Source organism: Vicia villosa, linkage group LG7 (assembly GCF_029867415.1).
Source record: "Vicia villosa cultivar HV-30 ecotype Madison, WI linkage group LG7, Vvil1.0, whole genome shotgun sequence".
NCBI classification, from domain to species: domain Eukaryota; kingdom Viridiplantae; phylum Streptophyta; class Magnoliopsida; order Fabales; family Fabaceae; genus Vicia; species Vicia villosa.
In genome coordinates, this window is record NC_081186.1 from 119,662,166 (window position 1) to 119,734,254 (window position 72,089).

A 72,089-nucleotide genomic window follows, 5' to 3' on the forward strand; every position below is an offset into this window, starting at 1 on the left:
CTAGAGAAGAAGATCCTGAAGAATCAGAATCTGAAGAAGAAGATGAACTGTCCATGATCTCCAGAAGGGTAAACCAACTATGGAAGAGCAAGCAAAGGAAGTTCAGAGGCTTCAGAAGTTCAAAGAGATTTGAACGAGGAAAATATTCTGACAGAAGATCTGACAAGAAGAAGGCTGTCTGCTATGAGTGCAATGAGCCTGGACATTACAATAACGAGTGTCCAAAACTTCAGAAGGAGAATCCCAAGAAGAAGTTTCATAAGAAGAAAGGCCTTATGGCAACATGGGATGATTCAGAATCAGAATCAGAATCAGATTCTGAAGAAGAGCAAGCCAACTTCGCGCTGATGGCTACAGAAGATGATGGATCAGAATCTACATCAGAATCAGATTCTGAAGAGGTATTTTCTGAACTATCTAGAGAAGAGTTAGTTTCCAGTCTAACAGAACTTCTGGAACTCAAGTCTCAGATTAGTATCAAATACAAGAAGCTGAAAAAGCTATTTGAATTTGAAACTAAGAAGCTTGAAGTGGAGAATTCTGAACTGAAGGAAAAAGTTTTAAATTTATCCAAAAATACTGGATCTCCTTCTGTCTCTGAAAAATCTACTCCAAGTCTGAACAATATTCTGAAAGAATATGACTTAAGTTTCAGAAAGTTTTTATCTAGAAGTATTGGTAGAAGTCAACTTGCTTCTATGATATATGCTGTGTCAGGAAACAAAAGAGCTGGCATTGGTTATGAGGGTGAAATCCCATACAAGCTTGAGTCTGTGGATGATATGAAAATATCATACAAGCCTCTGTATAACCAATTTAAATTTGGTCACTCCCATGATATTAGGCACACATCACATGCTCAAAGCTTTCACATAACACACACCAAGAAGCATGTGACAAAACCTAAGAAATATCATGGAACTCAGAACATAAACTATCATTCTGTTCCTCCTATTTCATATAATGCTAAACCCAAGTTCAATCAGAACTTGAGGAGAACTAATAAGAAAGGACCCAAGAAATTGTGGGTACCTAAGGAAAAGATTATTCCAATTGCAGATATCCTTGGCTGCAAAGAAGGAAAAGCACAACATGTCATGGTACTTGGACTCTGGGTGCTCGCGACACATGACAGGAAGAAGGTCTATGTTCCAAGACCTGGTGCTTAAATCTGCTGGAGAAGTGAAGTTTGGAGGAGATCAGAAGGGCAAAATCATTGGCTCTGGAACCATAAGTCTTGGTAACTCTCCTTCCATAACTAATGTACTTTTTGTAGAAGGATTAACGCATAACTTATTGTCCATAAGTCAATTAAGTGACAATGGTTATGATATAATCTTCAATCAAAAGTCTTGCAAGGCTGTAAGTCAGAAGGATGGCTCAATCCTATTTACAGGCAAGAGAAAGAACAACATTTATAAGATTGATCTTTCTGATCTTGAGAAGCAGAAGGTGACTTGTCTTATGTCTGTTTCTGAAGAGCAATGGGTCTGGCACAGAAGATTAGGTCATGCTAGTTTGAGAAAGATTTCTCAGATTAACAAACTAAATCTTGTCAGAGGACTCCCTAATCTGAAATACAAATCAGATGCTCTTTGTGAAGCATGTCAGAAGGGCAAGTTCTCCAGACCTGCATTCAAGTCTAAGAATGTTGTTTCTACCTCAAGGCCGTTAGAACTCTTGCACATTGATCTGTTTGGCCCAGTCAAAACAGCATCTGTCAGAGGGAAGAAATATGGATTAGTCATCGTTGATGATTATAGCCGCTGTACATGGGTAAAGTTCTTGAAACACAAGGATGAGTCTCATTCAGTGTTCTTTGAATTCTGCACTCAGACCCAAACTGAGAAGGAGTGTAAAATCATAAAGGTCAGAAGTGATCATGGTGGTGAATTTGAGAACAAATTCTTTGAGGAGTTCTTCAAAGAAAATGGTATTGCCCATGATTTCTCTTGTCCTAGAACTCCACAACAAAATGGAGTTGTAGAACGAAAGAATAGGACTCTACAAGAAATGGCCAGAACCATGATCAACGAAACCAATATGGCTAAGCACTTCTGGGCAGAAGCAATAAACACTGCGTGTTATATTCAGAATAAAATCTCTATCAGACCTATTCTAAATAAGACTCCTTATGAATTGTGGAAGAACAGAAAGCCCAACATTTCATATTTCCATCCTTTTGGATGTGTATGTTTTATTCTGAATACTAAAGATCATCTTGGTAAGTTTGATTCTAAAGCACAAAAGTGTTTCCTTCTTGGATATTCTGAACGCTCTAAAGGCTACAGAGTATACAATACTGAAACATTGATTGTAGAAGAATTAATCAATATCAGGTATGATGATAAGCTTGGTCTTGAAAAACCAAAGCAGTTTGAGAATTTTGCAGATTTTGATATTGATATATCAGAAGCAGTAGAACCAAGAAGCAAAGCTGTAGAAGCTGATAGTCTCAGAAGCAATGGATCAGAAGATCAAGTTGCTGCATCTTTAGAGAATCTCAGGATTGCTGAAGAGCCAACAGTCAGAAGATCACCTAGACTTGCATCAGCTCATTCAGAAGATGTGATCCTTGGAAAGAAAGATGATCCCATCAGAACAAGGGCATTCCTTAAGAACAATGCAGAATGTCAATTAGGTCTTGTTTCTTTGATCGAGCCAACTTCTGTTGATCAAGCTCTAGAAGATCCAGACTGGATAATTGCCATGCAAGAAGAACTAAATCAGTTTACAAGGAATGATGTATGGGACTTGGTTCCTAGACCAAAAGGATTTAACATCATCGGCACTAAGTGGGTTTTCAGAAACAAGCTAAGCGAGAAGGGAGAAGTGGTAAGAAACAAAGCCAGACTGGTTGCTCAAGGTTATAGTCAGCAAGAAGGGATTGACTACACAGAAACCTTTGCACCAGTGGCCAGGTTAGAATCTATTCGTCTATTAATTTCTTTTGCCACTCAACACAACATCACTCTTTATCAGATGGATGTTAAGAGTGCCTTCTTAAATGGTTACATAGATGAAGAAGTTTATGTCCATCAACCTCCTGGTTTTGAAGATTCCATGTCTCCAAATCATGTTTTTTAAATTAAAGAAATCATTATACGGATTGAAACAAGCTCCTAGAGCTTGGTATGAACGTTTGAGTTCTTTCCTTCTGGAAAATGGTTTCACTAGAGGAAAAGTGGACACTACTCTCTTCTGTAAAACATTTAAAAAGGATATTTTGATTTGTCAAATATATGTTGATGATATTATCTTTGGAACATCTAATGCTACACTTGGAAAGGAGTTTGCTGAGTCTATGCAGGCTGAGTTTGAGATGAGCATGATGGGTGAACTCAAGTATTTCCTTGGGATTCAAATCAATCAAACATCAGATGGAACGTATGTTCATCAAACCAAGTATGTGAAAGAACTTCTGAAGAAGTTTAATCTTTCTGACTGCAAAGAAGCCAAAACTCCTATGCATCCAACATGCATACTAGGTAAGGATGAGGTAAGTAAGAAGGTAGATCAGAAGTTGTACAGAGGTATGATTGGATCTCTTCTATATTTAACTGCTTCTAGACCTGACATTCTGTTCAGTGTTTGTTTGTGAGCTAGATTCCAATCAGATCCTAGAGAATCTCACTTAACTGCTGTTAAGAGAATTCTAAGGTATTTGAAAGGTACTACTAATGTTGGTTTAGTCTACAGAATATCTGAAGAATACAACTTAGTAGGATTCTGTGATGCTGACTACGCTGGAGATAGAATTGAAAGGAAGAGTACTTCTGGAAGTTGTCAATTTCTTGGAAGTCACCTAATCTCCTGGTACAGCAAGAAGCAAGCAACCATTGCTCTTTCAACAACAGAAGCAGAATATGTTGCTGCTGCTGGTTGTAGCACACAAATGCTCTGGATGAGAAGTCAGCTAGAAGATTATCAGATATATGAGAGTAACATTCCTATTTTCTGTGATAATACTTCTGTTATATGTTTATCTAAGAATCCTATCTTACATTCAAAAGCTAAACATATTGAGATTAAACATCATTTCATAAGGGACTATGTTCAGAAGGGTGTTATATCTTTAAACTTTGTTGATACAGACCATCAATGGGCTGATATCTTTACAAAACCCCTTGCTGAAGATAGGTTTAAGTTCATTCTGAAGAATATCAGTATGGATTTATGCCCAGAATGAGAAGATGAGAAGATCTTATGTATGAGTATCTTCTGAAATGAGATTGGATTAGTCTTTTATAAGAAGTTCTGATTGTAATCAATTAGAAGTAGTGATTCTGTTATTACTAACGTTTCATTGTCTAAGTTGACTCAGAATATCTTTAAAAGTAAAACAGCTGTAACTGGCTATCTAGATGATAAACACGTGTTCACTTTTTTCTGGACAAGCGTGCGTGCAGTTGAGGGGACGCCTACTTAGGTAACTGTGCTAATCACTTCTTTTGTCATTATTATCTCTCCTCACGTCATGTAACATTAAATGCCATTCATCATTTCAGTTTCTTTTTATACTCTTCAAACGTTTTTTTCCCTCTACTTCTCTCTCTCTCTCTCTCTCTCTCTCTCTCTCTCTCTCTCTCTCTCTCTCTCTCTCTCTCTCTCTCTCTCTCTCTCTCTCTCTTTATCTGCATTTTGCATAAACCCTAGTTTATTCATCTTCAACCTAGCATTCACCATGAATCCGTCTTCAAGTTCCTCTCAAGAGGTTTCTCCACTGAAAACTCGCTACATTCCTCCATCAGAAATGGAAGTTTTGTGTAAATCTTCTGTGGACTCTGATGACTTGGGTGCTTATGGTTTCAAACCAAAAACGAAGACGAAGGCTCAAAGGTGGTCGATCTTTTTGAATAGAACGGTTGGAAGGGTTGTCTGGTTCCAGGTTGAGAAACAAATCTCGGGGATCACTGACATTGATTTCAAGACGGATCTCTCAAGATTCCAAGAAGTCTCGAGTCAGATCTCTTCTGTGATGCTGTTATCAACATTTATCCAAAGGAAGAAGACTTTCTTGAGATATTGGATGATGTTAAGGATCATGTTCTTGACTTCTATGTTAAGGGAAAGCCCCGTTTGAGACATTAGCTCTCTTCATGTGAACTGTCTCTCACTTCCTCCTTGAATTCATGCATTCTCTTACAGTGGAGGTTCTAGTCTGGACAGGCATGCAGAGTTTCAAGCTTTCATGGCTAGACAAACTGAGAACACTGCAGGGATTCATGATATGTTAGCTAAGATTATGTCTAAGCTAGGGTTGTAGTCCTTAAGTCCTTGTAGTTTTCTTTGTTTGTTGCATCTGCTTATTCTGCATACATCTTTTGTAATCCTGCTTGTTTAATCAATGAAAAGTTTGATTCTGTTTCTTTCCTTTGTCGTTTTATTCATCTGAATCTTTTATATTCTTTTTGATGTTATGACAAAAAGGGGGAGAAAATATATGATAAATGATAAATGATCTGATTAATATTATCAGTTACCGGGTAAAAAGGCCCCACATTACTAACAGAACTTGCAAAGTTCTATACTTAGTTGTGTTGTTGCAGGAATTGAAGATTCTCTTTAAAGATCAATATAAGAAGCAACAAGATGAATCAAGTTCTTGGATTCTTGAAGCAAGCTGAGTGCTATGAAGCTTCAGAATCAGAATCAGAAGCAGGAAGGAAGAATGTTCAGATATTCTGATGATAGAATATGATCTGAAACATTATGTCTATTTGTTCTGATACATTCTTATGGCTCTGATACATATTATGTGTTATGAAACATATTCTATGTTCTGACTCATTCATGCTGACTTTTGTCGTTTAGTTTTGTTCTGTAACATTTCAGGATGTAGAGATGCTCTGATGATGCTCTGGTACATTCAACAATGTTCTGATACAATCTAGCATGAAGTGATGTAAGAAGAAATTCAAGCTCTGAAGCTGTCCAAATGGAAGCAGAAGTCAGAAGCTGTGAATGTTCTGAAGATCAAAGAAATTCAAGTTCTGAAGCTGTCCTAGTGGAAGCAGAAGTCAGAAGCTGTGAATGTTCTAAAGATCAAAGAAATTCAAGTTCTGAAGCTGTCCGAATGGAAGCAGAAATCAGAAGCTGTGAATGTCCTGAAGATCAAAGAAATTCAAGTTCTGAAGCTGTCCGATGGAAGCAGAAATCAGAAGCTATGAATGTTCTGAGGATCTAAAGAAATTCAAAGTTCTGACGCTGTCCGATGGAAGCAGAAATCAGAAGCTGTGAATGTTTTGAGGATCTAAAGAAATTCAATGTTCTGAAGCTGTCCTATGGAAGCAGAAATCAGAAGCAGTGAATGGTCTAAAGTTCAAGCATATGTGAACGTCTCTACTGAAATACTCAGGGAAGTCTTTTATTTATAAAATTCTTCTAGTATTAATTTCAGGGGGAGATTATTCATCTCAGGGGGAGATTGTTAATCTCAGGGGGAGACATGTTCACATGCTTATGATTTAGCTGTGTAATTGTCTTTAGCCGTCTTTTATTCTGATCGCAAATTCATATCATTTATATATGTTTTTGTCATCATCAAAAAGGGGAGATTGTTAGAACAAGAATTGTTCTGATCAATAATCTTAGTTTTGATGATAACAATGTATATGAATTTTGCTCAAGATAATGTGGTACTCTAATCCTATGCAATTTCCTTTTCAGGAAATATATAAAGAGTATGCACAAATCAGCGCTAAGAAGCTTTGACTCAGAAGGTTCAGTATGCAACTTCAGCACATGGTCTGGCAAGACATCAGAAGATGGTCAAGCAGAATCAGAACATGGTCTATTAGAAGCATCAGAGGAACTTGAGTTCAGAAGCAGAAGCACTGAAGTCATGGAATCACGCTCAAAAGCATATCAAGGTCAGAAGACAAGAAGATGCTTTGCACCAAGGTGTTTGACTCTGATGATATTCAAACGTTGTACACTCAAACATCAGATCAGAAGCAAGTACAAGTGGCAGGCTACGCTGACTGACAAAAGGAACGTTAGAACCTATTAAAGGCAACGTCAGTAGACACAGCGTGAACAAGGCTCGAGGTAGTTGACAAAAGCGTGAAACATTAAATGCAATGCTGTACGGAATACGCAAAGCATTAAATGCTCCCAACGGTCATCTTCTCAAGTGCCTATAAATATGAAGTTCTGATGAGAAGCAAAGTTAACGATTCTGAAAGAACTTATTCTGAAAAACTTGCTGAAACGCTGTTCAACTCAAAGCTCAGAAACTTCATCTTCATCAAAGCTCACTACATTGCTGTTGTAATATATTAGTGAGATTAAGCTTAAACGTTAAGAGAAATATCACTGTTGTGATTATAGCTTTTCAGAAGCATTTGTAATACTCTTAGAATTTGTTTACATTAATTTGTAAAGGACTAGAGTGATCGGGTTGTGATTAGTATACTCTAGAGAAGTCTTAGAAGGTATCTAAGCAGTTGTTCCTAGAGTGATCAAGTTGTGATCAGAAGACTCTAGAAGACTTAGAAGTTGTCTAAGTGGAAAACCATTGTAATCTGTTGCGATTAGTGGATTAAATCCTCAGGTGAGGTAAATCACTCCGTGGGGGTGGACTGGAGTAGTTTAGTTAACAACGAACCAGGATAAAAATAACTGTGCAAATTGTTTTTATCGTTCAAGTTTTTTAGACTACACTTATTCAAACCCCCCCTTTCTAAGTGTTTTTCTATCCTTCAGATGATCATGTCGTGAGGACCATTTCTTCGTGCATATCCAAATTGGCGCAAAGCTAAAGAGGGATTGTAGGTGATGCCTCCCCTAATACCAAGGAGTGGCACATTAGGGTACTCCCCACAATGGTCAATAAGAGTGATGTCTTCTTGAAAGAAGTTGTTCCATCGGATATCTGAATGAGATAAAGACATAATCCTGCGAGATCATTGCATCCTTTGCTCGTTTCTCAACACTGATCGGGGAAGGTGTGATGTATACCATCTAGCCAGTAGTGGTACACAACACATAAGAGTTCCTCGCTTTTTGATGGTACGAGTGTGTAAAGAATGTAGAATGTCTCCCAGCAACGTAGGTACCGGATTGCGGGTTAAGAAAATGTTGATAGCGTGCACACTTATGAATTGGTCGGGATTAGGGAATAAAACCAACCCATAAATCAGAAGAGCCACAACTTCTTCAAAAGCTTGGTAACCCCTATCTTTTAATAGTGATCGAACCTTTCCCATTAAGAACTTAGCAAGCAAACCCTTGACTCCACTCTTTGTTTCCCAATTAGACTCGATTTCTGACTTTCGTAAATGTAAGGCATCAACAATGATTTCAGGCTTTGGAATCTTTTCTAAACCAGTGAAAGGTAATTGATCTCGAACAGGTAACCCAATTAGTTCAGAGAATTCCTCCAAGGTGGGTACTAGCTGGTAATCAGGAAATGTAAAACAATGATGTTCGGGATCAAAGAATTGGAACAAGGCCCGTATCATGTCTTCTTCAAATTTTGAGGTAACCAAATGGAGTAGGTGACCGTGCCTCTCGATGAATTGAGCATTTCTGGGAAATTCTGATATTAAGTCCTTTAGTTCAGATGGTACTGTTGAGATGATGATCCGGATATAATTTCTGGTAGCGGGAGCCATTACCTGCAACAACAGAACAAAATTAAACTCTTCGATCCTTGAAATGATTAGTGAAAAATGATATGCTTATGATGTTATGATGTCAAACATGTGGCAAACACACACAAATCACACAATAGCCTTAGGTTTAAAGGCTTGCACGAGGTTTATAGGTGATACCCTCCCCACTGAAGTTTAGTTGGTTTAAACCTGTCTTAGAATGGTACTCGGGTTCTATGATCCTTGGAGACAGTATCTCAATACGGCACTCGGACGGCCGATCAAAACATTCCTCGAGGATAACCAACTTCGATCAATTTCAAAGTCAATCACTTAATAGGTCACAAGTCAAGTTCAACTAAAGGTTCTAAGGAAAATTAGTTCTTGATGACATTTCGGAAGCCTAACATACTCCTTGATCGTTTTCAAGGGATATCAGTACAGACCAAAGTGTCGCACTAACGGTGACTACCAGATCAACCGTATCGGTACATGCCGTACAGTTTCCTTGGTCTATTGTCACATACTTAAGGTATCTCGAGATTCAGGCTAGAATCTTTAACACAAGTAAATACCCAAACAAACCTTTGAAAAAAATAGAGCAAACAAGACAAACAATTGAAAACATCGAAGTGATCTAAACTCTAAGGTAACCCCTTTTGAAAACATTTTGTTTTTGAATTCCCCAGCAGAGTCGCCAGTTCTGTCGTCCTCGGTTTTTTGTGGGATGCGAACTGACTCTTCTTTTTATTTTTGAATTGTGAAAATCAGAGAGTCGCCACCGACTTTTATTTTATCCAATTAAGGAAAGGTTTATAAAAGAAACAGAAAAAGACCTTAAAGAGATTTTGGGTTCGGGGGTAGGTTATACAAAGGGAAGGTGTTAGCACCCCTTTGTATCCATGGTTATCCATGGGCTCTTAATTGCTTAGCTCATTTGTTTGAATTGTTAGTCTTGCTTTGAAATGCTTGTATGTGGTTTTAAATATTTTGTAGAGAGTTAACTTTGTAATGAACCTTGTGTGGATGTATACAAAGTGTTTATCTTTCGAAAGATATTTTGATGGTTTGAAAAAAAGATTTTTAACTTCGTAATGATCCTTGTTTGGATATATACAAAGTGTAGTCTTTTGAAAGTTTGTTTTGAAAAACAGTGATGTGGAAAAGCTTTTGTTATTTTTGATTGAGCAAGCAATTAGGAGCTATACCATAAGTTTATAAGGTTCTATTTCTTTAGAAAACTTTCCTTGACTGGGTACAGAAGAAATTTGAATTGTATTTGAAACAGTAGAATTGATTTTGAAAAGAGTAACAGAGGGATTACCCTAAGAGGTGCAAGTGTGATTGTATTTTATTTTCAGATATGTTATATTTGAAATTAGTGATCTAGCGCTTCAGTTATTATTCTTGCCATACACGCAGTTTTATATGTACAGAAATTAAAGTGCGGGAATGTAAAATGCGGACAGTAAATCTACGCTATTACATCGATTGTGCGAGAAATGTAAACTACGCTATTTACATGAATTTGACAACCTATACACTTATCTATGAATTTAAATTGCAATAAGATAAAGGGAAAATATTTTTTGATTTTTGGATGGTTGATTTTAATTAAAATTAATGCATAATTAATTTAATTAAAAGGTTAAGAATTAGAAATAAAGTTTAAACCTAAAAAATTAAGTCTAAAATATGTCTAAATTGTTTGTTAATTAATTTAAAATAAAATTAATTTTTTTTGGGATTTTTGAGATTTGTTTTGGAGATTATTAAGTTAATTAACATATAATTATACAAATAATTATACACATAAATTAAACTTAAAGAGAAAATATTCTAAATATGTACAAAATTAGTTTATAATATATAAACTTAATTTAATAAAAAGAAAATATTTTTTTTTCTGATTTTTTGATAGGTTAAAATAATTAAAAGGGAAATATATGAATATATATTGATTAATTAAACAAAATATTTTAATTATTAAGAAAAATAAAATATTTTTGTGTCAAAAATTAATACAATATTTTATTACCCTAAAAATATTTTTTGCATATTTTTCTGATTTTTAAAACTATTTTTAAATAATTTTGCAAAGAAAATTAAATAAAATAGAAAAATAGAAAATATATTAAATATGGATCATGTGTGGCTGATGGAAGAGTCCATGGTATGGACTAGCGTGTCATGGGCGTTGGATTGAGTGACAAGTTGATCTGATGGTGATTGGAGTGAAGGCGCATGGTAACAATAGGACCTGCAAAGCATAGAATCAGAAATTTAAAAGAAAATAAAACGCGCGCGCCCTTCAACCAATAGGAAGGAGCCACGTCTCGTCTTCCTCATCAGATAGGATTTTTACACCGCTCGTTCACAGGGTGCTGTAAAAGACCTATATCTACCACACCTGTGCAACACGAATAGGGGTTAGACATGAAATAAATTTGGCGCGAGGTCATGGTTTCGTTGCAAATGTTTCACTGATCACAACCATGGCCTTAGTTTGGTCTAATTTTGCCTCTAACGAAAAACCCCAAAATAGAGCTCAAGAACCCTAAAATGGTATCTTCGTGAATACGTGATCAAACTCTAATTAACTATCCAGAAACGATCAGAGGAGCAAACCAAACTCAAATATATGTTTACATCGTGTTAAATATGCATGTATAATTATATTTTGGTAGGTTTTGATTTGAACAAACCGTGAGCTTTTGAGGCTTTGTTCAAGGTGTTTTGATTGAAAGAAACTATTGGAATAGTTTCAGAATCACTTGAGGATCGTGTTTGGACAATTGTTTGCAGCTGAAACTAGCTCAAACTAAAAATTCGAATTTTCAATTTCATTGAAATTTTCAAGTTGGTACAAGAGTGATACAAGCATATGTTTGGTTCTGAATTCGTGTCTCCTTTGTTACTGAAGTGTCCTAAGCTATTTATAAGCAATAGAGGTGCTGAAATCTTAAGCTAACAAGCATTGATTGTTTTTGAACTTTTGAATTTTTTAATATAAAAGCTTTGAATTCTTTGGCCATGGCTTCAATTTTCTTCACCCCTCTTGCTATAGGCCTGCTGTACATCTCTATGCTGCAGAAGTTAAGCTAACTTGGTGACTCAAGCTAAGGACAAAAGCTTTGGATAATTGTCTTGAACCATTTCTTTTTTAATTTAACTTTAAATGTAATAAAATTAAATTAAAAAAGAAACAAAAATGTCATGGGCCTAATGTTGGACATGGGAGCCCTTTAACATCATTAGAAACATGTTTGGATCATGAATGCTTGGCCTCTTTTGAAAAAAAAACCATTTTGATCAATGTTGGTTTCATGCATTTTCCCAAAAAATAGCCAACTTCAACAAGGCATAAATCCCTCAATTTTGATCGTATGAAGGAGTTCTTGTACTTTTTAGAAACCTCAAGATGTCCTCTACAAGCTACTTTGGAAGCGTTTTTGCATTTGGAGAAGTTATCTTGATGTTATGGGCTTTGACAAAAAACCACTTTTTGTTGACTTTGAAAATGACCTGTAATGTCTGAGCTCATATTTTCCAAATGGTAAATACAATGACCATGGGACCAATTTCATTTGAAAGATAATTTATTTTACTTCAAAATAAGCTTTGGTTGGGATTTTTTGGATGAACGAGGAAAGAGTTATGGCCGGTCAAAGTTCAGTTGACTTTTTAGGAGAAAACCCTAATTTTGAAACTTAGGGTTTTGTTGATTTCTGAACTTTTCTTGATGAATTATGATCAACCATTGATCAAATGATGAATCTTTTGACAAAATATGGATGTTGACAAAAAATTGCATTTTTGATTGTCTGTTGACTTTTCGGTCAAACTGGTCGTCTGTTGACTGTTTGAGCTGCTGACTGTGCGTCCGAGCGAATCAAAGTTTGAAAATTTGTCTGGTGGTAATTTGAGACATATGGAGATCCATGAAATCCATTTGAGGTCTCAAAAAACTTGTTCTCCTGAAAAAAACAAAAACCCTAGTTAGAGACTGTTTGTGTAGGAGACAGTTAAGCGTACCTGATTTTTGTGCAGTGTTGAGTCTCTGCTGATCATGTGATTATCAGAAGACTTCTAGAACAAAAATCTTGGAATTTTGAAATGTGAAAGATTGATTTGAATGATGATACAAAACACGGAGAATCGTGCTGTCAGCGGGTTTGACTGTTAACTGGCTGTCCGGGCATTAACGTAACAGTTAAAGTTAATTTTTTCTTTTTGTTTTTGTTGTGTTAATGGTGAAAAATTATTTACATGATTTGTTAGAAAAACACAAACATAATAAATAATTAAAATATACTGTACGTGAACGAGATTACTGATAATAAAAATTATAAAAAGATTTAATGCACGGAAATAAGTATTTAACTAGCAATAAACACACATAATATTATCTCGATAATTAAACGATGGTATAACAAATAGTATAATATTTAATACTGGCAGTACAAATATTTCATAAAAATATAGCGAACAGTACGACAAATATAATGAACGGTACATTATTTGAAAGCGCAGGATACGACAAATTCTAAATATGACGATTAAAGACCCATGCTATAAACAACAGAAAATAGATGCACGGAAGTGTAAGCATCCCAGGTCCGCATTTCTCAGGATTATGCAGACAGAAGAAAGACATGATCACCGTAAAAACAGTGATGACCATAAGAAAAAACGTATCCACCCACTTTGCCATTTTTTGCCGGGGATGAAGAGGAAATAATTATGAGATAGTATGATAGAAATTTGGGAGGTGAATGAAATTTGATGTGAGAATTTATGGAAAAAATGAGGGGTATTTATAAAGAGAAAAGAAGGATGGAGACGTTGGGGAATGAAGTGATACCGTACAAAAAAAAAGAAAGTTTGAATGATAGTAGGTTTTGAAAGAAAGTGTATGGTAGGGTTTGAAAAGAAAGATGTATGGAATTAAGTTAGGATTTGATTTGAAAGAAAGAGATTTGAAAACAATAATATAGTACAAAAATTAGTGGGAAACAAAAAACAATAATAATTTAATTATTACCAGTACAGTCTGAATCCCCGGACTCTGCGCCTGCAAAATTTAATTCTGTACCAACTGCGTCAGTACTATTTATCTGCAAATAAATCTCAAATAAACAGTGTGTGTGAAGTGATAAACAGTACTTGGCGTTTGTGTAAGAATAAATTCAACAGCGAACCAAAATACCGTATAAGAATATTCTAAAAAATTGAGTATTCATAAAATCAGGATATTTATGAAATAAAATCCAAGATTATATGAAACTCCAAATTTTAGACAGAAGTCCGTTACCTTCTCTTTGAAAAAAGATGCGGGCAAATTTTGGGGTACAACAATCACCATATCCACTTTCAACTTGGAGCTTAAGCAAGTGGAGTCGTGCAGAGCAATTCAGAGGGTCTCAATCACGTCTAAGCATATCAACATGTTCCTTGGGGTGTAGTGAAGCTATTCAGATTACTGCAACACATTTGTAAGTGCATAATCACCATCTTCCATTTTCACTTGGAGCTCGAGCAAGAAGGATCGGGTAGAATGATTCTGAAACTTTCAAGTTGAAGTAAGCATCCATTTAGCATCAGTGAGCTACCAGAAAGCTTTTGCAATCATCAATTCATAGCTGGGATTTCTCTACCATAGCCATCGATCTTCAGTTTCAGAGGTAAGTTTTTCAAACTCAAACTTTATCATTCACGTACGCTTTTCAACAAAGCTCGATACCAGTTTGTTCTGCATCATTAGAGGATCAAAAACCCTCTATCGTCATTCATTTATTCATCTTCATCATCATTTAATTTTAAAATTAGGGTTTGTGTGTTCTCCATGTTTTCTGAGAAATTAGATAGTTGTAGTTAATATAAATTAGTATTACTTACATATCTGGTTGAGAAACGAGCAAGTTAGAAATTCAAAATTTCTGAGCTCAAGGTTGAAGATGAAGATGGTGGCGCGCGTTTTTGAATTTACCAGGAAAGTTCAAAATATAATCAATTCGTTGCAGATGGTTAACAAGCCACGCGCGTGGCTCAGTTGGTAATCTTTTGCGCTGGTAACCTAGAGGGCGTGAGTTCAACCCTTGGCAAGACCAAAACCAAATTTTTACCACTAAATTCCTTCATTTTTTTTATAACTTCACATAATCATTTAACCTATCAAATTTAATCATTTCACTTGATTTTTTAATTTTGTGATAAAACCCTAATCCATTAGGTGTTAATTAGGCATAGACATTATTCTTAAATCGAACCACGTACCTAGGGGTTAAGTACGTATTCATAGCAATTCCTGCTACCACTTGAGCTACTAGCTCAATTGGTGCCTTTCAACCTCTTAACTCTCTATATTTAAGTTTTATAACACAAATAACGTACCTTTAAACAACTTTACAATTTTATTTGTATGATTAAAACATTATAAAATTATTGAACTGTTTAAAATATTATTTGAAGAAAAATTGTTAAAATAGTGCGTGATTTTCATAAATAATTGGTTATAAATTTTGAAAGTAGACTAACTTCAAAATGTTTATATATAAGTTGTCAGCACTTACTTAGATTTGTTTGTGAATTTAGAAGAGAAGGGGAGAGATGAAATTTGAAAAAAAAAACTCTTTTACATGTTATAAAAATGAGTTTTGGTATAAAATAATAAGTGAATATTATAATTATTATATTGTTATTTTTTAAAATATTTTAAAATTATAAAATATATGTGACAAATTTACATAAGTGTTCTAACATCCTCTTTCAATATAAATTTTGGTATTTTTCAAATTAATAAAATTTTGTGTTGCTCAATTGAAATTCTTCCCTCTCTTCCCTTACAAAACCTTAAAATTTCAAAACTTAAAAAAAATATTTATTCACTTTTTACTAGAAATTAACTATGGTGAATTATAATAGGCTATCTAAACAATTTTTTTATGATTAAAAAATTCAATTAAAACATTTAAATTAACTTGAAGTTTAAATTCTCTTAAAATTTCAAATTACCAAATTCAAATTTATTTAAATTTCTAATAAACTTCTTTTCTTTATTTAATAAAATTTTCAAACGAGTTCCTTACATGCATGTAATTGGTCTTCTCTATGCTTAAATATTTGTTTTATCATTCTTAAATAGGTTCTTTCCCATTATACTCCAAACTTCTGTTTTCAAAAGTAAGTAGAGACCGATTGGACTAAGGATAAGATTATCAATAAAAAATATCTCATGTTTTATTATTTTTAAAATTTAAAATAATAAAATTTAATTTAAAATTAATATTTTATGAACAAAAATTAATGGATGAAATTAGTTCATTAATATCAAATAAAAAAATTAAACAAAATTAATTAAATTAACTCTATGTTCTGAATATGTAAAAAATAATATTTTAATCTAAATTTACCATCTTAATGTGAACAGGAACTAAAAATTCATGCTATTGTTTTTTACCACAAACATTTGAATTCCACAACATCATTTGATTGATCTTGAGTTAGGTGTTCATAAAAAATTTTATTAATAATTTTGTAATATATATATATATATATATATATATATATATATATATATATATATATATATATATATATATATATATATATATATATATATATATATATAATTTACTAAAAAAATATTATATAGTATTTAACAAATTTATATTTACAATATAATTCATGGAAAATTAAAGAAAAATATCACAAATTTTTATATTGTGTAAATTATATTATTTAAAACAAATTGAATATATTTAATTTTCAAAACTATATTATATCAATGCGAGTGACCGTGAGAAAAAGAAAGCGCCCAATATCTAAATTTGAAAGGTTGCAATAATTAAATAACTAAAAAAACTTAAATTAATAATTAATATTTATTTAAATTTGAGATCAACGTGGATCCGCCTGACATTATAAATTTATCTTTTTCGAACTACTTGAATACCAATTTCATAACCGATTTATAGATGACTGATTATATTTAAAAATTATTTTAAAATAGTTAATATATTGTTTCAAAAATATGATTTATGATAGTTTTTGTCATGATCACACGTATATTACACAGTATATCTATCCCATTTGCAGCTCTTTAGTTTTAATTTTGTGAGTGAGAAGAGGAATTGGATCCACTACAATAATAGTATAAGGACGCATAAGGAGGGGCTGGTACACGTGAATCAGAACTAGCTATTTATTACCGGAAGTTACATCCCTATCCTATAATGGTTGAAGGCTGGGCTACTTTCCCCAAGAGTTGGGGATCCACCAGCTCTTCTATACGATCCTTCTCCTTCTTTGGAACAACCATTGTATGAGAGAAGTCTTATCCGTATGGTATGTAGCCACTATCGGTCTAGTGTAGCGTGTCTCTCTTCACGGGATCCTCTGCCCTGTACAGAGCTGATCACCCAATCACAGCCGTCTTGTGCTTGCAAGTCTCGATTGCCCTCAAAGCGTAGCCTTTGCTACCTCGGTCTGGAATCTAATCTAAGGATCTTTGTCTGTTTAAAAAACTAGATTCTTAGTAGCAGTTGTCTTATTTCATTTTATTGAATCTACCCTTATCAAAATAGTTGACTTAGCTCAGTACCGCTGACGGTGGCGTACCTGGGCCGCTCTCCAATTCAAATTTTAAGAGCGCGAAATTGAAAATAAAAAATAAAATAGCAAAAAAGAAAAAAATAATAAGAAAAGATGAGTGAAGACTCGAAAGAAAAGACACTTAATCAAGTACTATTTATGACTTTACAATAGAAATTTCTTTTAAATAATAAAATATTTGTGATGTAAACATATAAAACTTTTCTTATTTCAAATAAAAAGTTCGTTACTTTTTTTTTTGTTAAATATAATTAGAATGAGTGAGTTTTTTTTTTTATAAAAAAATATATTATAAAAATAACCCTTTATAAAAAAACAACAAACAAATATCAAAAACTAAATTAAAAAATACAAGATTTTTACAACGGTTGCTTTTTCTCAATGTCAGTCTTCTCTTTTTTCCCAGAAAAATAAATAGTAATATCTTCTTCTTCATTAGTTTCTTCGTTTTCCGATACCTCCATGTCCTTCTCGTCGTATTCTTTCATTTTCTCAATACAATAATACGGGAGCGGTATTCTGCCTAAATAGGGTGCAAAGATAACAAATGAAAAAACAACAAATATTTGCCCCGCATAATTTCGCAATTGTAGGAGAATGTATTTATCAAATCTCATAGTTATCTTAGATTTGATCGAATGTTTTTGCTATAACGAAACTAATACCAATCCAATACATTTCATTAAAAAGATGTGACCAATTAGTCTATTGAAATTTTAAGTTAAAGATTAATTCAAATAAAGTTTGATATTGGAAATTATTTCCATATTATGGATTAAATCTATTGCAAACCATACCTAAGAACACTAACTAAACATTACTTAATTCTAAATTTGAAATAGTAGTTTGTTAATCAAAATTATCATTGGTATACATATTTTTTAGTTGAATTGTTGTTTCTCGATTTTAAAAATTTGCGACTAATAAATTATCGGGTCGAATCGCGAACTAGATCGTTTTACTTAAAATGTTTCGCGATATTTTTAAAATTGTACAAAATAGTCACTCAACCACTATGTCTCCAAGATAAAACAATTTAGTTTTATACTGTACGATTATTACTTGCACGGTAGATAATCGATCTAGAAGTATATTCTCTGATAGTACAAAGGTCATTCAAATATGATATAAATATCACTCGTAGTATCTGATATAAAGACGAATAGTAATAATTTCTAAAACGATAAGAAATTCAAATAATTCTTAAAAAAAATTCAATAATGATTATTTGACCACTAAAAATAATTTCTCAAAAAAGTAAATTCAAATAATTCGACAAAGAGAATCTAAATATTAATATTTGATAATTTCTTAACTCAAAGGAGAAAAAATTAAAATAATTCTCTAAAGAAGATTCAAGAAAATACTCGAAAAATTTAACAAGTAGAAAGAAAGGGGGAGAAGTCTATGTTTCGACAATTCAAAAGACTTGTAATTACGAGAATACGGAAGGAAAAACTCAATATAATTTTTTGGCATGTTTTGGAGTGAAACAAGTGATTAACCAAAATATCTAATCTAAACAATAGACTAAGAAATTTATTCAACTAACATATAAATACACTTATTTTTCTAACAACATGAGACTTAAGAAATTTTTTCATATTTATCTCTCTATTAGAATATTGACTTTAAATACCCTAAAATGATAAAAACCTAGTTTTATGCACAAATAATTGAGTAAAAACATAATTAAAATTATTAAAAACTTGAGTTAACAATAAAATCTAAGAAAACTGAGTTGAGAAATTTTTTGGTTAAGAACACAATAAGATTCTAAAAACATGAAAGATCTCGGAACCGACAATATGTTAAGAATGAATTTTTTATTAAAGAATCAAATTGATTGCAAAACGTAAAGAAAATTAAAAGAAATAATTGAATTATTTTACTAACTTGTTTGCTTCAAAGCAATTTTAATTTTTTTATTTTTTTAAGTTTTAATTCTCTATTTTAAAATATAATTTATTCGTCTCTCAATTCTTTTTTTTATATAATTTTAATCTCTTTCTAATTTAAGACTAAATTTTAATGACATAACAACTTATTTAATGATGTCTCGATGTCACATTTTTAATTTAAGATAGTTTATTATTATTTTTATTTGATGACATATAATTAATTGTTATCCCAATAATGATATAAATTATTATTTTTATTTAAAAAAATACTTAAACTAAATTACAATGATTTTTTATTAATTTATTTTATTTAAAATATTTTTTAATTATATGTTTTTTCAAGAATTAGTTAATTCTAATTTATCTATAATATAAGAAAATTAATGGCTCTGGAAAACACCAATTTAACCTTTTGTCTTTGTCCTCCATCTCATCAAAATGGGGGCATTTTGTGTCCAAAAATTACTTTATACAACTAATGATGTCACATTGTTCAATTTTAACTGCATGGTTATTGAATTATGCATTTGCTTGCTTGGTTTGGATCAATCGATGATGTCACATAGTTAAAACTCAATTTGTTTTTCTCTTTTCTCTTTTTCCAATGACAGCTTTAATTCAAAATTATATTTTCAATACATTTTCACGTTCTCTCTCTTCCTCTTCTTCTTCCTTTTTTTTTTTTCTCATACCTCTCTCTTTCTCTTCTGCTTACTTCTCTCCATCTTTTTCTTTCTTCTCTCTTCCTCTTTTTCCGTCTTCTCTTTTATCTCATCTAGGGTTTGGTTTCATCTCATCTTCGACATGGCTATAACCTAATTCATTCTTCTAATGAATTCGTTGATGTTCGAATCCATCACAAATGGGTTGTTATCAACAAGAACAACGAGCGCTTCGAGATGGTTGTTGTTCATAGAGATGTAAGCATATTTCTGAACTTTCATCATTTTTTGCTCTGTGTTGTTTAAATGGGTTTTTTTCCTCCGCATCTCATCTTCATCGTTGTGTTGGATCTGCTTTCCACAGTTGCAATAAAGCTCTGTGTTCATGAAATGAAATATTTTTCAAGAATGGACCTATGTGTACGTTAAAATCAACTTTATGTTGTTATTTATTATCAATACGAGTTTTGTGTTGTCAAAATGCTCTAATATATGTCTAATGAGTTTTGTGTTCAATCTGGTTTACAATTTTTCAATGTAGGTTTGTGTTGTTGAAATAAAAACTTTTTCTAAAATGGACCTCTGTAATGTTTTCTGCTGTTTCCTCTAATTTTTTTCTTTGTTTCATTTTCTGAGCACACTAATGTTGTTACAGTTCTTCATTTTATGGAAAATAACAATTTCCTACTCATTAATCTGTGTCTTTTTATGTTCTTTCTGTGCAGATTTTTACAGGAGTTTTTTTTTTATATGGGTAGATTTTAGGGTTTCATACTCTTAGTCAATTTTAGAGTGGTATGTTTGTCTGAATGATAATTCAAACTGCAGGTAATAGTTTTGTTTTTTTAATCATTTTTCAGGTTAGTGTTCTCTCTGCCTGTAGTCATACTGGCTTGCTCGACAGGGCAATTGAATACTTCTATTCGATGAATAAATATTGTGGAATAGATTATTTGATTGACTTTGTTTTGACCTAAGACTATTGATGTTGCAGGAACAATGTTGGAATTGATTATGTGTTTGGAACACATTATATTTAATAGTTCCATTCTCTTTTATTTGATCTTTTATTTGTTGTGAACATTTTTCATGTTAAGTGAGTTAAGTTGTCGATGGGATGTGGTGCAACTTTCAAGATGGATACATATGCTGAGAAGGAACTTACTTGAACGATAAGGGCTGGTAGTGCTACTATCTGATATAATAATATCTAATTGCAATTCTGTTTTTTGAAGTAAGGATTTTATCATAACTTTGTAGTCAATGAATTTTTGAGTTCTGGTTATTTTATTATGCTATTCATATGTCATGGTTTAGTTGGTTAATCATATGCTTTCTAACGTGGTTATCAACTGCGCTGGTATTTTTAGATTGCTAGCTCACTGAAACTTGGAATGCCGATTAGTTCCGCTTTTAAGACAACATTACTTACATGGGCATCTTGGGTGGAGAATACAGTTAACACAATCAAAACAAGAGTTTCCTCATTATTTTTTTAACTTTTTTTTACTTGTACAGGTTACAAGATTAAGAGTTGGATCCTAGAATAGTCTGCAGCTAAAGGAGGCACTCATGCAGTATCTCAAGCTAACCTCTTTTGTTAAAGAAAAATCTAGAAACAAACCCAATGAGCATCTTTCATCTTTTATGGTTCAAGATAGTCACTGTGATTCTCACACACTAAAATTGTTTACCACTAAACTTTTATATATATATATATATATATATATATATATATATATATATATATATATATATATATATATATATATATATATATATATATATATATATATATATATATATATATATATATATATATATATATATATATATATATATATATATATATATATATATATATATATAATTGTTTTGCATTGTATACAAAATAAAAAAAACCAACTGAGCTTTGGAAACTCTAAGCTTTTGTTTGCATTTCTAGGACCAATGGAAAAGCAACACACATTCAAAACAGAGGGATATGTCAGATGATGAAGATGGTGGTGGGGGACTGCATTTTCTAAGCTCACCTGGCTACTTAGTGTTTACTACATTTTCTATAGTTTCTCCGAGCAATGTTTTTTTAGTTCAGGGTCAGGTACAATGTTTGAAATTGAGTTGAAAAGTGGTGATATTGTCGCAACTAAAGTTTTGAAGTCGAAATTTTAAGGATTCATCACTAATAGATGCATTGTTTTTTGACAACGCATTGAAAGCAGAGGTAGACACACTTGGAAGTATAAGAGACACAATAATATTATTATAGTTTGGATTCTAAACAGATGTTATGCTTATGAGTACATGCCAAATGGAATTATCTACTAGGTATAGAGCTAGACTAGGAATTTTTCAAGGTCTTTCAAACCTTCAATATTCAGTTTTTCCTATTATCAAACTAACTATCAAGTTAGTCAATATCATCCCAGAATTGCTGATATGGAAATTTGCAAGTTTTTTCAAGCAAGAGATTAAGTAGCCCCTATAAGGATAAATTCTCAAAAAGACTTATATTCGAGCAACATAAATTAAATTGATCATCGTTCAAATTTGTAGATTGCAATTTATAGATTAAAAACATTGTAATATAACCTAGAGTATCTTTCAACCATCTTTTTGTTTTCATGTAATATAATATATGCAAAAATAAAAACTATATACCTTGATTTCATTCACATATGAATATATTTTCTTAGTTGAAGGTACCTTGCTAAAGGCTATTGTTAATGATTTTAAAATTTTCTAATAAGTTTGTGCATGTATCAAAATTACGAGATGTGGCCTAGAACTCAATTTTCCATTTTTGAAATCAAGTGGAACAACTTTATGGATCCAATTGAATATGTAATGGTTGATATTGGGAGTGGTACTTTATTTTTTATATCTGATAATATTTATTTTGTGAGTATCTATTAATTATGAAAGATTAATATTTATGTACGGAAAAAAAAAATTATTATTATCTAAATATTTTTATATGAGAAATGAGATTTATGATCAAATATTTTTGATTCAAAAATGATATACGGCAAAAAAATCTATTATTGATCGAAATATTTTTATATACGAAAAAATATATTATTAATCTAAATATTTTTTTCTTTTTTAGCCTTCTATTTAAAATAAATATATTATGTAAGCAAATGCGCATAACAGACCAGAACCCGTGCGCATGCACGGGTTTGTTACTAGTTAGGAATGAACTTTTGAAATAACTTTTGAGAATTATTTAATTATAATTTATTAATATTGATATTTTGGGGGTAAGGGGATCATACCCCGACCTCAACAAAATAAACACGGAGAAAATTTTACCATCTAGCTACGAAATTTCTTATGATAATCTATGACAATAGAAAATTTTAACTTTATGATGGAATAACGAATAAATGTATGGTTTGAATAGATACACAACAAATGCTGCACATAAGGAACAAGAAAGAAGGGACCACATGGGTTGATATAAGGGTGGAAGAAATTCATATGTTTTGCTTTAATTGTGTGTGGCTTAATAGGCCATAATGAAGAATTCTACAATTTAAAAAATCAAAAGATTTTGGTCCCTGGCTCATCTTATTAGAATATGGGAGAAAAATCAAAGTCTCATATGAATAAGTCCACAATAGTAATCCTATGAATTCACTTAATTAAGGCAATCATAGTCTCATTCTAGAAGCTATTCTAAGAAAATTTGGAAAAGTTTCAATATCAAAAAACATCATTTCTCAATCTATAGTAGCAAGGAAATTGGCTCAGGTTTACGATAATCATATTTTCATTGACATATAAACACATGATAATAAAAGAAAGTGTATTTAAGACCAATCGAAAGACATCATCAACACAATATCTAATCAAACGATAGACACCTCTAGGAGGACCAGGCAAGAGTTATAAGGATTATTAGTTGGAACTGTCGAAGGTTAGGAAACTTTCAAACAATTAGAGTTTTGAAGAAACTCCTCCTTAACTGGCATCCTGACATCCTTTTCTTATCTAAAGGTAATTTAACCCTCAATTCTTTAGGAAAATTTTCTTTAATTTTTCTCTTAATATGCCCAATTTCTATGTTCAATACTGCTCCACCTCCCGTGGAGGTAAAACAGAAGGTCTGATCCTAATGTGGAACAATGTTGTCGCTATGAATATTTGTGATTCCCGTAACAATTTCATTGATGGCTATTTTACCCATGTTTATCATGCTAATACTTCTAGAATCTGGAACTTATGGTTACCCTAACCATTCTAATAAGTATTTGACATGTTCTCTCATTTCTGACTTTTATTATTCTAATAATAAGGATAATTAGATTGTGTGTTGTGACTTTAACATGGTCAAAGCTTCTAATGAAAAACAGGGTGGTAAACCTATTGATTACCATATTACCAATATTTTCAGTAACAATATAACTAATTGTATTCTCAATGATATTTTTATGTTAGGGACATTTACACTTAGGCTACCAATCAAATTGACATAACTTTATACTAGCACTACAAGAAAAAAGCCATATTGTGACACTCATTTACAGTGACGACTCACTATTTGTCACTAAATACTACTTTTACCTACAATTTTACTCTATCACGAATATTTGTCACTAAATACCACTTTTACCTACAACTTTAAGGTCAACTCGTTTATCTGGATATTTATTCATCCGAACTGTACTTACTGTCCAAACCTCCATTAGTTTACTTTGCATCTATATGTTTTTCATCACCTAACAAATTAGTACTAACTGGTTGTCCCTTTTTTTCTTCAGAGATGGGTGGCACTACCGGGTGAACTTCCAATTATTGATGATACCGAAGTAGATGATTGACTTCCTCTCTTTGTTGTTCTCCAGGGTGAATGTCTATTCTTATATTTGTTGTATACAGGTATGTAGTCTACCAACTTATATTTTATATGCAAATCTGTAATTCTTTTCACACTTCGGTGTCTTAATATAGAGATCTTTCAATGTCAAAATAAAAAACACTTCACAGCTTTTCACAATTTATAGTCGCAGACTGAACAGTTCGGTTTTGTGTTTTATTTTTTATTTTGATTGTTTTCTTGGACTAATTTTAGGATATGATCAATAAATATGCATGCCCTTAGCTATGACCACAACAGTTGTTAGCATTTTCCTGCACTGTTCCAAGAAAAACACATCTTAAAGCTTCACACGTTAAGGCAATGTAGGATTTTCTGTAATATGCGACACTTGGAGATAACAATGCACAGGAAATAAACACATTAATTTGTTCCCTGATTTTGTTGTCTTAGTTTGTAGTTTCAACCTTTATACACTCATTCTATTTCATTGTTTATAGCAGTGACACTAACTAGTAAACAAATATGAAAATGTTGTAGTAAAACTATGAAATACTGGACATTATAATGGTGTAGTAGGACTATGAAATACTGGACATTATAATTGAGAATTCGATGCCATGAGTTTATGTGCTTTATAGATATTTCATAAATTGTAATTTTGTGAGTTGTAATTTTGATCAATATTTATCTATTATTTAAATTGATGAGGAATTGGTGCATTATATAAGGCTATATAAAACTATTTACTAGTTTAATTGTTTTTTTTTGACAAACTAGTTTAATTGATTTAATCTTCTATTAAGTAATTTTGATCAATATTTATTTATTATTTCAGGAAAAATTTAGATGCAGAGACATGGAAGTGAAGATAGAAGAACATTCAAAGTTGTGAATACATCAATATACAAATATAAGAAAAAGGAATTTTATTTTATTTTGTGTGAAAATTCAAATATAGAAAATCGTAAGATGGAGTTGGATATATACTAAGATGTTAAGGATATGATTTATTTTGGAATTAGTTTTTATCAATATAATATGAAATCAATCTTTTTATATTGAACTATTTGAATTTATTTAATAGAAAATGGTATAATAATTTAATTTTAGTTATTTAGCTTTGTCATGGTTCAAAATGCAATGGAAAACATTTTAAATGAGTAATTTTTATTTTAATAGTAATATTTTTCAATTATATTAAAAACTGAATTGATAAATTTATTATATTTTTATATAATAAAAATCATATTATTTGAAGTTCTAGTGATTGCTAAAAGAAAACAATCTGTAGGTATAGCATAGTATATTGTGACATTTTGTAACTGTAGAAAAAAACTTAACCGTAGCTAAAAGTTATTGTGATATTCAATTTGGTGTCACACCACGCCCCCTTAAAGTTGACGCCAAAGGTGGGTGTCACTCAAAGACCAATAGACATTTACCTGCAGAATATTGACTTTTAGTGACACTTTTTGAGTGTCACCGAAAATCAATTTTCTTGTAGTGTACCCATACTTGATAAATTTTTAGTCTCTAACAAGTGGAATAAAAATTACCAAAATTAATCTAATACTCATCTTCTTACATACTATTTTGATCACATCCTATCCTATATTTTTGTCCTAATAATTACTGCAGGTCTAAACAAAACAACAGAAACAAAGGCATAAAGTTTGTAAAGATGTGGACATCAACAAGGTTATATATGATGATTTTCAAAGATATTTTACTCTTAATGATGTTAGCCAATCTATTAACCAAATGAACGGTTAATTACTAGGATATTGTGAGTAATGATATCAGAAACTCACCCTTAGCATACTCAATGATGATGGTAATGTTTCTAATCTCAATTAAACATATATTTTTCATATCCTCTATGTTAATCATCTTATAAAAGCCATTGGTTTTTGTTCTATTTCCCTGTCTAATGTCTCTTAATATTATCACGAAAACTATAGATAATAGGATAAAACCTATGTTAAACACTATTATTAATCCTTACCAAAGTGCTTTCATTCATGGTAAGTTAATTACTTATAATATCATTCCTACTTTTAAATTTTTTCATTCTCTTAACCAAAACAAAAGTGCCAAAAAGGGTCTTGTTGGCTTGAAGCTGGATATAGCTGAAACCTATGATAAACTAGAGTGTTCTTTTATCAATAATACTTTATAAGTCATGGGCTTCCCTCAAAAGATTACTAGAACTGTCATGAATTGTGTGGACTTAATTTATTTCTGTATTCTCATAAATGGCAGCACTTTTGATTGCTTTAAGCTTACTAAAAGCATAAGACAATGGGACTTTTGGAACAAGTTTGATTATGCAACTAATCCTTGAGTTTTGATGATAACTACTCCCTCTGTTCCTTTTTAAGTGTCATTTTACCATAAAGTTCTTCAATCATGATAGTTGATTGTTAGAGTTATTTTTTCTATTATACCCTCATTTATTTTCTCTTTCCAAATAAATTCAATCATCACTCTCAATGATTAATTAAGGGAATTATTGAAAAGTAAGGATATAATTGACAAATAATAACATCAAACTATAAAAACGACACTTAAAAAGGAACAGAAAGAGTAGTATACAATGTAATGAGAACAATTTTGTACTCTAACGTTTTGTTAAGTGCGCATGATCGGATAATTAGTTCGGGACTCTATGCTAGCAAGTTGTGGACTCTGGACTAGGGAAAATTCTGGACTTTGATTGAGCAACTCTGAACCAATGATGAATACAAGATGTGTTTACAAGAAAATCTACATCTAAAAGCATCAAATCAAATCATGAAAGGATCTTATCCAAATGACTCTGATTCAACACTTTAAAGCCTCAACATTCTCAAAGCTCTGAAGACACTATGATCAAGCGTCAACAGTTTTTTTCAGAAGCCTCTCACTTAAGAAGTTAACTAAAGACAGAAAGTAACTCTCAACTCTGATCAAGCTTCAAAAATTTATCAGAAGCCTCTGACTCAAGAAGTTATTTAAAGAGAAAAAGTGACTCTGAACTTTGATTAAACTTCAACAACTTATATTCATAAGCCTCTGACTTAAGATGTTATCCATGAAGGAAGAAAGTGTGGAAATATTATAATAATACGAAATCATTATCCTCTACGCTACTCTGCAAAAGGATTATGCGTCAGTACCAACTTTTTCACACGTCCCATTATCTATTCTATTGCTGCAAGCGCCACTCAAGTCTAGTACTAGCTAACATATCTAACAACTATATTCTTTGTGGATACTCATTATTTTTTTCTCCAACAAATCTATTTATTTATCTATAAAAAGAGGATTTGGAAGGATGAAAAGTATGAGTGTCAAGCTGCACAAACAAAGATACACACAAGAAAAAAAAATGTGTGTAAGAGTTCATGAAAGCATATACAATTGCGAAAAAGAAATGAAGAAGATCAGTGAAGATGTACACCGAAGAAATACATGGAACAGAAGAAATAAGCTAACACGATGCAAATGGAAGCAAAAAGAATATTCCGTAAGAAAAAAGAGAGCAAGTGTTAAGAAGATCTTCAAGAACAACAAAGAGAGAAGCACTTAAGAGTTTTACATTTCAAATCATCTATGAAGTGTTGTCTTTTAAATCTTAAATCTGTGTAATTTGCTTTTGTAGAAACAATTATGAATACAGACATTGTATTTAACTAGTTGGTTAAAGTTTCTTGAGTGACTAGTTTAGTCAGAATACTCAAGATGTCATTGACAGTTTGTCTTTGAGTTGTAAGTTCCTTAAGTGACTAAGTTTAGTCAGAATACTTGAGATGTCATTGACAGTTTGTCATACCGGATGCCCCTTGTCTAAGCTTTGTTATGCTGATAAAACTTAATACTCCTAATTTCATTTTATAGTCGCCTTCACTAAGCTCTTTTGAAGTCTTTAATAGATGAAAGAATAATCTTTCTCTTTGCCATAAGTCAATCTCCAGATAACATAATCACAAAGCAAATTTTATTCCGATACATTAAGAACTTCACAAAAAAGCACCATCTCCCCTAATATACCTTGTATCTACCTCACACACTCAATATTTAGAGTTGAGTACCACAACAATGAGGTTTCTTGGTTCAAGGTTGAAAGTGATTGGTTGTCAGAAATAATTTCACACAACACTATTAGATCTCACAAGAACAACTTTCTATGAAGTTTTTCTCAAGGTTGGAACAAGTGAATAAGTGTTTTTTGATTGGAAGAACACACACGTGTTTCTTAGAATTATGTAAGTATGGATTTCAATTTCTAATGAAATTTTCTATCTTTTAGAAAATGTTCATCAACATTGGTTGTATATTGGAGAAATGACCAAAAAACGATTTATATATGTGCTAGAGGTTAAGCACAAAATAGGTGAGAAAATGAAAAATAAATTTCCCGAGTCAAATCATATTATTTTGATTTGAAGCAAATGAAATAATGACTTGAATCATATTATTTTGATTTCAAAATTTATTTGAATATGATTCGAGTCAAGAAGAGGTGTGATTCGAGTCTAGGAGTTTCGTTATCCGAATCACACATTTCCTTGATTCAAGTTAACTAGTCAATGACAAAATCCATATTTCAAATTGTGTTTTGATTAAAATTAGCCATATATTTGATTCAAATCAAGCTTAAAAAACTTCTTGTTTTAAGCTTTCTTGCAGACATAGAATTTTGACTTTGACAAACCTACTCAAACTAAAAAACACATTATAATGGATTTAAAGATTTTATTGGGAGAGAGGATGGACAAGGTACAATCTAATCAAATAATCAACTTACACACAAATTGAAAGAATAACAAATCACATTACAGATATAAAAAATAATATAGAACATCAAAATAAAAATGATACCAACTGAGCAATTTCACCCTCCCCATATTTTATGTTTGGAAAATTTAAGATATTATTTGATTTGAACAATTTAACTTGATTCTGATTATTCATCAATACAAAATCGATACATACCTCTCGAGACAGATGATGCATTCACTCTCGAGCTCTTAAAGCTCCTAATGCATTCAACACTACGCGTAAATACGACAGACATCTCATAAGTTCCCTTGTCTGGGTATAAGCAAACCAAGCCAGCAGATTATTTCTTTTCAAGCAACTGAATTCAAACAGCATTGTGAAAACTAGGCAAAAATAAGCACTTAAAACATCTATACCTATAACATTTCACCTTTTTCAAGTTAAAATATAGCCACTACACTAGAAAATGAAAACCTTGTATCTCCAAACTCCAAATTGATAGTAAAAAACCAAATCAAACTCATCTAGAAACCAAAGCAAAAACCAAACCAGCAGACAACCCAACAACACAAACAAACGAAACCCCTCTAACCCTAACAAACAAAACATTCAACTGCTTAACAACCTGAAGCGTCAGTGTAAGAATCTGCAACCTACCTTGTTCCTCCATCTTCTTAAAGAATCTCATCGGCTTCAACGACTGACGCAGCATGAACGCCAGAGAAAACGGAAACGCAAAAGCCAATAAGCTCTGCACAGAAACCTCAGTGATAGGCGAAGATCTAGTTATGTATGTGATCCAGCCTCCAACACCGAGCTGAACGAGACCCATTAGTGCTATCACCCTGCTTAGTGAATAGATGTTCTTCATCATTGTTTCGAGAATTTCACGTGTCTCGTTGGCGAGGGGGGAGAGGTCGCGTTCTACTGTTGGGCCTTCGATTTCTTGGTGTTTGAAGTTTGGGTTTTCGCTTGGGTATGGACTTGGGTTTGGGTTTGGGGTTGGGTCTGAGGCTTTATCAGAATCTGATGATGATGATGATGATGGGTTGTTGGTTGAGAAGAAGATGGGTTTAGGGTAGAAGTTTGAAACTTGGTGGGATGAAAAGGGAGTGAGATTGAAATGGGAAGTGGGTTTGGGAGGGGTTGTTGTGAATTGGGAGAAGTGATGAAAGGTGAAAAAAGAAGATGGGTTTTGGGGTAAGGGTTTAGAGATTGGAGATTGAGGGTTTGTTGGAGATGGTGATGGAGGTGGGAAATGACAGGGTTTTAGGATGGAGGAAGTTAATCTTAACCTTCGTGAAATGATGGCGGCCATTGGAGGAGTATGATCTGAGAGAGAGAGAGAGAGAGAGAGAGAGAGAGGAAATTTGCGAATATTGTGCTGAGCAATGTCTAAGCAAGAGAAGGTGTGTTTTTTTTTTGGAGATTGGGTTTTGATTTTGATGTGAGAGGTTAGTCTAGCAAAAAGGCCTAAGCCCATATAAATATTTTATCCCAAAACTAGAACACTAGTTAATGTTTGAAGAATTCAAACTCATACCCCCTACATATATGGAGATGTCTTTATTAATCATGTGCTTTTAATTGTTATTTACTAATTATTTTTTTATAAATAAGAGGGCTAAAGCCCAAAAGAAAGAAAAGCTACACAGCTACCACTCTAAAGGATAGATAAACCAGAGAATCTTTGTTACTTACTAATTAGAATAACTAAAATAATAATTATAATTAACGTAACAGAAATTCAATGCTAGAGAGAAAAGTCTATAATATAAAATAAAGGACAAAAAACTAATATAAGAGTTTGTTTAGTAAGATAGATTTTTGAACTTATAGCTTATGGCTTATAGCTTATAAGCTCAAATGACAATTTAGACTCGTTTGGTAACGGTCTTGTCATCACGAGCTTATAATTTATTTTGCTAGTTTATAGCTTATTTTTCAGACGCTATTTCAAAAATAGCGTTTTTGCTTATAGCTTATAGCTTATCATTTTTTTCTTTTTTATCCTTGTTATTTTAACAAAACTCCACTTTTACCCTTTATAATTTATTTTAATTTAAAATGAAATAATTACGTATTAAATAACTTTTATGTCATTTTACATTTATAAGTTAGTTGAACCGCTAATTTACCAAACACTTCAATTAGCTTATCAACTATCAGTCTCAACCATCAACTATAAGTTATAAGCTATTGTTGAAGCGGTAAAGCAACAAAAGTTTTAGAAATATTTATCCGGGAAATTATCGTCTCCACAGAGATTAGTGCATTGAACTGCCGTTCGATAAGTCTCGTGTTTATGAGTTTGGGTTAAAATGAGTTTAAAGTAAATTACGGGAATTAAACTATGAACAAGAACAAGAATTTCATTATTCGGACAATAGAGACTCTCGAGATTTGGAACTCATATACCCGTTAAATACTTAAACTTACTACTCAGTTGAAATCAACCTAAACTACTAATCAACATCATCACGTATCACTCACACGGAGGTTATGTCTAACACAAAGTGAGACAACGACCGTATTGCTCGCGTCGACGATCTCTCAGCACAACACGAGCAACACATAAGCATTAAGAACCGACACTAAAGTGAATACTAAGTTCTAATCTATCTCTAGAGTTAAAACCTAATAAATGTTCTTCCTAAACCCGAATTCGAATCATCCATCTCTGCAACAATCCAAACCCATATAGAGAAAGCAATCACTAATGAAGATTTGTAATGAAAGCATTAAACAACACCATGAGCAATAAATATACATATAAACAAAGCATACTTACAACAAAACCCCAACATAAATGGTTACAAAGAGAAAAAAGGAAGAGAAGAAAACTCAATTTCTCGCGGTGTCAAACACAATCCACTAAGCTCCCGACCCCGGATCATCCATGAGCAAGCCATAAATGTTGTTTTCTAAGCTCTAATGTACAAAAAATGAAGGTGATAATTTTGAGAACAAATACCCCAAAGCATAACCCTAAGAAATCTGATTTTTCCCTATTTAATGACTTTCCAAACTGCCCAGACCGCGCCGCGAAATTCCGCGCTTAGCCCGCTCAATAGAAAATTAAAATCTTATTTTGGCCATATCATGAGAACCATAACTCCGATTTGCGCCCGGTTCGAAGCGTTGGAAAGCTTATTCCAGGATATATCTAATAATGAATAAATATAAATGAAATTGATGATTTTTCTCATATTTGTTTTGAGCCTTATCAGCCGATGAACTGCTTAAAATCGCGTGTTTGAAGTCGTGTCTTCGACACTTTATTGATTGTGCTCCAAATACGCATCAATACCTACAAAAAGACACAAAAACTATCAAACAGTATAAAAGTATATAAAAATACAACTATTCACAAAGTATACGGATTTACAAACAAAACAGAGAATTATTCAAACGGTATTAACAAAAAGTATCGATAAGTGCAACAAATTATATACACAAAATAACGATATTTTTGCACTTATCAACTATCAGACATTAACCATAACCTATAAACTATCAGCTAGCTTAACAGGAAACCGCTATTTTTATCAAACAAACCCTAAAAGTCCACCACGAGATAAGCATAATGTTTGAAATAGGTGTATAAACATGAGATCATATGGACGCAAAATATTTGACTACGTGTTGTAGTTCGCCAATAATCATAGAAAATCTCATATCAGAAGGTTTGACATTGTGAAATCTTTAAAAATGAGAATATGGGTTAGTCTTCACAGGTCATGAGCCGACTGAAATGAGCATGTGATACTTTAATGTACTACTTTATGTATCTCTCTCCAACTACATATGAATTTGTCGTCACGAGAGTTATTTCAACTACCTGGTGAACACTAGAATGGTAATCTAATCCAATCAACATCTACATCAAAATTAGCACAATCTATAAGTCGTGGTGGTACATATCATGGGTATCCAAATTATTGTAGGCACCTATTAGGCAAGTAAGAAACTATATGGCCACACTTGCCAAGAGAATCCATAAATAAACATATATCATCCAAAAGAGTGACTTATTTATGAGACTCAAATTGACACCATATGAAACCTTGATGTGTAAGACCATCTATCACACCTTTAATTTGATCAACCTTAAGATTTCAACTATTGTGAAAAGTAACGCGATATCCAGTTTGTTACTATAACTAATAGTTTGTGGTAGCAAGTAGCTAACTTACCATCACACCCTTTGTTATTAGGACTATCATCTTTGGTAAAATTATTATTCTAACTTTGATGAAATATACATTTTGTAGTAATGGAATTATCAGTGGACCTAGGGTTTTTATCTAGTTTTAAGGTGAGATCTTTTAGCCTGATGGTTTCACTACTTCAAAATGAAGACAATACCTTAACATCGGGGGATGCTACAATTGTAAACCTTTGACTCATTAAAACTATTCTTCATATTTTGATATAGCTTCAAGTAGAATTGTCTTTGAGGACGTGTAAGGTAGCTCAAAATTTATCACATTACAAATCATATTTTTAAATAAGATCTCATAAAATTTTTGTTGTCGTTAAAATGTAATTAAATAAGACCTCTAATTATTTTGTCATAGTTTAAAACACTGACTTCAAATCTTCGTATTAATTTTTTTAAAAATAGCTTGATAAGATGGCCTAATATTTTATGGTGATAAAGGCTTTTGTCATTGCAATCAAGATAATCTCCTTTTTGTCATTATTCTTGGAGTCTTTTTTTCATCTTCTTTGTTACTTGTCATGTTGCCCATAGTATAAAATCTATTTGAATATGATAGAAATGGGTGATTCCTCTAGAACTTTCGTAAGTCTAGAAATGGATGATTCCTCTAGAACTTTCGTAAGTAGGACTTTAGGAGTTAACTACAAGACTAGAGTTGACTATAAGACCTCCTAAAAAAGCACATCTGAATGTATGTAATTTACCTTTCAATGGTTTAGAACGACGACAATTCCTCTAATATGATATTCTCTCTTCTTTTATTAGTGCATGCATTATAATGGTCAATATCCAAACAAAGTAATTATGTATGACAAAATATCATAACTATCTTTTATATGATTAATTAATAACGAATATTAAAAATTAATTAATAATTAACTATTTAGCAAAGATATACTCATACATAACCTTATTTTTCCAACTCTTACAAAGTGATATTTCATCAATAACAAAAAAAAAAAAAATGAACCATATGATTAATTCCTCATGTCTTCCCAAACATAAACACCAATACACATGTGTCTATTATGCATGAAAATTCAAGTAGTAGACAACAAACGAAAAGACAGGGACACCAATGAATGAACCAAGAGAAGAAGCATCACTACTGCTTGGTTCTGGAGCTGGAGCTGAGGCTGGGGCCTCACCATGGTGGTGGTGATCATGAGCAAGAACAGTGCTTATGGCAGCTAAGAAGACAACAACAAAAACAATCTTCATATCCATTGTGTATTTAATTAGTACTAGTATGTTGGTTACACAAAAGAATATGAAAATTGAAATGAATTGGATTTATGGGAAGATTAATTTATATAGTCGGCAAGAGACAGACTTTGATTTTGATATTAAATATTTCAGATTCGTATGCACCAATTAATATTGAAGATTATTTTCCTTGAAAAAAAGAAGTTAATATCGAAATTTGTTTCCTATAGAATAAATGAATAAGATCTCAAATTTTAATAAATCAGCTAACACCAAATCTGTTTCACAATGTCCATTGAGATTATAAAATTATAGAGAATATTTTATGTTAGAGTGATGGTTTGAAATTTTAATTTTCAATTAATTTCGTCATCTTAGACATAAAGAGGTTAGAAAGATATTTAGAGCCTCTTTAAATAAATTTTGGTTTTTAGTTTTTAAAAATTTGATAATCTTATTTTTAAAAATTGTTTTAGCGATACAAAATGAAAAAACATTTTTTGATAAACTTATTTCAAAAATATATTTTATGAATTAAATAAAAAGAGAAATTGTTTTATAATAGTTTTTTTAATATACTTCATTTTAGATATAATTTAAAATATTTATAATATGATATTTATTATATTAATTTTTATATAAAATTTATGATATATTTTAAAAATATTTTTTAATATTTTTAAATAAGTATATTTATATATGCGGGGTGATACTAAAATATTCATGCTTACATTTAATATGCTCTATTTTATTTACCTTTATATTTATATCCATGGTACAAAAATTAATCAGTGAATTCAAGTAAGTTGAAAATGACGGTAAGAGGTAACTGTACATATTAAGTTGGATAACTATTATCTGGTTATTCAACTAAACGGTGGTTGAACTTCAGTTGACCCAAAAAAGACAATAGTAAATAAATTCACATTTGTGTGTACTTTCTTCTCCAAATAAATAAAAGCAACTAGTTTTCTTAGGTGTTGTAAATGCTTAAATAAAAGTTTTCGATCAATCTTGTGTGTATGTGATGATCATCATTATTCTAAAATTCCTTAATTTGATTGTCCCGAACAAAAGGGATGGAAAATTAAAAACAGCGACTTAAGTTCAAAGCATAGTTAGAGATGTATTTGAAATAGGAGACTTTGGTTTGTATTTCTGCTACAGTTTGTGTTCTTGTAATACTTATGATTTCAAGCAAGTACAAGGAAAAATAGGTCTTAGCTAATTAGAACAAAAACTCGCGTATGAGTAGGTGATTTATTTTCATAAGTTTTTGCAAAACTAAACCGTTTGGCCTGAAAATTGCTTATGCAGGCTATGTTGCTTGAGGATCAGCAACAATTCTAGTTTGGGGGAGGTTGATAAGTAGTATTCATATCGCTTATTGTATGTGTTTAGCAGCATTTATTATGTATTCTTTCCTTGTTTTATTTTGCTTTTATGCGATTTTGGTGTGTTCTTATTGTTTCCAGATAATAAGGGAGTTCAGACTAAACTAAAGCGAAAAAAAATCAAAAATCATGCAAAAAGAATGTCTTTCCATGCACAAAGCCTGAGGGAAACACGGTTGAGTCGTGTCCGTTGACACATGCCATGTTAGCTTGAAGCGCCTTGCCCATACATCAGATCATGGGACAACACGGGCATGTCGTGTTCCCTGAAACAGGTCGTGTTGTTCCCAGACTTCCCCCTATATTTTTAGAGAATAACACAAGAAGGTAGTGTTTTTTGACATTGCACGTATTCATCTCAACAACCGTAATACCAACTGTAACACCCCATACATAACTGACTAGTATATTATGCATGAAACGTTAAAATTGATATTGAGTACATACAAAAGCCATAGTTATAGAAAGATCCATATAAAATACAACATGAAATCCTATTAAGAATTACAAAAAATGTGTCTTCGATGGATCTGCACAGCGGGAAGATGAGATCAGACGAGATCTCCGAGCCGTCATCACTTCCAAGTCTTCAGTCCAAACCTGCTACTGATCAAACGCTACTAAACTGCACCTGAAAAAAATATAAGTTGATTGGGGTGAGATTACTAAATCTCAGTGAGCCTCCCTATCTTAAGGGTTTGCTCGGTTCTACAAGGTACATGCATCATAAAAAGATTCACCTAGAATCCGGGGTTATGCCTCACGTTTAGGTGCAAATACAAACAAGAGTATCACCACAATTGGAAGTCCCTTAACTATCCAATGAGGCGTTCAATAAAACAACAATTCACAATATGCAAACTCACATCCTTATGTGAGGAATCAAGGAGTTATACCCATCTAACTAGGCTACCTCTGCCACGTACCCTCGATGAGTATCCAAGTACATATATGTCGAAAGACTTGCACAAGCACACCGCACGATGAATTCGGGTCATTCCTATATGGAATTCCACCCGAGATGAGTTAAGTTGTACCATTGCCTACGTGGCATTTACAACCTCATCACCAAGCACGCCAGTGAGTTACCAAGTGGGAAACGCCATTAAAGACCCCGGTCTTGCTTCCACTGCAATGGTATTCATCCTTTATACGCAAGTGAGTAAACAGGTGCAATACATTCTCTTCGACGTACAAGCCCACCGGGAGAAAGCCTAGTAACACTGTCTAATTGACGTTACTAGAGGCAAGTAATTCAGTGATTGCCTACGTGGCATCACCCACTTACCATACTAATCACGTAGGTGAGTTACCAAGTGGGAAACGCCATTAAAGACCCTCACTTGCTTCCACCGCAATAGTAGCTCAGGTAACGCAAAATATACGGATATAGACACGTATATACAACAGGCATAAAGCCAAATAATCCATGGTATATAATACATAACACAAACGCCACACGGGCTACCAATGGGCATCCACATAGAGGGTAAACAGGATTTACTATCCTAGTAGTACGGTTATACTCCGATTCACGCATATTCAACCAAGGCAAGTTCACAAAAATCAAGCATCCGAACGTCCAACCGGAACGACGGGAAAACAATTTACATTGTATTATATGCACATAATATTAGACAAAATCCATCGTATAAATATCATGTCATTTGTACATACTCGTCACATGTGAGTTAAATATGTTTCGATCATGGAATATATTAAACATAATCAAACCATATAATTATTTAGAACGTACATGGACACACATTAGTCTCATAACAAAGAGGCTTCCGGTTCCCGACATGGAACGGAACTGCACTCAGGGGAATTAAACATACCATTCTTGATTCTATAAATGTTAATCCGACATCATGTAACTAAACATCCATTTTCTATAAATTTTAAATCAATTAAAAGCTTTATATCTAAGCATATTCATAAAGATCATTAAAAGACCTTTCCAACGCTTCTGACCGGGCTTCATTTCGAGTTACGAAACTCAAGTTATGATCAAAACAATAAAAGCTATTTTCCTGTCAGTAAGCAATCGATTTGCATCTTACTGCAATCGATTTACACCTGTAGCAGAGCCCAAAAATGACATTTTCAGGAAGGAAAATCGATTTACAACCCATGCAAATCGATTTGCTACTGAAGCAGAGTCAAAAAACGTATTTTCCTGCATAAAACCAGTTCCAAACCATCCTAAAACATTCCTAAGGTTCCCTAATGATCCAAATTCGAACTCCATCATGTATCATCATTCTACAACATATAATCACATCAAAGAACACATACTTTATCCATTAAACAAACATGCAATGATTTTTATCACACAAATCCCCAATTTTCCCCAAATTCCAATTTCCCCACAAAACCCCAAGTCTCTAACTAGAGACTCACCTTGCATCAATGGAGCTTTGGATGATGAACATGCTACAATTGAGCTCCTAACTTGACCAAAACTTCAACTCCAAATTCATCAAACCCGTATTCCACTTTACACCTATTTTCAGCATCCATTGATCAACTTCAAATGCGCTTATCTCCATCAATAAACAAGCTATGAGTGCGAATTAGTATACCAAATCAAAGATAATTTCGTTAGCTTTCCAAAACTTCAAGAATTACCTCAATCGGAGCTGTGAGCAGAGAGTTATGATCAGTTTAGTGAGGGCTGCCAAAAGGTTGCGAAAATGAAGGTGACGAGGAAGAACATAAGCTTCTCTTGCTCCCCTTCAACCATAAAAATCTGATGTGTAAGCCAAACAACACTTAAGCTCATGCACTTAAAGTCCAATGTCCATTATGTCCACATGCAAGCAATACATAAGTCCATTAAGCCCTCCAATTGAGTGGAAATTACCACCTTGCCACTTGGTTCAATTCCAATAATCTATCTTATTCTAACCACTCCACTAACTCTTACTAATAATCCTTCTTAGATTAATATAATCTAATATCAATATGCCTTCTAATCATCAGTTAACCATTTAAATGATAATTAACTTGTGTCGGAGAATCGGGGTATTACATTCTCCCCCCCTTAAATTGAATTCGTCCTCGAATTGTTTCCGGTCACCACGGAAACAACGTGTCCAAATCTATACCAACCAGGGGATGAAATGTTCCTTACATTTCTCTTCAGATAATCTCATTACTCTGTCTGAGGGTCATTCCATATGAAGAAACATAATCTGCCAAAACACCTGCGTCCCACTATGCATGGTTAGAACCTTGACTCTCAAGCAACACGTCTATCCAGATACTTCGTCTTGACATATCTGGGGAAAGATCCTTCCAGGGTCCTTGACCTTCACTGCTCTGCACTGAATCCCCAGAACTTCAGAAACTCTAATAATCCACTCATGTTGGATATCCTTCATTTCATTCTCTAATATGCTCACCCTCATTCGACAAACATTACTGATCCACTCAGCTCCTTGAATTACTTCCCGTTTGAGAATTACTGCCACAACGTCACTTCTGCGATAACACTTCAAATTTTTCTCCACTCGAGTCCTAGATGTATCAATCATTACCGCAATCCATGATGTTGTAGCATTCCACAACTTCACCCAAGGTTCCACCGATGAACGGTGAATTCCAAACGCTACCCGACGACCATTGTCCAACTCTTCACGCACGCTCACAGTGCACAAGACATAACCACGAAGAACTTGCGCCAATTGAGAATCCTCACTGGTCTTCAACATTTCAGCGGTCACAATACTTAGTCCCACCCTTGTGACATACAAGCTAAACGGATGACCTACGAACTTCGGACCGCATACCTTCCACCAAATGTATTCCCAAGCTGGCTCATTGACAACACCTCTCGAGTTATGGTGATCCTTTAGAGACTGGAATGAACGAAACGCCGCTTCGACAATTTCCCTTAGGAAGATACCTTCATTCCAACATAAAATCCTACAAATAGTCTGTTCGTTCCTACCTCAGACTTATCTGATTCTTCCTTGATCCTTTGCGCTACTCTGATTCCAACAAGTCACACACCTTGAAATCCTCTGAGTCACGTTATATCCATAATTCACTTGGCTTCCTTTAATACACAATAATTCCTTATCCATAGTTGTCCAATTACAACACGTGGCAGAACTCCATATACATCCATTGTCGACTACTACTCCTCGAAGTTGCGTACTCTCTAGAATCAAGTTTCTACTTACTCTGCCATTCCATATTAGTTCATCTACCATAACTTAGGCACACTTTTCGATCTTAGGACATTGAAACCCAAATACCCACTTACTTAGAGGTTCGTCCTTGTCACTGATTTCCACAGCGTACAGCTGATATGTTTTTTTTTCCTTACAACAAGTCTTGTTACTCAACCGTTATAATGATTCTTTCACCAACGCTTCGCAGCTTACGATAACTCCGTCGGTTTAGCATCGCTTCTTCCCAACCAAACGACTTCATTCTCTTAGCGCAGAGTCACCTCTGATAACTTGTGAGACTTACTGATATAACAATCCCCTCATAGCCACACTCCATCCACACATTCATCTAATGTCTGCTCTACCGCTGAATCTGGCATTAAACTGACTTCCTCGGCGGCTGCATCCTTCATTGCAGTGCTTCCTACGGTCGGAGTGTAGTCACAATGCGAGAAATTGTACTTTGAATTTCGAACATCTCTCTTATAAACTCCTCAGAAGTTCTCAAACCAAAAATGTCTATGCTTTACCAAGATTGACATTTCTTCACTCAGAGTATCTATAGAAACTCTACCAGATACGTCACACATGAAATTATTCCAAGATACAATTTGCATATTCCATCACCGGTTGCCAATGATACATGATAGTCACTCACTATGCTGACCAGGGTATCATGACCGCACATGAGTCCCACTCTAGACACTCATGCAAAATTGCCAACTTAACACTTCATGAAACGAGAACGTTTGCAAGGTATAATCTGTCTCTAACTTGCACGAGCATGATCATTCAGAGTCTCTATAAGCATAGTATCGGATCTTGATCCATCTCACCATCGCCTGTCTAGTTATTCCTCTACTATCGAGCGCGACGTATGAATCCTTATCCTACATACCTTATGAGAGTCTGGATCTGTGTCTCACGAGTGCCAAATCAGAATTCTACCTTGAGCTTCAGATCACCTTTGTCTCACGAGTGCGGACACAGAAGTCAGACCTTTCTGATTGCGCTGGTACGGACAGTAATTGGATGGGTGAAGTATTAGATCCTGATTTAACTTGAAGTAACCTAAGCGAGAGTAGTTGCCTAGTGAAGGTTCGTGGAATATACGAACGTGGTAACTTACGATTGGGCGAGGCTTGAATACTCGGTCGACGGAAGAGGATGTGTATTTCTATTCTTATCATTTATATTTAAGTTCTAGAACTACGCTAGATGGAATATGAAATGATGTAGAAGCGTGAAATGCAGTAGCCTAAGTTCTTGTTAGTTGTTGTTCGTCTGACCCCGAGTGAAGCCATAGAACTACACTTGGCATTGGGCGTTCAGGCGAGTAAGAACTAAGATCTTTTTGGAACGTCAATAGGATGATCGCAGTTGCGTTGGTTGTTAGGAACCATAGTATTCCTATCTGGACTGAATTATCCTTGGAATCTCATGCATGCGTGGGACGAGTGGGTACGCGCACGACATGGTAATTCGATTTTGAACTTCAAGTCTTCATGCTTGGCGTTTTGGCTTTCCGAGTAAGTAAACCTTGATGTGTAGCACCCTCAAGTTTTAGCATCCTGAGGAGTGTGATTCGAAGGACTTGAGGAACGATGAACCTATTGGAGGCCTGTTCAGACACTTGTCGATTGCAACTATAGGATACGCGTGGGGATCATTATACGCCTGAGGTAGGTTACCGGGATACATGGCCTCGGATTTGGTCCACCATGTTGGTACTACCAGACGGGTATGATGCCACAGTATCGCTATCATGCACAAGATGCGTGAGTCATCCTTTTCCGACATGTGTGGGACAAAGGTGATCTGAAGCTCAAGGTAGAATTCTGATTTGGCACTCGTGAGACACAGATCCAGACTCTCATAAGGTATGTAGGATAAGGATTCATACGTCGCGCTCGATAGTAGAGGAATAACTAGACAGGAGATGGTGAGATGGATCAAGATCCGATACTATGCTTATAGAGACTCTGAATGATCATGCTCACGCAAGTTAGAGACAGATTATACCTTGCAAATGTTCTCGTTTCATGAAGTGTTAAGTTGGCAATTTTGCATGAGTGTCTAGAGTGGGACTCATGTGCGGTCTGTCATACCCCAAAATTTTCCCTCTTATAACTGTCTATGTCATTTTTCGAATAATTGATATGGTGCAGTCGGTAAGAATTTAAGGGTAAGAGTGTGCGATCGAGAGGTACCAGGTTCAAACCTCACTTCTAACTTTTTATTTTTTATTTTTATAATGTTTGTTTCTAACCTCTTTTCATTTATTTATTTAGGAAAAATTACAAAAAAATATGGTTTCTTATATTTTTATTTTTTTAAGTTTATATTAATATTAGTTTTAGTTTATAATTGTATAAATTTATTAGGTTTATAGTTTTATTAAATATAAAATAGGGAAAATATAATAGATCCAGCCCACTCCTTACCCTAATTTTCATTATAAATACACAACTAACAATCCTATTTGGAGGAGGCCAACCATTCTAACCCGTGTACATATTCTCTGCCTCCCTTTCCCGTATCAACTATTGATTATCACAAAAGAGAGACCATTTTGTTTCACTAACAATTCACGTTTTTTCATGATAGCGACACTGTAAATATTTCTCCCTACTATTCACACTATACTTCCAATTGTTAACCTACTGGTACATGAGTTTTTTCTAACACATACAAATCCATGTAGAAAAACTAAGTTCCCCTCTCACTGCACATAACCAAACATCAACCATATTCATAACCCATGGAATTACAAACAACCATTACATCATTGATTAATCTTTTCACCATTTAGTTGCATAAAACAATCATCGCAAAATTCAAACCACAATCCCAACAAAATTCACGCACATGAATTCAGTCATTCTCCGTGCACGCAACCTTGTCTCTGTACATCATTAATCGTCATGGACCTACTGTGTTTTTGCCTTTGTTTGTTGTGTAGAAAAAAAGGAGAAGAAGAATTCACGGAACGGCTCCGACATATACATCATCATCATCATCACCGGCCATGAAGACGAATCCGAAGGAGACCCACCATCAGCGGCCTTCCCTCGTCAGCCGCGCAACTCTCTCTGGAGCCGGGCGCGTGTCAGCGGCATCCTCCTTCCCTCGGTGGAAAGTCCACCGCCGCTCGACTTCTCTTCGCGAAGACCAAAACCGTGACGCTTGCCTCCTTCTCCGATCGCACCCTCCGATGCATAGCCTCCGCGCGACAGCCACGAGGACCACCGCACAGCGGCGAGACCACCGCCGCAGTAAGACCGCCGGCCGCACCCAGCCCCACCGTCAATTGCTCTGTCTCGATCCCAATACGCTTCGTACCGAACAACAATCTTCGTCACTATCCCGGCATCGCCTCACTCTTGCTTTTGCGTGTGGTTGATTTCGTGTATTTGTGTTGTCATGAAAAGATGAAAGTGAGATCTGAATTTAATTCTGGGTTGAAGAAAATGGTTGGGGAAGAACATGTTTCTGAAGAAGAAGGGCGTGGGGTTGTGAAACAAAGAAAAAGGAAATTTTGTTTTCTTATAAAATGCCATGAGATCGCTGGATTTACAACAAATGCAAGTGGTTCAGATGGTTAGAGCAATGGTTTGCCAATCAGTGGAGCGCCGGTTCGAACCTTGTGGGAGACAAAACTATTTTTTGCAAAACGTTTGGTTTTGAGTCACCTACAGATCCGGTGCGCAGCCATCTAGGAAATACAGCATGCACTTTCACATCACAACCGTAGGATCATACCAGATCTGGATCTGACGCTCCAGGAGGAAGGCATATACCCTGGACCTTCAATAGCATCCACACAGGATGATTGCCAGGTTCTTTTTTATATTTATTTTGTTACTTATCTTTTTAGATTAATTGTTTAGATTTATTGTTAATTTAATTTAATTAATTTATAAAATTAGGATTAGGATATTAAAATAGGATTAGGATATTAAAATAGGATTAGGCTAATGACTAGGGTTAGGATTCCCCCGATTTATTTGATTATTTCGATTATTCGATTTAATTGAGTTAATTATTTAATTAATTTTAATCACAACAAGCCCTATAAAAGTTACCCACATATTAGGGTTCGCCCAATCCCATTGGCCACGTAGCCAAAGATATTAGGATTTAATTTATTATTCGTTCCGACTAAATCTATTGGTCGCAATGGTTAATAATCGATTAATTATTTAATCAAATCCAATAATTAAAATAATAATTATTTTGCTAAATGGTTTTAACCATCTTATTGGTTATGATGATTAGCATATTTCCCCTTATCAATTCGTTATTATTTGTAATCGAAACTATCGGTTATGAGGGGTAACGATAAATTAATAAATTAATAATTAAAATACATCAATTTGCTAAAAGTGATAATCGAATCAATCGATTAGAATTGCCAGCAATCCTTTACTAATCTGTTAACTATGGCGATCGAATTTATTGATCGTTGCGGTTAATAGTGCCGTATTAAATCAGGGTTGTACGCCCAAAACACTCAAAACACACTAAACCACGACACTACAGATTTCAAACACTGCGATGTTCACAACTACGATAAGGTAATTCAAAATACCTTCGAACTTCGTTTTTCAAAACAACTTCAAATACAGTCAAGATCTAATTCTAAGGCGTACAACCCTGTGCCCGAACTACGTAGACTCTGATCCTCCATAAGGAGGTACGTAGGCACTTGGCAACAAGGCGAGTCCCCTTCCCAAAAATCTCAATTTCCCCCTTCTCATTTCCTTAGCTATTAACCTCTGTAATTTTGCTATAAACCTTTACCTTAGATTCAAAGCCAATAGGAAAGGGTTGAGGGTGCCTAACACCTTCCCTCGACCTGAATATAGTATCTTACCCTGATCTCTATACTGCGTAGGGTTTCCTATTCGCCCTTCAGAATAGGTGGCGACTCTAAATTTAAATTTTAGGGCAGGTTGCTACACGGTCATGATACCTTGGTCAGTATAGTGAGTGGCTATCATGTATCATTGGCAACCAGTGATGGAATATGCAAATTGTATCTTGGAATAATTTGATGTGTGACGTATCTGGTAGAGTGTCTGTAGATACTCTGAGTGAAGAAATGTCAATCTTGGTAAAGCATAGACATTTTTGGTTTGAGAAATTCTGAGGAGTTTATAAGAGAGATGTTCGAAATTCAAAGTACAATTTCTCGCATTGTGGCTACACTCCGACCGTTGGAAGCACTGCAATGAAGGATGCAGCCGCCGGGGAAGTCAGTTTAATGCCAGATTCAGAGGTAGATCAGACATTAGATGAATGTGTGGATGGAGTGTGGCTATGAGGGGATTGATATATCAGTAAGTCGCACGAGTTATCAGAGGTGACTCTGCGCTAAGAGAATGAAGCCGTTTGGTTGGGAAGAAGCGATGATAAACCGACGGAGTTATCGTAAGCTGCGAAGCATTGGTGAAAGAATCATTATAACGGTTGAGTAACAAGACTTGTTGTAAGGAAAAAAAAAACGTATCAGTTGTACGCTGTGGAAATCAGTGACAAGGACGAACCCCTAAGTCAGTGGGTATTTGGGTTTCAATGTCCTAAGATCAAAACGTGTGCCTAAGTTATGGTAGATGAACTAACATGGAATGGCAGAGTAAGTAGAAACTTGATTCTGGAGAGTACGCAACTTCGAGGAGTAGTAATCGACAATGGATGTATATGGAGTTCTGGAACATGTTGTAATTGGACAACTATGGATAAGGAATTATTGTGTATTAAAGGAAGCCAAGTGAATTATGGATATAACGTGACTCAGAGGATTTCAAGGTGTGTGAGTTGTTGGAATCAGAGTAGCGCAACATATCAAGAAAGAATCAGATAAGTCTGAGGTAGGAACGAACGGACTATTTGTAGGATTTTATGTTGGAATGAAGGTATCTTCCTAAGGGAAATTGTCGAAGCGGCGTTTCGTTCATTCCAGTCTCTCAAGGATCACCATAACTCGAGAGGTGTTGTCAATGGGCCAGCTTGGGAATACATTTGGTGGATGGCATGCGGTCCGAAGTTCGTAGGTCATCCGTTTAGCTTGTATGTCACAAGGGTTAGACTGAGTATTGTGACTGCTGAAATGCTGAAGACCAGTGAGGATTCTCAATTGGCGCAAGTTCTTCGTGGTTATGTCTTATGCACTGTGAGCGTGCGTGAAGAGTTGGACAATGGTCGTCGGGTAGCATTTGGAATTCACCGTTCATCGGTGGAACCTTGGGTGAAGTTGTGGAATGCTACAACATCGTGGATTGCGGTAATGATTGATACATCTAGGATTGAGGTGAGAATCGAGTAAGGAGGATCAGTTGTATAAGCATAGGTAAACTTGGGACAACCGTCCTAAGACTTTGGGAACCGGAAGTTGAGACCAAGACATTTGGCTAACGCCTAATGACATTGTATGGACTCGAGTGGAGAATAATTTGAAGTGTTATTGCAGAAGTGACGTCATGGTAATAATTCTCAAACGGGAAGTAATTCAAGGAGCTGAGTGGATCAGTAATGTTTGTCGAATGAGGGTGAGCATATTAGAGAATGAAATGAAGGACATCCAACATGAGTGGATTATTAGAGTTTCTGAAGTTCTGGGGATTAAGTGCAGAGCAGTGAAGGTCAAGGACCCTGGAATGATTTTTCCCCATATATGTCAAGATGAAGTATCTTGATAGACGTGTTACTTGAGAGTCAAGGTTCTAACCATGCATAGTGGGACGCAGGTGTTTTGGCAGATTATGCTTCTTCGTATGGAATGACCCTCAGACAGAGTAGTGAGATTATGTGAAGAGAAATGTAAGGAACATTTCATCCCCTGGTTGGTATAGATTTGGACACGTTGTTTCCGTGGTGACCGGAAAGAATTCGAGGACGAATTCAATTTAAGGGGGGGGGGGGGGAATGTAATACCCCGATTCTCCGACACAAGTTAATTATCATTTAATTGGTTAAGTGATGATTATAAGGCATATTGATATTGGATTATATTAATCTAAGAAGGATTATTAGTAAGAGTTAGTGGAGTGGTTAGAATAAGATAGATTATTGGAATTGAACCAAGTGGCAAGGTGGTAATTTTCACTCAATTGGAGGGCTTAATGGACTTATGTATTGCTTGCATGTGGACATAATGGACATTGGACTTTAAGTGCATGAGCTTAAGTGTTGTTTGGCTTACACATCAGATTTTTATGGTTGAAGTGGAGCAAGAGAAGCTTATGTTCTTCCTCATCACCTTCATTTTCGCAACATTTTGGCAGCCCTCACTAAACTGATCATAACTCTCTGCTCACAGCTCCGATTGAGGTAATTCTTGAAGTTTTGGAAAGCTAACGAAATTATCTTTGATTTGGTATACTAATTCGCACTCATAGCTTGTTTATTGATGGAGATAAGCGCGTCTGAAGTTGATCAATGGATGCCGAAAATAGGTGTAAAGTGGAATACGGGTTTGATGAATTTGGAGTTGAAGTTTTGGTCAAGTTAGGAGCTCAATTGCAGCATGTTCATCATCCAAAGCTCCATTGATGCAAGGTGAGTCTCTAGTTAGAGACTTGGGGTTTTGTGGGGAAATTAGAATTTGGGGAAAATTGGGGATTTGTGTGATAAAAATCATTGCATGTTTGTTTAATGGATAAAGTATGTGTTCTTTGATGTGATTATATGTTGTAGACTGATGATACTTGATGGAGTTCGAATTTGGATCATTAGGGAACCTTAGGAATGTTTTAGGATGTTTTGGAACTGGTTTTATGCAGGAAAATACGTTTTTTTGACCCTGCTTCAGTAGCAAATCGATTTGCATGGGTTGTAAATCGATTTTCCGTCCTGAAAATGTCATTTTTGGGCTCTGCTACAGGTGTAAATCGATTGCAGTAAGATGCAAATCGATTGCTTACTGACAGGAAAATAGCTTTTATTGTTTTGATCATAACTTGAGTTTCGTAACTCGAAATGAAGCCCGGTCGGAAGCGTTGGAAAGGTCTTTTAATGATCTTTATGAATATGCTTAGATATAAAGCTTTTAATTGATTTAAAATTTATGGCAAATGGATGTTTAGTTACATGATGTCGGACTAACATTTATAGAATCAAGAATGGTATGTTTAATTCCCTAGAGTGCAGTTCCGTTCCATGTCGGGAACCGGAAGCCTCCTTGTTATGAGACTAATGTGTGTCCATGTACGTTCTAAATAATTATATGGTTTGATTATGTTTAATATATTCCATGATCGAAACATATTTAACTCACATGTGACGAGTATGTGCAAATGACATGATATTTATACGATGGATTTTGTCTAATATTATGTGCATATAATACAATGTAAATTGTTTTCCCGTCGTTCCGGTTGGACGTTCGGATGCTTGATTTTTGTGAACTTGCCTTGGTTGAATATGCGTGAATCGGAGTATAACTGTACTACTAGGATAGTAAATCCTGTTTACCCACTATGTGGATGCCCATTGGTAGCCCGTGTGGCGTTTGTGTTATGTATTATATACCATGGATGATTTGGCTTTATGCCTGTTGTATATACGTGTCTATATCCGTATATTTTGCGTTACCTGAGCTACTATTACGGTGGAAGCAAGTGAGGGTCTTTAATGGCTTTTCCCACTTGGTAACTCACCTGCGTGATTAGTATGGTAAGTGGGTGATGCCACGTAGGCAATCACTGAATTACTTGCCTCTAGTAACGTCAAATAGACAGTGTTACTAGGCTTTCTCCCGGTGGGCTTGTACGTCGAAGAGAATGTATTGCACCTGTTTACTCACCTGCGTATAAAGGATGAATACCATTGCAGTGGAAGCAAGACCGGGGTCTTTAATGGCGTTTCCCACTTGGTAACTCACTGGCGTGCTTGGTGATGAGGTTGTAAATGCCACGTAGGCAATGGTACAACTTAACTCATCTCGGATTGAATTCCATATAGGAATGACCCGAATTCATCGTGCGGTGTGCTTGTGCAAGTCTTTCGACATATATGTACTTGGATACTCATCGAGGGTACGTGGCAGAGGTAGCCTAGTTAGATGGGTATAACTCCTTGATTCCTCACATAAGGATGTGAGTTTGCATATTGTGAATTGTTGTTTTATTGAACGCCTCATTGGATAGTTAAGGGACTTCCAATTGTGGTGATACCCTTGTTTGTATTTGCACCTAAACGTGAGGCATAACCCCGGATTCTAGGTGAATCTTTTTATGATGCATGTACCTTGTAGAACCGAGCAAAACCTTAAGATAGGGAGGCTCACTGAGATTTAGTAATCTCACCCCAATCAACTTATATTTTTTTCAGGTGCAGTTTAGTAGCTTTTGATAGATAGCCGGTTCGGATTGATGGCTTGAAGTGGTGTCGGCTCGAAGTCCTCGTTGATTTTGACATTCCGCTGTGCAAGATCCATTGAAGACCCGTGTATTATGCTACTTAGTAGAATTTCATGTTGTATTTTATATGGATCAAATATTGTACCTTGACTTGTGTATGTACTCAATATCAATTTTAACATTTCATGCATAATATACTAGTCAGTTATGTATGGGGTGTTACAGTTGGTATCAGAGCAGGTCGATTCTTGTCCCTGCCATGAGACATCGCTAGCAATTCTCTTCTCCCTCACATGTGTGTGTTGCTCGCCCGATTCTTACTATCGTAGTATCCACTCATTGAGCCTGGCCAGCTCACTGGCTGTATATGCGATAGATGAGATCGTGGTGGAGCCACCACGAGGACGCGTAAGATCCAAAGCGACTTGAGTTGAAGTAGTTGACGACCTTGTCATGGTATAGATCTAAGACGTCGGGAGTTTCTGAGATCCGATGGGGTGAAGTGAGACCTCGTCTGGATCCAAATGTGAAGAACTTGAGTAGGATTATAATAAGGAATTCTGAGATGGAATGAAGTCTGGGGCTATTAGAAATTTGTTGTCCGATCGTGATGCTAGTGGCAGATATGTTTTGAGAACCTGTCAGATGTAAGACTTTTGGGAATTTTAGCGAAGTAGTCTAAATCTCCTGGTTACTATAATGTGGGCAGTACTTGGATGAACGTGATGTTTCACTCTAAGTCATTTCGGTAAGCCGTAAGTTGTGTGTGAATTACCCAATAAAGAATCGTTGGAAGAGTAAAGATGTCAGTCTCTAATTGGGAAAAAGTTGGATACTCGTTTAGGGGAAGAGCTACTATACTCCCGTTTTTGCTAACCTGTGAATGAGTTCTAGAACTACGCTAGGCGACAGTTGAAGCAAGTGAAACCGAGATGTGTTGTAGCTAAGGTTCGTACTAGTTATGATTTGTCTAACCCCGAGAGATACCACAGAACTGCGCTTGGTATTGGGTATTTAGATGAATGGAAACTAGTGTCATTCCGAAGTATTCGTAGGATGATTGAAGTCGTATTGACTGTTTGAACCTTGGTATTCCTATGCGAAGAGCTATTCATAGAATTTCTTATGCATGCACTGTGCAAGTGGGTACGCGCATGACATAACAATTCGAACCAAAATCTTATCCATTCTGATCTAGCTTATTGTTCCTAGTAAGTGAACCCTGAGCGCGAAGCACTCCTAGGTTTTAGCTTTCTGAGGAGTGTGGTTGGAAGGCTTTGAATAGCAATGACCTTAACAGATCCCTATCCAAACATTGTCGACGGTGACTATAGGATATGAGTGAAGATCGTTATACGCTGTAGAGTAGGTTGCGTGACTACATGGCTTCAGAGTGGGACCACCATGATTAGTACTACAAGACAGGTATAACGCCACAGTATTGCTATCGTACACGAGATCTGACAGATGTAGGACAGTGTTGACCCAGAGCTTAAGGCAAGTTTCTGATTGGTATTCGTAAGACGGAAACTCGAATTCTCTTAAGGTAGGCGTTACGAGGACCCATGTGTCGTACTAGGTAGTAGTTAACTATCAGGTAATAGTGGGACAGACCAAGTTATAGTACTATGCTTATGGGGGTTCTAAGTGGTCGTAACCAACTCTTGGAATTTTGGACATTTTTTGACTGTTGGTGCCTCCAAACTATTCCAATTCGAATACTTAATGACCTTAAGTATCATTTACACAAATTTATGGGCTTGGAAGGTGATTAGAGGCTATAAATAAGCCTTGAATCATTGTTAGCAATCATCTTGTTTTAGCTTCACATTACTCTAGGATTATTTTTCAGCTTTGAAGCTTTTGTTCGTGTTCATTCCAGCGACCGTTACAAACTCCTGAAGTTTTGGACATTTTTATGACCGTTAGTGCCTCCAAACTATTCCAATTCTAATACTTAATGACTTTAAGTACCATTTACACGAATTTAGGGGCTTGGAAAGTGATTAGAAGCTATAGATAAGCCTTGAATCATTGTTAGCAATCATCTTGTTTTAGCTTCACATTTCTCTAGGATTATTTTTCAGTTTTGAAGCTTTTGTTCGTGTTCATCCCAGCGAATGTTACAAACTCTTAAAGTTTTAGACATTTTTATGACCGTTGGTGCCTCCAAACTATTCCAATTCGAATACTAAATGACCTTAAGTACCATTTACACAAATTTAGGGGCCTTGGAGGTGATTAGGGGCTATAAATAAGCCTTGAATAATTGTTAGCAATCATCTTATTTTAGCTTCACATTACTCTAGGATTATTTTTCAACTTTGAAGCTTTTGTTCTAAGTTTTTGTGTGTTATTTTGCTGCACTTTATTGTAAGAGATTCAAGCATTATTGGAGCTTTTTCTTATACTTCAAAGCATTGTCTTCATTAACGTTTAATTTTCCATTGTAATTGCTTTGATTTTATATTCTTGCTATATCTCTACTTTGTTTAATTGCGGTAAATATCACCACGAGTGAGTAGTCCATTAGGGACAAGGGGACGAGATAACTATCTTAAAAGCATCTCGATTGATTTATCTATATACTAATACCGAGAAAAATTAAGAAAATGGTTATTTTAGAATCTAAATGTTTAAACAAATTTGTGTCGGTTGCGAAAGCAAAGACAACTCATATATCGATCATGTAATGAAAGGTAATGATTCGGTATTCGAAAGTAGATTGCAAAACAACTAAGTTACGGTGCCACTGACAAGACGTCTCACTCTTGGTTAAAAAATTCACATAGACGTTCTTTCATAAGATGGTTAGAGGAAAGAAGACGAGACTCACCCAAATCCTAAATGGCCTGTAAGTCTTGTTTCAAAAAGTTGCTTTGTGATTGTAAACTTTCTTCCTCGATTGCAAACTCCCTTTTCGCAGTGAACATCAAACTAGTAAGGGTAATCATTTTTGGCCATATACGACATACACTCAACAAGTTTTTGTAATGAACAATCGGCCCCATATCAACTATATGGCACATATCATCATTTGAATCCATACCTTAGAGTTTCCCTATAGAATAAGGAAAGGGTTGTGCTAGAGCAAGCATTAACATCTCATCTTTTTGACAACTCCCATCAAATCTTGATGATGGCTATTTATTTCTTTAAGAGACATACCATCTTAGGAGATTGATGGAAAGAAGTGGAGTCTATGAAGGAGAAGTCGTGGCTAGAGGAACGTTAATGCGGTATAAGCCTAAGTCAAGGACAAAATTATTTGAGAGGCCACTTTATCGGGGGCTGACCGAGGACCTATATGCTTCAACACGAAGGTTAGTTTGGCTAGGATCAACTTTCATATCACCTGACTTGACTAAGAGATAAGCTTTGTTATTCGTGTAGGATTTGTATCTCTTTTCGTAGCCCATGTTATTTACACAAGTAAAGAAAATAGTTAGCAAGAATAAATATATGAAATCAAAAATCATAAAAGGTCACGAGACAAATGAAGGATCTCAATTGAATCTTCATAGCTAGGGGACGTCACTAAGAACCAAGTATTTATATACCAATCTTTCTCTTTGATTTATTTCATATTTATTGTGTACATACCAAAAATAATTAGACCAACATGGGAGATCAAAGTAAAAATAATCGGCTACGGCAGAGATCTCGATTTTCGACGTACCGCAAAGTAGGAAGAGGACATCTTCCCTACTCGGGGCATCTCCTCTATTCGGAAACTTCTCAAGCCGGAGGAGTCCTCCATTTCTCACCTCGGTAGATGGTTATCATAGTCGGCTATAACGGTTATTGATATAGAGGGCCGTTTGGGCCGTTATTACGCGTTACACTTCTTAATGGAGGGCGGTAGAAGTTACGATGGTTGTCATAATTGAGGAACTTCAAGGGTCACTTCATTAATGCTTTGGTTCATCATTTCAGAAGTATAAATAAGGCTCCCAAGGGATAAGCCAAACATGTTTTCATCTTAAGCTCGTGCATATCCTTATCGTGTTGCTCAAATCCCTAAATAAACTTACTCATCTTCTCAGATTAACCTTTACAGTTGCGACCTCACTGTATTTACTTCTAGGAGGTAGTCCAAACGTGTTTTACAGGAACATTTGGCGCCCACCATGGGGCCTAGGTAAAAGTTTCCCATGCCACACTATTATACATCAACCCTCGTTCCCGAAACGTCTAGACCTTCGCCCAATAGTGATGATCCTCCACCAGAAATGACCCAAATACTAGCCATGGTGGATTCCTTGAGACAATAAACACCCTAAATACTAGCCATGGAGGGACAACATTTAAGCACTTAAACCCTATATAACAACTATAAAATAGAGTTATGGAAGTAATGTGTGTTCCCCATAAAATTCATCATTACGCAGTAAGGTGGAAGGACGTGACTTGATGGCTCTTTAAAAACCCACTAGCGTACGCTAGAGGCATCGTGACCGTTGGATCGTAAAAGGCCGATCATCCCAAGTCGACTCAAGAATTCTAAAGGTCTCTTATGGGTCGAACACTTCACCCCTATGGGTCTCGAGATCGGGGGGCTTATGTACATACCAAAATTTCTTAGGCTGACATAGAAGATCGGAGTAAATATAATCGACTACGGCATAGATACCGGTTTTTGACATACCGCTGAGTAGGACGAGGACATCTTATCTACTCGGGGCATCTCCTCTATTCAGAAACTTCTCAAGCCGGAAGAGTCCTCGATAGCTGGTTATCATAGTCGGCTATAATGGTTACAGATATAAAGGGCCGTTACTGGACGTTACACTTCTTAATGGAGGGTAGCGGAAGTTACGATGGTTATCATTACCGAGGAACTCCAAGGGTCACTTCATTAATGCTTCGGTTCATCATTTCAGAAGTATAAATAGGGCTCCTGAACGAGGGATAAGCAAGACATACTTTTATCTTGAGCTCACACATACCCTTATCGTGCTGCTCAAATCCCTAGAGAAACTCAGTCATCTTCTCAAATTAACCTTTGCAGTTGCGACCTCACCGGATTTACTTCTGGAAGGTAGTCCAAACGTGTTTTACAGGAACAGATTGCAAGATATTTACCATTTTCAAAACGGCGTACCAATTCTCTAATTTTCCACACACATTCCTTCATAATATCGAAACGTTATGATTCATAAAAAATTAAGTTTGTTTTCACCCTCTCAAAGTGAGACTAGTCCCAAAAACAATGATACAATGTTCCCAAACAAACAAGTTAATATCAGGAGGTATTTCATTCTTTCCCCAAACAAGTTTCAATGAGGATTATCAATTTTGGATTGGAGTAAAACATACCTAAATTTAAAGTTTTTAGTAGATCGGTAAAGATTTCAAAAGTATTAGGAGATTGCTTGAAGGAAATAGGCGCGCACAACAGAGTCCCAAGTAATGAAAAATTATATGATAAATGACCCAATTGATTCATGAATTCCAAGATAGAGGGACACTATCTAGAAGGCTTAATAAACACCCAACACTTGGTGGTGCAATTGTGATGATGCCACCATAAGATATTGAAGGATTTCTTGCTCGAAGCAAGTGAAAGGAAGGAATAACCCCATTTTTTGGAAGGCCAAATCATACATTTGGATTTGGGAATGAGGAAACTCTAATTAAATTGCCTTAAAAATGAAAGAATCATGATAACCCAATTAGTGAGAGAACCGCCTATTTGTATGGCCATCTTATTTGATCCCAATTCTTATGGATTAGGGTAATAAAAGGGAGTCTCTGGATAAACATCATTGTCTTAGATGAATGCTTTGAACATATTTTGATCCACTAGAGACTCTGAAGCAAGGTACTTAATGGTTATTTCAATCTGTCATATTCACACAAAGCAAAAATAGTCAGTTCTGTGGGTGCATAAGGTTGAAGATGAAGATGGAAGAAGAGAGAGAATAGAGAAAAACGTAACAAACTCTCATTGGTGAAAAGTCAATTATGATTTCACTGTAATAAACTTATTTAAATACACAAAAATAAAAATGCCACATAAGCAAACTATACCACGTAAGTAAAACTAACCACGCTAATAAAACTCAGAACAAGATTATGAACATGCACCTTCTCAGCTACGCTGAGAAAGGTTCTGATACATGTAGCTTCTGACTAAACAATCTCTACAACTTCTGACTAATGCAGAGCTTATGACTAACAACCTCAAAAGCTTCTGCTTCTTACTAACAACAACTTCTGAATATGAATTACTTCTAACAAGTTCAAGGAAGGTGGCCTCGCTTACTCACCCTTCCACTTTGAATAAAAGTGATGAACATAGAAACTTTACAAAATCACTAATCTATCGGAGCAAACACCCCCTTTGATTGACCAATGACAAGAAGAAATAGTGTAAAACAGAGGGAGAATAATAACCCAAATATGGTAGAACCACAATCAAGAGGGATGATGGCCACCACAAACCAAAATGAAGGAAGCATAAAGTAAAGCAAAGATAAATAACAATGCAACACAAGAAAACATAACAGTGAAAAATAGTTTAAGGATGTTTAAAGAAGAATAAAGACACTTTAGAAAGAAAGTTGAACAAGAAAGTAACAAGAAGGAAAATAAACTATTTACTTTGATTTATACACTTTAGATTAGGCATGGAAAAGAATCTGGATCCGACCGTGCGTGCCCTAAATCTAATAAGGAAAATCAATTTAATTAGGGGGGGGGGGTTGTGGGGATCACTTGGTTTTTAATTACGGGATGGGGTGGGGGTGGGGGTGCTAGCACCCTACCCGTACCCACCCCCGCCTGACCTATTAAATTTAATTTATAACTTTATTGCTCATTTATCCTTCTTAATCTTAAGATATCAAGTTTATTTAAATTAGGGTTAATGTCACTTTTCACCCGTGTAATATAGGCGAAATTTGCTTTAGCCCTCTGGTAATATATTTTTTTTAGTTTTCTCCCTGTAATATTTTTTTGTTTGGATTACCTCCCTAAGCGTGCAATTTAAACACCAAATCTAGGGGGGAAATCAAACAAAAAAATATTACAGGGGGATAAACTTTACACTTAGGGGGTAAAAGACATAGCATTTTTATATTTCTAGGGGGTGTTTAAAAAAATTTACAGGGGGAAAAGCGAATTTCGCCTATATTACAGGGGGTTTTGTATATTTAACCCTTTAAATTATTATTCGTTATTTTGAAAATATAAATTAAATGAAAATGACAAAGTATTATGATTATTCTTAAAATGACCAAACATATAGTTTAACTATTGATTTTTGTTGCTATTGAAAAATATGCTTAAAAGAAACAATTTATGCGGGTGGGAATAGAGCGGAGGCGGGAAAACTTGTTTCCTATTGGGGCGGGGTGGGTGATCAATTGTTAACCCTGACTATGTTTGAGAACAAGGCGAGGTTGGTTCAGGAAAACGGAAGTGGAGCTAGTAATGCTTAAATCCATCATTGCCCTGCCCTGTTACCTTGCCTGCTTTTGATGGAATTTATAAGACGAAGAAAGATGAAATCCAACAATTAAGAATCAATGGATCCTCGAGACCGCATATTCACTAGTAAATGAAGACCATGTCACTTAGGATTCCGTCATCAAGTCAAAATAATTTATTATTAACATTATTATTATTACTATTATTATTATTATTATATTTTTTTAACATCAATTATTAAATATTCATTAATATTCATGAATTGTGGTTGAATTCCCTAAATTTTAAACTTTTTGTGGAGAAGAGTTTTTTGTTGAATAATTTTCTTAAACAAATATATAAAAGATTGATAGAGTTAAAGGCCTAAAAAATATACACCGGGAAACACGATATATAGATGGTGTACCTAAACAATTACTATATAAAAATAATATATTTTTAATGTTTAAATTATTATAACAATTTAAATTAAATTTGGAGAAATAATCTAAATAGGGATATTTGCGGGCCGGTTTAGTTTGGTTTTGAGAGAATCCGATACCCAAACCTATTAGATGTAATAGCCTTTGTAAGTAATAGTGTGACTGGCACGTGTGCCTTTGTGTCAGTTGTTCTAACCTGCTATAGCAGGTTACAGGTTGTAGTATATAAACAACCATTCTCTCTATTGTGTAACTAACTTTTGAGAAATAACAAAAAGTTGTTAGATGAATGAAAATCTCTCTCTCTATTTTCTATCAGTGTGAGGGAAAATCACTATGTGAACAATGCCTAATTCAGTAAGAAACTTTGTAAAAGGTCTGAACTCACCACCCCAGTCTGATTGAACAGCCTTGATAGGGAAGCCAAGTTGCAGTTCAACCAAGTTTTTGAACTGTTTAAAGATAGCAAAGGCTTCAGCCTTGGATTTGAGAAAATAGATCCAAGTGAACTTGGAATAGGCATCAACAAATGACATATAATATTTGTTACCAAGTGTAGAAGGGCCAGGTGAGGGTCCCATAAATCACTGTAAATAAGTTCAAGAGGTGCAGTGTAAGTGGTTTGTGAGGTGGGTGCATGAAATCTGTGAGCTTTTCCCATACAACAGGAAGTACAAAACAGAGAATGATCTTTATTAGCAAAGGGAATGTTACAACTTTGTAGAACAAGCTTTAAAGCATGAGTGTTTGGATGACCTAACCTAAGATGCCACACATTAGGAAAATTAGGATCTACTCTAGTATAGTGAGCACTAGGTACATCAACAAGTTTATTAGCAACAGAAGTGGAAGAAGACTTAGCAGAATTGTCCATGAGAAGATGAGGAAACTCATACAATCCATCACTGCCAACAGCGCCTTCAAGAAGAGTTTGATGAAGACCCTGTGATTTTACAAAGCACTTGTCAGCTGTGAACACAAAATAGACATCATTGTCCTTATCAAACTTGCTAACACTCATAAGATTCTTTGTGATGGAGGGAACCAGAAGCAAATTATTAAGTGTAAGGTGAGTGTGTGGCTGAGTTGGTGATATAAAGGATGAAGAGCCAGCAGAAGTGATATCCAAACCTTGTCCATTCCCTATGAAGGTCTGCTCATGACCTTCAAAAGGAGTAAGCTGTTGCAGGTTTTGAGCCTCACTGGTGACATGGAAGGAGGAACCAGAGTCAGGAATCCAGCTGGCAGAAAGAGTAGGGACAAATTGAGCCACATAAGCACTAGGAGTTAACATGATAGGGGCTGCCAATTTAGTGGTAGCAGGAGCAGCTTGCCTAACCCACACAAGAGGTTGGAATTGTTGCCAAGGAGAGGAGGGAAAGTAAGCACCAGCACCTTGAGGTTGTTGAAAACCTTGCTGACCATCAGCTACAACACCATGAAACTGCTGATTAAACCTGTGCCAACAATTAAGAGCTGTATGACCAAATTTGGAGCACACTTGACACTGAACAGGTGTAGTAGCATTACGACCACCTCTGCCTCTGCCAGATCTACCACCACCACGACCAAAACGACCACCTCTGAAGCTAGAGTACTCAGGATCAGCAAAAGGAGTGACCTGAGAAGTAGAGGAAGTTGTGTTGGTAGCATTGTTAGAGTCACTAAGAGTAGTGGATTCAGGAGCAGTGTGTGTCAAATTCAAAGAGGCAATATCAGGAGTAGTAGTCTTCTTAAACTTAGCCAAACGCAGTTCATGTGCAATAAGAAGGATCTCAACTTCATCCAAATCCATAATACCAAACTTACTTTCAATAACAGACACAACAGGAGCAAATTCAGAGGGCAAACCTTCAAGAATAACATCTATGTGATGCGCAACAGGAAGAGAATCACCAATTGACGCGAGAGCATCCACGATCATCCTGATTTAAGTAAATAATCCTGAACCGTCATGGAATCGAGCGTGACGGCGCGTAGCTCAACACGCAACTGACGTGCACGAGCACGAGTCTGTTTCTGAAAGTATTGAAACAGGCGATCCCAAAGCTCATAAGCAAGAATGAATCCTAGCACTCGCGAGAGAATCTCGCTCGATAACGTGGATTGAAGCCACGAGAGAAGCATCTGGTCTTTCTGAAGCCAGATCGTGTATTCAGGATTCTCAGATCCAGAGATTCGCGCCGCATCATCCAGAAACTGAGGCGGAATCTTAGAACAAACAACAAACGCCGTGAGACCGTGAGCATTGATGAACGACTCAACTTGTTGACACCACAAGTGAAAGTTCTTCTCGTCAAGCTTTTGCAAGATCTTGAGAGAAAAATTAAGACAACGGTGATCATCAGACGGAGACACCATCGGTGACGCCGGCGGCGGAACACCTTGATCGGCGCTAGAATGTGAAGCGGAAGACGAAGCAGAAGACACCATGGTCGTGGATCATACGTCTACTGATACCATGATAGAAAATAGAGAGAGAGAGAGAGAGAGAGAGAGAGAGAGAGAGAGAGAGAGAGAGAGAGAGAGAGAGATTTTCATTCATCTAACAACTTTTTGTTATTTCTCAAAAGTTAGTTACACAATAGAGAGAATGGTTGTTTATATACTACAACCTGTAACCTGCTATAGTAGGTTAGAACATGTGACACAAAGGCACACGTGCCAGTCACACTATTACTTACAAAGGCTATTACATTTAATAAAGGCTATTACATCTAATAAAACCAATTAAAATTAAATGGATTGATTTAGATTGGATTTGCAAAATTTTACAATAAAGCCCAAACCGAACCGAACCGAACCGAGAAATAACAGATTGGTTTGAATTGGATTGATTGAGTAGATAAAAATTGAAAAAATATTTGAAAAAAATAACTTATTTACTGAAATTAATTTCTCATAGTAATATAAAAAGTATAGTATTAATAGTGTTCAGTTGTAAATACTAGACTAATATATTTATGCACGGGTTTTGGTCTGGAATCCGCATTTGTTTACATAATATATTTATTTAAAATATAAGGTTAAAAAAGAAAAAAAATATTTAAATCAATAATAATTTTTTTCGTATGTAAAAATATTTAAATCAATAATAGATTTTTTCCTGTATACCATTTCTGAATCATAAATATTTGGATCATAAATACCATATTTCATATATTAAAGTACTTAAATCAATAATAAATTTTTTTCCGTATACAAATATTATTTATGTTTAGGTATCAATTAATGAAATATCTGGGACAATAGTAAATTTTTGTATATAAAATTATTTATATCAATAATAGATTTTTTTTCCGTAAAGCATTTTTGAATCAAAATTTTGTGGATCATAAATACCATTTTTCGTATATAAAAATATTTATATCAATAATAGATTTTTTCTCATACAAATATTATTTATGTTTACATATCATTTACAAAAAATAACTGGATCAATAGTAAATTTTCGTATATAAAAATATTGAGCTCAATAATAGATTTTTTTCCGTATACAATTTTTGGATCATAAATATCATCTTTCGTATGATTTATGGATCATAAATATTTAGATCAATAATATTTTTTTCCATATACAAATATTATTTATGTTTAGGTATCATTTATAAAAATATGTGGATTAATAGTAAATTTTCGAATATAAAAATATTTAAATCAATAATAAAAAATTTTCTTATATAAAAATAACACCATTTATAAAAATATATATTTACCCCATACACAAATATTATTTTTTGTAGGCATCATTTATAAAAATATTTAGATTAATAATAGAATTTGAGTTGACACATAATTAAACTAATAACATATATTTTATAATTTAATTTACTTGTGAATTAAAAAAAAGAGAATAATACTCATGCATTAAAAGTGTATAATTATTTTACATGCAAAAAAAATAAATTTTGGACACCAAATGCCCCCAAAATGGTACAATTTAATTGCAAAAGTGTAATTAAGAATCAAAAGTACATTTTAGTTGCAAAAGTACAATTTAGAACCAAAAGTATAATTTAGTTGCAAAAAGTATATTTTAGACACAAAATACCCTCAAAATGATAAAATGGCGGACAAACACAAAAAGTTAAAATTGTATTTTCCAGAACATATAATTTTCTTATATTATAGATAATTTTTTCCTAATAGATTCAAAAATATCTAACAAAAAGATATAAAACATAAAGACTTTTGAATCTATATCTGGTCACTTGAGTTAGTATGGTAATGAATGTGTTTTATAGTTCTACGTTCAATTACCATATTATAATAACAATTTTCTAATAACAAATTAAAATAGCATAATTTATACACATATGACATTTTACTTTTTTCTTCTCGAAGTTGAATGCTTGGTAGTAATTTTTATGATAATTAATTATGATTGGTTTGGATTGGGCTTGCGGATAAAAAATTGAAAATCCAATGTCCGAACCAATTATCATTGGATTTCATTGTTTTTGTTCGGTTCTTGCCCGAACTGAAAAAATATCAAACCCAAACACTATAGTTTGATTTAGTTCGGATTCTAATTTAATTCGGATTTACCCGAATCAATAAACACCCCTAAATTTAAAACCTCCTAAAATTTTCATCAATACAATTTTTCTATTCACCAAATTAAAAATAATTTGTATTAAGAGAAGAAATAGATTCCCAAAAACAAATTTTTTTTTCAATTCTTTCCATTACATTTTTTTAAGACTTCCCATTAATATCTTCAAATTCTCAAACAAAGTTCAATGTAATCGTAAGAGAAGACACAACTAGAGAGTCATTAACCTGTACAATAAAAGTTCATAAAAAAATGAGATGAATGAAATAGACATTGCGTACGCGTGTATTTAAAATTTTGGTGTCTAGCAAAACATGAAGATTGGTCGGGATGAATCCATTGGTACTGCGAATTATTAACGGAAAAATTACAAAAATTTATATTAATATTTGTATCAGTAAAATTTTAAAGATTGTGGGATTAAATTATAATCCGTCTTTTAAAAAAAATATAGATAACGAACATATCTAATAGATCACATCCATTTTATCACCTTAAACGCATTTCCAATTGTATATCATGTCATGCTTGACATTCTATGTGAATTAAAAACTTTAAAATAAAAGCAAAATATAAAGTATAAAGCATGAAATCTCATTTCTAAAATTTTCAATTAAAGTTATTTCTCAGCAATACAGTAATAATGGCTACATCACATAATCGAAAATACACAAACTCCTCTTATTAATTAAAATCGAACAACGTAACTCCCTTATCTATTTCAGATCACATACACCTATGTGTGCCTCATGCATGGAAGTTCAAGTAGTAAGCAACAAAAGATAAAAGAGATGCACCAAGGATTGATCCAACAGAAGCACCACCACTGCTTGGTCCTGGAGCGGGGGCTGGGGCCTCATCATGGTGGTGGCCTTCATGAGCAAGAACAGTGCTTATGGCAGCTAAGAAGACAACAACAAAAACAATCTTCATCTCCATTGTGTATTTATTTCTAATATGTTTGTTACACAATAGAATATGAAAATTGAAATGAATTGGGTTTATGGGAGGATTAATTTATATAGTGGGGGAGGCATATAATAATTCTTTTATGAGATTTTTATTTTAGAGAAATTTATTATTTTCAGATTTTTTTATGCTTTATTTCTTACTTTTTAGACAATATAAAAAAGTTAATTACTTTAATATTATTTTATGATATATAATTTCAATCTCAAACTCTTATGTGTTAAGAAAATTCAGTAAGATGCGGAGAATATCTCTTGTGTATTTTATAGATTTTTTAATAGAGATTAGTGTCGGTCAAAATTTTCTATAAATTAGTCAAAAGTTCTGTATTTAATATATATATATATATATATATATATATATATATATATATATATATATATATATATATATATATATATATATACCCAAGCGTTTTACTGCTAGATCACACACATGCACACTTATTTAATATTTTTAATAATTGAATGAATTCTTTTGTAAAAAAATAAAGAATAAATTATTAAAACTATTTCTAATTTATAATTAAACTTTTATAATAGTATACTACATTTAAATATTCCTTTAAAAAAATAATACTAAATTTAATGATATATTTTTGACAAAATACGTCAGATATTCAGTCCCTCTAACCCACAACTTTTAATTGGCTGTATCAAAGTTGTAAATCCACCCACCATTTTTGATAGAGGAAAGAATAGTATAGAGTTTTTTATTATTAGACTTAAATGTACTTTTTGGTCATGTAAATTAGCGAGTTTTTGATTTTCATCTCTGTTAATTATTTTTAGTTTGATTCTTACATTTCACTTTTGTATTCGTTTTAGTTTCTATAAAATCAAAATCTGCAGAAAAATTCGCAGAAAAATCCGCCAAAAATCTGTAGATTTTCATGTGAATTTTGACTTTAGAGGTTAAACCTGAAGTAAAATGTAAGATATATAGAAACTCAAATTAAAAATAAAAATTTACAGGGATGAAAAAAAGAACTCGCTAACTTACAGAGATCAAAAGTAAGTCAAAAAATCAAAAACTTATATGGACCAAAAGTGTATTTAAGCCTTATTATTATTACTATTATTTTTGTATATTACTTTATAGAATAAAAATACTAATTTTATATTATAAATATATTTCCCATTTTCAAATAGAAATAGTTTTTTATTGCCATGATATGAATGTTAAAATAAATAATTTTAAATCATTTTCAAAAATTAACTAAAATTTTTGTTTATAAAAATGAATGTGATAATAACAATATGTCTACATGCTTAAAATTTAGAGTCAAATTTTCATATTGATAATGCGTAATAAATTTTTTTTATATTTCTACTTGTATAAAAAGAATACCACGTTTTATTTTGGTCTTTAATCCAAATTATCTTCAAATTAATTATTTTATCTACAATTTTACATTTTATAATAAATATAATCAAATAAATGAATTTAGTTTTAATTTTAAATCTGATATAATACTTTGTGGATGTTCATGCACAATAAACTCTCTTGCCTTTGGATATGCAAAAACGTGGATGCCAATTGGCATCTATGTGTGGCATGTGCAACAAGCGCAGTTAGAGCATCTCTAATGGTGCAATTTATATTTGAGTTTTTTATGAGACCCACTAAGCCACATCATATTAAAAGAATTTATTTAATTTTAACTTTAATAAAAATCTGATATGGGTCCCACAACTTTACCTCATAACTTAATTTGATTGGATACTACAATATTTTAGTTGTTGCATTGCAATGCAACTCTATTATGACATGACAAATTTTTTAAATATTTAATTATTAAATTAATGGTACAGGTGGAGAACTCAATAGAAGAAACTACCATTGGAGATGGTCTTAGACTCTTTAGACCACGTAATATTTGCTTGCCCATTTACGGTGGCTATTTGGAAGACTGTAACATCTATCTTTGGAATTATAGTTTTATCAAAAGTTATCGAGGATATTTTTCATATGATTATGCTTGGTTGGCACCCCAAACTTCAGGACACAATGTTAGTAGTTTGGTCTCACACAATTCATTGTATTTGGTTGGTTAGGAATGAGTTCCCATAACCGTTGGCACCACAAGCTAGAATTGGTTCCTCCCTCTCCAAAGGTTGGATTGTGAAACGTAAAATAGAGTTAGACATTTTGGATAGATTGTAGATCGAGAGACGTTATAGAAAATCCCCAAAATTATCATAGTTTGCTGACAACCACTAAACTTGCGTAGTGAGTGGTATGGTCAGGGACCGTCAGCGGGAATTCTTAGGCGCATTTGTTGCAATTTTTGGTCAGATTAGTGTGTTGCATGCGAAAATTATCACGATTATGTTATTAGTGTTAGAAAACATGGCCGACAGAGGTTGGTTTAGGGTCTAGATTGAGAGCAACTCTCAAGGTGATATTCACTATATCATGGGTTAATTGCAAACATCCCTAGTTAATCAAGGCTTTCAGATGTAGTTCACAAAAACATATTCAGGTTGATAAACACCTGTACTGTGGCCAAAGATGCTTGGGAAATTCTCAAAACCACTCATGAAGGCACATCTAAAGTGAAGATGTCTATACTTCAGCTTCTCACTACCAAATTTGAGAATCTAAAGATTAAAGATGATGAAAGCATTCATGACTTTCACATGAATACTTTTGAAATAGGTAACTCATCTAGTGCCTTGGGAGAGAAGGTGACCTTATGTCAAGAAGATGTCCCATGAAATCAATAAGAATTATGACTCTCATAGAAAAGCAAGAACAAATGAGAAGCAAAATCAAGGAAAATGAATTCAATGTCATAAATGTGAAGGTTTTGGTCACATCAAATCTTAGTGTCCAACATACCTCAAGAAACAACAAAAGGGGATGTATGTCTCTTGGTCTGATAAGGATTCTGAAAGTGAAGGAGATAATGAAAGTGCCAAGCATGTTAAGGCTTTTTCTGGGAGATATGATTCTGATAAAGAATCTTGTGATGAAGAGGTATATTATGAAGAACTGGTTGCCTCTTACAAAGAACTGTGCATCAAAAGTGAAGAGGTATGACAACTAGAAGAAAATCAGAAGGAAATCATAATTCAAATGCAGGCTGGAAAGGAAGAATGTTTAATTAATATACTCTGATCTACAGGATGAAGTGACCTTGTTAACCTAAAAACTTGAAAATATGACCAAGTCCATAAGGATGTTGAACAATGGGTCTGATGTGTTGGATGAAATTCTTCAAGTTGGGGGAAGGAGGTAGAGGATCTATTGGTATGTGGTTTAATTACCAGTCCTTAAATGATAAAATAAAAGACCATGTGATGAAATTGGTTTATGCTGAAGTGAAGGATGAGAGCATAATGTTTTACCAAATGTTTCAACATCCTGCCTGGTTTCAGGAAACTCAAACTAGAGCCAAGCTCCAACCTTGGAAATTTCATTATTATGGAAAATATGGTCACATAAAACCATTCTGTTACAAACTGTATGGTTATCCAAAATATTCACCTCAATCTAGGGCTAATCATGCGAGGATTAAATCTAGAAAGGAGTGGAAATTGAAGGATGTTGTCACTAGTCTCATAGCTCATACCTCTCTTAGAGTCTCATCTAGAGAAGACTGGTATTTTGATAGTGAATGTTCTAGAAATATGACAGGAGTGAAGAATTTCTTGGTTGATATTAAGTCTTTTTCCACTAGTTATGTCACTTTTGGTGATGGTGCCAAAGAAGAAATTAAAGGTGTTAGAAGGCTATCTTGTGAAGGATTCCCTAGGCTTGATAATGTTCTCCATGTAAAAGGTCTGACTGCTCAACTGATAATTACAAATTAGTTATGTGATCAAGGTCTTAAAGTTAATTTTACTAAGTCTTAATGTATGGTCACTAATGAAGAGAATGAAGTATTCATTAAGGGAGCCAAGTCTAAGGGCAATCACTACATATGGACACCTTTGGCAATTAAGTGTTCCTCCACATGTATGTTGTCCAACGAAGATGAAATCAAGTTGTGGCATCAAAAACTTGGCCATTTGCATCTAAAAGGTATGGAGAAGATTGTGTCTAAAGAAGCTATCATAGGCATTCCCAATCTCAAAATTGAGGATGGAAGAATATGCGGTGAGTGTCAAATTGGAAAGCAGACCAATATGTCACACCAGAAGATTCAACATCTGACTACTTCAAAAACTCTGGGACTTCTTCATATGGATTTAATGGGGCCTATGCAAGTGTAGATCCTTGGTGGAAAAAGGTATGATTATGTTGTTGTTGATGATTTTTCAAGATTCACTTGGGTGAATTTCATCAAAGAAAAATCACATGTCTTTGAGTTTTTCAAAGATCTATGTCAAAGGCTTTAAAGAGAGAAGGAAAGTGGAATTGTAAGGATCAGAAGTGATCATGTTGAGGAATTTGAAAATAACAAATTTGTTGAATTTTGTTCCTCTGAAGGTATTAGCCATGAATTCTCTTTTCCCATCACCCCTCAATAAAATGGATTTGTTGAGCGCAAGAATAAGACTCTACAAGAATCAACTACGGTCATGCTTCATGTTAAGCATTTGCCATGTTATTTTTGGGCTGAAGCAATGAATATTACATGTTATATTCATAATAGAGTTCTTTAAGGACTAGCACTTTAGCTACACTCTATGAGTTATGGAAAGGAAGGAAGTCTACTATCAAATACTTTCATGTTTTTGGAAGTAAATGCTACATTTTGGTTGATCGTGAACAAAGAATAAAAATGGATCCCAAGAGCGATGAAGGAATATTTCAGAGCTATTCTACTAACAACAGAGCCTATCGAGGCTTTAATTCCAGAACCAAAGTCATGATGGAATCTATAAATGTTGTGGTTGATGACTCAATCATAGAGAGTGAACATGATGTCGAATAAGATGTTGGAACATTATTCCAAATGAATGATAATTTAGAAAATATGGTAGAAGTTGATACCAATATTGAGATTGATGATATTGAACTTGCTGACAATCAAGCCAACAAAGATCCTTCAATCAGAATTCAGAAAGATCATCCTAAAGAACTCGTCATAGGAAATTTTAATGAAGCGTTTACTACTAAATCAAGAGACTTGGTTTCTAACTCTTGATTTGTCTCTAAGTTTGAACATGTGGTGTCGTTTTTTTTACCTCCCCGTTTCACTTAGGAGGACGGCACGCCAGACCCTTCACGCGAAATTTGGAAGGAGAGAGGCGCCATTGTGGGAGGAATTTTATTTTAGTTCTACCTACGATAGCATACAAACTTTTTAATTATCCTACGAGGAGAAAAGGGAAAAAAATCTCAAATAAACCCTAAGAGTTTTCTAGGTGTGGGGATTTCACTTAAACAGATGTTCTGGAGTCTGGGAGGTCGGTTATACATAGGGAAGGTTTTAAGCACCCTACATATCCGTAGTACTCTACGGGAACCTTCTCTGTGTCTATGTGTTTGTGTTTGCTGCTTGATTGGGAAAGTTTCTCCTTTGTGTTAGGAGAGAGAATTGAATTGAAAGACAAATGAACTGACTATTTTTGGTTTTTTATTAGCTTGCTGAGATTCCGTGTGAATCTCATGCCTACATATCCCTAATGGAAGTCAGAGCTTTTTGTAATTCGAGGAACTAATTAGGGAAATGAATTGATTTTTTTTGGTGCCTTGTTCAAACTCAAGGTTGAAGTTTGAATTAAATCTCTGTTTGCAGAAAAGAGACGAGTCATCATCTTAATGGAGAGATATTTAAATTGTTTTACCACAAACATTTTAAAAGTGAATGAAAATGAGGGTTCTTTCATGATAAGAGAGGGACCTTACTTGTGTGTGTGCAAGTATGCCAGTATCATCTTATATGAAAGAACAATCATAAAGAAAGGTTTACTTTATGATAAGAGAGGGACCTTACTTGTGTGTGTGTGTAAGTATGCCAGTATCATCTTATATAAAGTAAAAGATTTCAACCATTAGAGGAAGACAGCAGTCTGGACGTGAAGTCAACAGAGTAGACAGTCTTGTATCAATCTAAATGGGAAATGTTTTTATGAAAATGATGTTTGTTATGTTTGAATATGGTATAACAATTGAAAATTCTATTCATAGAGATGAATCATGTCTCACCTCTGTAAGAAAGATTTAGATTTTTTACTGGCTTGTACAAGGCCCAAACTTGAGGCTTAAAAGAGTTTTGATTGACCCTGGGAGATGACTCCACTGGGGATTGACTTTGACTGAAGAAATTTGTGTTCTGTATGAAGCCCAGAATTACGGCTAACTTTAGCTGAAGAATGTTTTGTTTTATTTGACTGACAAATTTATTTGGTGTTCTGTACAAAGCCTAGAGTTGTGGCTGACTTTAGCTGAGCATTACTTTGTTGTGTAGAGATTGATGAATGTTGACCCTTCTGGGGAATTTGCTTTTATTGAGTAGGGATTAATGAATGAAAGTCCAGAGTTGAAGGTTGACCTTACTGGGGATGTTACTCTATTGAGGATTTATTGATGGAGGCTGACCCTTTCCAAGGAATTTATTGATTTATAGACTTATGAATGGAGCATGTCCCTTTCCAGAGAATTTATTGATTTATGGACTTATGAATGGAGGCTGACCCTTTCCAGGGAAGAGTGGATTTCTTGTTTAAAGTCCAAGATTAAGGCTGACATTGTTTGAGGAAAACAAATGTGAAATCTTGACTCTACTAAGGAGAAGACTTACTGGAGATTGAAAGTATGGGTGATAGAGACTGCCCATGTCTCTCATTCCAAAAAGGTGAACTCAATACTGAGATTGAGACATACTTGGCTTATTTGAAGTCTGGTTTGAAGAATAGAAGAATCTCACCAGGATAGGCTAAAAGGTAACTAAAGACCTGTTCCTATGTTTATAAGAAACCTGATGGGTCATTGTATACAAGCTCAAGAGAAAGCTTTGAGTTATGCTTTTGAGAAGCCCGTGGGTCCTTGTATTGTAAGCCCAAGAGGAGGTTAATCGAGGGTCCATGTTATAGCACAAGAGGAAGCTATGTTAGCTTTGAACTTAGTTTGGTTCTAAGCAAATGGGTAAGAGGTCTCACTGGGAATAATTCCTCTTGGGTGGATGTGTCCTATTTTTGTTCTAAGGCTTTTTTTCAAGATGTTTCACCGGGAATAATTCATCTCGAGGTTGAACTATAGAAATCTAATTAGGAAAGAGCCTTCACCGGGAAGACATTCTCAATCCTAGGTCATAGTCCTATAATATATATATATATATATATATATATATATATATACAGTTTATTTGTCCTAAGGTTTTTCTCAGACGGAGTTCTAAACAGTGTATATACAGTTTATATTTGACAGTAATTTAAATGAAAACTGTAAATTGAAAGTTATAAAGCCTAACCTGGATGAAGAGGAGGCCTTTGAAAGATGTATGTACAAAAAAGGGTTGGGACTTAGACTCAAGGAGAGGCCCATGTGAAATGGATTTGAAATTGAAATTTTTTTGAAAACAGATTGAAAGTTGATTGAAAACCGTTTTGAATTGTTTATTGAAATAGTTTTGAAGTTTTTGTTTTGAAAATAGAAGAAGTGAAGATGGATAATAGGTCAGATAGGTATATGAAGAGTTTCACCGGGAATAATGCCCTTCAATACCGAGAAGAAAGTTTTGAAAAATAGATGAGGAGTTTACTGTTTATTTTAAAAAAGATTTAAAAACTGTATGTACAGAAAAAGGTGTTGGGTTTTACACTCTTTAATATTCAAGAGGCCCAAGAAGATTTGAATTGATTACTGTTATGAAAACTGTTGATTAAATGTATTTTGAAAATTTGAAAATAAAAAGGGGTTGGGTCTTACACTCTCTAATATTCAAGAGGCCCAAAAAGATTTTGAATTATGAACAAAGTTTGATCACAAAATATTTACAAAGGGATTAGGTTTGAAAAATATAAAGGAAACTATATTTTAAAAGTATTAAAAATACTTAAAAATACACCATTTTAAACCTAATAAAAATATATCAAATAAATAATATTTTTGTGATTTTTTAGATATTCATAAAATAGGTATGATAAATGAAAAGTGTGTGAAAAATCAAGTGAAAATGATTAATTTTGATAGGTGAAATGATTGAGTGAAGTTGTGAAAAAAATGAAGAAAAATAGCATAAATGGTTGATTTTGAATTTCTATCTCACTCGTTTCTCAACCAATTCAAATGATTCAAATATCAAACTTGCTCGTTTTTGGACGAGGAACATGATCATGGGCTCATAATTTATTTATTCTAAGTGTAACTAAAGAATTACAGCATAAACACTAAGAACACATAAACCCTAAAATTAAAATTAAATGATGAACACGATGAATAAATGAATGATGATAGAGGGTTTTTAATCCTCTGATGATGCCGAACAAACTGGTATTGAGTTATAACGCAATAGGTGTATGAACTAAAAAGATGGAGTTCATAGGCTTACCTCTGAAACTGAAGATCGAATGCTATGATTGAGAGCTCCCAGCTATGATTTGATGATTGCAAAAGCTTCCTGGGACTTTATTGATGCTATTTGGGCATTTACTTTGATTGGAAAACCTCAGAATTTTTCTACCCGACTCCTCTTGCTTGAGCTTCAAGTGAAAATGGAGGATGATGATTTTGCACTTACAGAAGTGTTGCAGGCATCTGGATAGCTTCACTACACCCCAAGGAACATGTTGGAATGCTTAGATTGAATTGACACCCTCTGAATTGCTCTGCATGACTCTACTTGCTTAAGCTCCAAGTTGAAAGTGGATATGGTGATCCTCCACTTTTAGAAGTGTTCCAGGTGCATGGATCACTTCTAATGAACCTCCTTGAGATGTTAGAAGGCTTACTTTCAAAGGAAGAGCTTCGGTTTGAAGAATTCGATTCTTGCAAAGGAGCCTAAGAAAACAATAAGCAAGAGGGAGAGAAGGAGGAAGCAAGAATTGTAGTTGCTTTGGTGTGATTAATACTGAGGTATGCACT

At 34.3% G+C, this 72,089-nt stretch overlaps 2 protein-coding genes and 2 long non-coding RNA genes across 6 annotated transcripts; 1 reads left to right on the plus strand and 3 right to left on the minus strand.

Annotated features, from left to right (window-relative positions):
- Positions 1 to 29,726: 29,726 nt before the first annotated feature.
- On the minus strand, positions 29,727 to 30,766 carry LOC131616730 (uncharacterized). The gene has a single exon (XM_058888154.1). The coding sequence runs from the start codon at positions 30,678 to 30,680 to the stop codon at positions 29,883 to 29,885; it is 798 nt and encodes a 265-aa protein (XP_058744137.1). The 5' UTR covers positions 30,681 to 30,766; the 3' UTR covers positions 29,727 to 29,882.
- A 5,364-nt stretch (positions 30,767 to 36,130) lies between these two features.
- LOC131618433 (uncharacterized) lies at positions 36,131 to 38,930 on the minus strand. 3 transcript variants are annotated; one of them, XR_009288845.1, is made up of 3 exons: positions 38,819 to 38,930; positions 38,591 to 38,728; positions 36,131 to 36,818 (listed from the first exon to the last, which is right to left on the minus strand). It is a non-coding gene; the product is annotated as an uncharacterized LOC131618433 (long non-coding RNA). The 3 variants fall into 3 exon arrangements; XR_009288846.1 differs by having other exon boundaries at positions 38,591 to 38,733; positions 38,819 to 38,926; XR_009288844.1 differs by having other exon boundaries at positions 38,591 to 38,750; positions 38,819 to 38,924.
- An 8,370-nt stretch (positions 38,931 to 47,300) lies between these two features.
- Positions 47,301 to 49,887, plus strand: LOC131618434 (uncharacterized). The gene is made up of 3 exons (XR_009288847.1): positions 47,301 to 47,700; positions 47,826 to 47,928; positions 49,702 to 49,887. It is a non-coding gene; the product is annotated as an uncharacterized LOC131618434 (long non-coding RNA).
- A 9,619-nt stretch (positions 49,888 to 59,506) lies between these two features.
- On the minus strand, positions 59,507 to 60,019 carry LOC131620091 (uncharacterized). Its single transcript, XM_058891112.1, has one exon. It carries the CDS (start codon positions 60,017 to 60,019, stop codon positions 59,507 to 59,509), a length of 513 nt encoding a protein of 170 aa, XP_058747095.1.
- Positions 60,020 to 72,089: the final 12,070 nt, after the last annotated feature.

What these genes read in the sequence shown, in the direction of transcription:
- LOC131616730 (XM_058888154.1), bottom strand. Translation starts at nt 30,680, where the DNA reads ATGGCCGCCATCATTTCACGAAGGTTAAGATTAACTTCCTCCATCCTA.
- LOC131620091 (XM_058891112.1), bottom strand. Translation starts at nt 60,019, where the DNA reads ATGGTGTCTTCTGCTTCGTCTTCCGCTTCACATTCTAGCGCCGATCAA.